At 48.5% G+C, this 70,986-nt stretch overlaps 1 protein-coding gene and 1 non-coding gene across 4 annotated transcripts; both read right to left on the bottom strand.

Moving 5' to 3' along the window:
* Positions 1-13,056: 13,056 nt before the first annotated feature.
* On the bottom strand, positions 13,057-65,425 carry HRH2 (histamine receptor H2). 3 transcript variants are annotated; one of them, XR_004263520.1, is made up of 4 exons: positions 65,042-65,425; positions 37,977-39,562; positions 30,945-31,082; positions 13,057-16,014 (listed from the first exon to the last, which is right to left on the bottom strand). XR_004263520.1 is itself a non-coding variant. In XM_032260393.1 (3 exons), exons 2-3 carry the CDS (start codon positions 39,050-39,052, stop codon positions 15,822-15,824), a joined length of 1,269 nt encoding a protein of 422 aa, XP_032116284.1. In that variant the 5' UTR covers positions 39,053-39,562; positions 65,042-65,424; the 3' UTR covers positions 13,057-15,821. The 3 variants fall into 3 exon arrangements, 1 of the variants encoding a protein (XP_032116284.1); XR_004263519.1 differs by lacking the exon at positions 30,945-31,082 and having other exon boundaries at positions 13,057-13,788; positions 14,215-16,014; positions 65,042-65,424; XM_032260393.1 differs by lacking the exon at positions 30,945-31,082 and having other exon boundaries at positions 65,042-65,424.
* LOC116538163 lies at positions 20,050-20,154 on the bottom strand. Its single transcript, XR_004263529.1, has one exon. It is a non-coding gene; the product is annotated as a U6 spliceosomal RNA (small nuclear RNA).
* Positions 65,426-70,986: the final 5,561 nt, after the last annotated feature.

Below are 70,986 nucleotides of genomic sequence, written 5' to 3'. Positions count from 1 at the left end.
TACATGTGATATTTTGATACACGTGTACAATGTGTGATTATCAAATCAGGGTAACTGAGATATCCATCACTTCAAATATTTATCTCTTCTTTGTGTTAGGAACATTTAAATTCTTCTCTTTTAGGTATTTTGAAATATGCCATATATTATTGTTAACTCTAGTCACCTCACTAAGTTATCAAACACTAGATCTTCCTTCTTCTATCAGACTGTATTTTTGTACCCATTAATCAACTTCTCTTCATCCCCCCATCCCCTCCCCTTCCCAGACCCCAGTAACCACCATTCTACTCTCTAGCTCCCTGATACCCACTTTTTACACTCCCATATATGAGTGAGAACATGTGATTTTTGTCTTTCTGTGCCTGGTTTGTTTTACATGACATGATGACCTCTAGTCACATTCATATTACAGCAATTTCATTCTTGTTTATGGCTGAATAATATTCCATCATGTATTGATATGGTTTGGCTGTGTCCCTTCCCAAATCTCTTCTTGAATTGTAGCTCCCATAATCCCCACGTGTCATGGGAGGGACCCGGTGTGAGGTAATTGAATCAGAGGGGTGGGTTTTTCCCATGCTGTTCTCATGATAGTGAATAAGTCTCACGAGATCTAATGGCTTTTTAAAGGGCAGCTCCCCTGCACACGCTCTCTTGCCTGCCACCATGTAAGACTTGCCTTTGTTCTTCCTTTGCCTTTGGCCATGATTGTGAAGCCTCCCCAACCATGTGGAACTGTGAGTCCATTAAACCTCTTTTTCTTTATAAATTACCCAGTCTTAGATATTTCTTCACAGCAGTATGAAATGGACTAACACGAGTATATATAGATATCACATTTTCTTTAACCATTTATCTGTTGATGGACTCAATAGCAAAAAGCCCAAATTATTTGACTAAAAATAAGCAAAATATTAGAATAAGCACTTCTCAAAAGAATACATACAAATAACCAACAGGTATAGGAAAAAATGCTCAACGTCTGTCATCACAGAAATCCACAGAGAAACTGAGGAGAGTGAAAATCACCTGGTGACCATTGGAGGAGTCCCAGAGATCAAAGCTCCTTATCTGAAGAATTTAGAAGTGAGCAAAGACCACCTGGTGACCCTCAGACAGGCCCTCCAGAGGCAAAACTCCCTATCTGGAGAAAATTAGAAGTAATTAGACTTCCCTAGTATCTACAGTCAGCATCTGGTTCCAGGCCTCTTTCAACTTTTACAAGTAACTAAAATGTCTATGCATCTCTGGAATGTCATGCCAAAACTCATTTTACAACCAACCCTAAGCTCCTGCCTTAAGGTCCTTAAATACCCCTAAGGAAAAACCCACTGCCGCCTGTTGTCTTGCTGAGGTGCCCTGTTGCACCCTTTTACAGCATTCTTCCTTTCTAATAAACTTTCTTTTTCAAACCTATACTATTGTCAGTATATATATATTTTTAAGCAATCCATGAATCGACCCCTTCCTGGTGCTGGGGCTCTGACACCTTGCCCGGCAGAAACCACAATGAGCTACCATCTCATCCCAGTCTCAACGCAAAGACAAAAAATAATGGATGCTGGTGAGGATGCAGAGAAAGGAGGACGCTTGCACGTTGTTGGTGAGAGTGTAAATTAAACACCCACTGTGGAAAACAGTATGGAGGTTCCTCAAAGAACTAAAAATAGGACTGTCATATGATTCTGCCATCCCACTGCTCAGAGGAGCTTATTTCTAAATCAAAGTTGCTCGAGCCTTTGATCGGGATATTCTAAGTCATGTCTGCACGCTAGGGGCAAAGAAGGCTGAGCAACGCGGAGGTTTGCATTCTACATTGGGCAGGAGGGCTTTTCAGGATAGAGGAAAGGATTTAAATGTGAGAGGGTGCTTCCCTGCTGGGGCAGCCCTGATTGACAGCTGCTTGCCATGGCAATAAATACAGGAAATAACAAGGTAACAGGAATCACCCAGCAGCAATGTACAAAAATGAAACATTTACATTTTCTTCTAATAACATGTCACTTGTGTTTCCTGAGACCACTGGTTTGGAAGAATAATGATGGATTTGATTTTGCCAAATAAAGGATTTTTAATTCCTTCCATTTTTAAAAGTCACATTCTATTTAAATTTGGGGTAAATATTTAAGCAATCCCCAGTAAGACCTCCGCGCCCTTGCTGCTGCTGATAATCTCACCCCAGGACGCCTTCCTCCTTCTCACTGATTTGTCAGCTTCCTTCCAGTCCTCTTGCTTGCTTTTCACCAAAAAAAAAAAAAAAAAAAAAAAAAGTTGATTCCAGAATATGAAAAGAAGACTGCAGAATCAAAGCTAATCAATGTTTCTGTTTAACCAGATTCTGCAGGCAGTCATGTTATGTCAGCTTGTGAACTGCAATTGAATTGAACACTTGAGAGAGTCATTTCAGGTGGTGTCTGGGAACATCTTAGTGCGTTATTGAGATGTGGAGTAAGCCCCCCCCAAATTAAGGTGTCCGTATAAAAAGGATCTTCATCAAACATTAAACCACAGGATATATTTTTTCTTAACCTGGAAACCTTTACTGTTTGGTGACACGTAGGATGAATTAAATTTTTATTTAATTCAAAATTATGGGACCTGGAAAACATACATTTGCTAGGTACTAGATATGTGCTAGATGAGTTATTTGCATTTATCATTCAATCCTGACTTGATCATTCATCCCTTTTTACAGATGGGAAAACCAAGGTACAAATAAAGAAGTAACAGGCCCCCTAAGGTTACCTTAGAACTTGAACTGGAGCCAGAGCTCCTATCTCAGGGTTTTGAGGCCCAGTGAGGAGTGTGGCTTCCCCTTGGCAAAGGCCCTGAGGCCTGCAGTTTGCATGTCTGTGTTCTCCTCTTATCTGGGGTCAAAATTGAATTTGGTTTTGTAAACACTAATAGTGCTGGCCTGATTATGGTTTCAGAACTGAGAGGACAGGAGTCTTCATCCCCACCCCAAGGCTCTAAAAGCAATTTTGGCCTGGCTGAGAGTTTCTTATGGTTGAAATGTTTTCCATGGCTGTCCAAAATTTATACTTCTAAATTGTCAAAATCAGTATTCAAATCTTTCAAGAAATGGTTTGTGTCCTGTGGATGTGGAGATAAGCAAGACTCATTGAAACCTCTTCCTCGCCCCTCGGAGTGACCCATGATACCAGCTGGTCAAGGAACTGCTCAAGAGGCAGCTCAAAATCAGAGCAAAGGAGAGCTGTTCTTTAAACCCAGAGTATTTTTTTGTGCTAGGTTCTCACAGCCTGCAGCAAGGGTTCAACAAAGCCAAGCTCATTAGCTGGCCATTGTCACCAGGAAAGCCGAAGGGGATTTCTATGAGCACACACCCTCAAGAAGATTGGCGGGTTGTGTAGAGGGAAGGCGGGTCTCTTGCTGCCTGAATGGACAGCTGACTAGCATGAAGAGCCCAGTGGACTTGAGTGTGGGCAAGGCACCACACAGATGGCCTAGTATCTTGGTGACAGAGGGAGCCAGGAGAGGGCATGAATTATGCCTGCACTCTCCCACTAGATCCTGGAGAGCCAGAGTGGCCTTGACAGGTGGAGTGGGGTTTCTATAGTTTTAGGTCAATCTCATCTTGGAAATACGGCAGATGGGGCTGGCTGATGCCCCTGCATGCAAATGCCCCTATGTACATGCCTATTTTCATTTTCATTTCATGTTAAGTAAACATGATGCACAGAGCTTGCCTTCCCCCTTTGTGTTGAGGAACTCCGAACAGACATTGTAAACACTCAGAATATCCCATATGAAAGAGATTTTTTACGTAATTGCGAATTGAGCTGAGCTATGGTTGACAAGCTATACTTTATAGACATCTAAAATATTACATTTTAGGCTGGGAGTGGTGGCTTATGCCTGTAATCCTAGCACTCCGGGAGGCTGAGGCATGCGGATCACTTGAGGTCAGGCGTTCGAGACCAGCCTGGCCCACATGATGAAACCCCATCTCTACTAAAAATACAAAACAATTAGCTGGGTGTGGTGGTGGGTGCCTGTAATCCCAGCTACTCAGGAGGCTGAGGCAGGGTAATTACTTGAACTGGGGAGGAAGAGGTTGCAGTGAGCCGAGATCGCGCCATTGTACTCCAGCCTGGGCTACAGAGCGAGACTGCATCTCAAAAAATGATTATAATAATAAATAAAAATAAAATAAAAATATTGCATTTTGTAGATTTTAATCAAATGTAAACTCATTTTAAATTTGCATTTTTTTTCATGCTTTAAAGCCTCTGTTTTTTTTTTTTTTGTTTTTGTTCAGGTCCCAAATATCTTTGGAAGCTTCTGAAAAGCTTGTGCTTATGATGTGTAATGGATAAAATGGCCCTGCCAGCAGGGGGCGTCCCTGCCCACTGGCTGTGGTTAGAACCCAAGATTTCAATAAGCATACTGTTCAAAAGATTAAACACATGACTCACACAGATGTATAGTCAACACGAGACACAGAACAATTTAACTCATTAATGAGAGAACAAGTAGGATGGTAGATAGAGCTGGTTCAAAAAATAATCTGAGAAACAGTTAAAGACCATCAGTGGAAGAATGTCTTGGGATAGGATTGCTGAATTAGACACAAATAGGTCAGTGTCCTACAGGACAATAATTATAACCCTTGGCAGTACCTTTCCCACTGGACAGAAACCATTTGCATTTCTAATGGGCCAAAAGGTACTATTTGCAACTTAATCTTCTACAAGTTAACATGTAACTTTGCAGAGTCTGGGCCCTAATCAATAGTAAACAGTAAGTCAAACACAGGGGACATTCCCCTGGAAAATCAGATAGTCCTGGGTAGGTCTGCTAGATAGGACCCCCATGTGATACTCAAAGGAAATGCCATCACCTTTTAGGTTTCTTCCCGTTTTGGGTAAAAATTCTTAGCAATACAAAGGGGGAGAAAAGGGCTTTTCTGGGATAAGTCTTTGCTGGTATCAAGGCTCCCAGGGAGGTAAATGGTTTGGCATTTCTTCAGATCTATGTCTTTCAATCTTTGTTCAATATTAATCTAGCAGGGTCAGGGAAAAACTGATTTTTCTGTTAACAAAACCTATATACAGAAACAAAGTCACTTACCTGTTTACTTCCATGGTCACAGTGGAGTCAGTACTCAGAAAATACTCAGAAAATCATTTCCCTTTTTTTTTTTTTTTTGTGGTTTTTGTTCCTTCCTTAGTTTCATTTGGGGAGTATCCAAATCAAAGAAGTTAGTGGGAAGCACAGGAGAGGGTTTTAGCTCTAGACAATGCATTATTTTTTACTGGTAAGTAGCCTGATGGCATGAACTACTGGGTTCCTGTATTTCAGCGAGGATACTGTGGGCTCCAAGCTCGCTCTGATGACCTATGTGTGGCACAATGTCCAGAGTGGGTAAATCCACAGAGACAGAAAGTAGATTCATGGTTGTCAGGCGCTGGGGAGTCATTGCTAATGAGTGTGAGGTTTCTTTTGGGGATGATACAAAATTTTGCAAAGTTGCAAAATTTAGCAGTGATGATTGCAGAATTTTGTAAATATACTAAATACATTAAATTGTACACTTTAAAAGGCAAATTTTACGGTATGTGAATTATATCTCAATCAAAAAAACACTCCAGAAAAGGGTCAGCACAAGGGATTTTGGAAAAGTTCCCTACAGGGCCAAGTGTGGGGACCAAAGAACATTTCTCCGGCTATGAGAGAAGAACAATCCTGGAAACTGGAGTTAGCATAGTGTGGTTTATTTCTATGATGTTTCAGGGCTTCCCACCATCTGGCTGGCTCACACCCTAACTCAGCTTGGGCCGGTCCTGTCTTTAGTGACATGTTTCAGAGGAGACAGTTTTCAAGAACTGAGAGGGTCCTCACCCCTCTGCCTCTCATACACAATACAAGTCTAAGAGATTTCAAATTATTTGAACACCTGCTTAGATCCACCCAGTTCTTTAGCATTTTATGCTGCCGGAGACCTAAATCTTCAAATTGGACATTTCTATAGTATTGTTTCTGGTATTGGAGGGAGTCACAACTGCAAAGAAAATTCACCTCAAATAATGTTATCATTATGTATCAAATGCTTTCATTCATCATCTCTTAATCCTCAACATAACCTGTAAGATAGATTTTATTAAACTCGTGTAACTAAAATGGGGTCTGTGATCTCCTGATGCCTTGAGATCTGGACAAGGTTGGCTTGATCTCACTCATTCACTACCCTCTAGGAAGACCACAGCCTTCCTAAGATTCCAGTGACTTCTCCAAGGATCCGGAGCACCTGGTCTTTTTTGCCTATGGAAACTTGCCTCCTCTAGGGTCCCTTCAGTTGTGATCTATGTGGGCCCAGATGCCAAACTCCACCACCTTCCCAGATTCTACCCCCGCCCCCAACCAAAGCTAAAATACTCATAGTGCAATGGTCTCTCCTGGAGATCTTTGTGTAGGAGGAGAGGTGGAGAAGCGTTTACACCATATCAGTGTGTACAACTATAAAATGAATATGAGGCATTTACTTTTCTTCCAAGTGTCATTTTGGGAATATACATGGTTAACTTCATTCTGTCCCCATCCTAGCGACTTTTATCTCTTTTCTCTTTTCTCATCCCTCCTCCTCACCACCTGCTACCCCAGACTGTACCTCACAAACTCCAAATTCTTCTCCCACTATTATGCAGATAAATGCATTTTCAGATTCATCCAGGTGCACAGCAGAACAAAGGGGACCTAGTTAACAATAAGGGACCTTCTTTGGAAAAGGCAGTTTGGGCTATAAGCAGCATAAGGAAAATGTCCCTAGTACTACCATGTTACGGATGAGAGAATAAGACCCAGGGTTCTGTGTCGGTCACCTACATTTTTCTCTCGGGCTCAGGCTCTAGATCAGATGAATGCTGGGTCTCTGGGAGAAGATCTTGGAGTCAACTCAGAATGACCTCTGTCCCTAAGTCTAAGAGACGTTCAATTTCAATGCCCAGAGCAGCCCTGACTTGGCACCTACATCCTGGACTGAGCTCCAAGGTTGGTGGAGGACCTCCATTCCTTTGGGGAGGGGGCAGCCTGCAAAGGCTTGGTATCTGGAAGGCTCAGAATCGACAAGTCAAGGATGTGCCATTTAGAGTAGGGTGTGTACATCTCCCAGCTGGAAATTGCATCCATGTGGGAGCAGGGAAGCTACAAGGGCTAGATCAGGCAGGGCTGTCAATGCCAAGTCAAGTAGCCAGCTCTGCATTCAAAGGTAATGAAAGCCACAAAGGCATTTAAGCAGAAGAGCACTCAATGGCTTGTACTTTGCCAGTAGCAATAGCTCATGCTTACTGAGCACATGACATTGTCTAAGCTCTTTGGTTGCATCTTGCCAAGCACTTTGCAGGCATGACATCATTTGAAACCTTCCAACAACTCTGTGTGATACCACACTTATCCCCATTGGTGGGTGGAGGAACTTGTGTGTGACTTGTTCCCTCAACTGGAATTCAAAGCCACTCAGATACCATGACCTGCTGGCTCTGAGATGCCCTTTAGGGCACAGGGACGGGTCCATACACATTGGACGAGGAGGGAATGAGGACTGGAAGACTAGTGGGGAGTCCAAGAAAGGTATGGCAGAGGCCTGACCTAGGGCAACGGTGATGAAGATGGGAGGAGTGGGCTCACTGAAAGCCTTTTCTGAGGTCCCGGCAGCTCTTGGGACCTCTCTGGAGCTCTGCAGAGAAAGCCTGGTCAAGACAGAGGCGATTTCCAATCTCCCTGTGTTTCTTGTCCTCTGAGGTCTCCCTGCTCTCTCCAGTTTCCCCAGAGCTGAGGGAAGTGTGTGTGCGGTGTTGGTGGGGGCAGAGGGAAAGGGAGGGGCATCTTTGGTGGTGTCTGCTCTGGTCAGGGGCCATACCTCACCCCTACTCTCTCCTCTAGGGGCTCCCCCAGAGTAACAGAGTAGTCCTGTTTCTGAGTCCACAAACTGGCAGCTTTCTGGTCAAATGTGGCCAATAAAAAAGGCTTGGTTCTTTCAGTATAGTGCTTTAATTTTTTTTTTTTTTGAGATGTGATCTCTCTTTGTCGCCCAGGTTGGAGTGCAATGGTGCGATCTTGGCTCACTGCAACCTCCGCCTCCCAGGTTCAAGCGATTCTTGTGTCTCAGCCTCCTGAGTAATTGGGACTACAGGCACACGCCACCACACCTGGCTAATTTTTGTATTTTTAGTAGAGACCGGGTTTCACCATGCTGGACAGGCTGGTCTCGAACTCCTGACTTCATGATCTGCCCACCTCAGCCTCCCAAAGTGTTAGGATTACAGGCGCGAACCACCGGACCCAACTAATGTTTTATTTTTTCAATTAATCAACTTTTCAAAGAGAGGCTTATCTAATTTATCCTCCCCCTCCCTTCCTTCCTTTCTCCCTCCCCTCCTTCCATCTATCCACTTACTTTAATATGTATACAGCATTTACTATGTCCCCAGCATCCTTCTTAGAGCTTTACAAATATTAACCCCTCTAATATCCATAATAAATATCCAAATATATGTCTTCTCCTGAAAAATAGACTCTGGGCCCACAGTCCCAGGTGGCAGCATTACCGTCCAGCAGAGTTACTGTGGTCCCTTTTGGCCAAGGTCATATGGACATGTGTGCAATTAGCATGGCTGGGGTGCAGATCAACAGCAGGGACATTGGTTGTGAATTGCTAGGCACCCTCTTCTATTTTTCTTATGCCAGTGAGCTTTGGTGGCCCCTGAAAGCATCTGAGTTAGACCCTCTGGGATGTCTGTGATATGTCTCTTGGACAGAGGAGTGTGCCAGGGGAGGAAGTAATGAATTATTCTGGGAACAGGTACAGGGATCACTTTGAAATGAGGCCCAAGCTGGGATCTGAAGGATGCCTGGGAAAGGAATTCTGCAGGGGACATGACCATGGAGTGAGAGTGTGCACGAGAGGCTGGGTCCCTGAGCAAGGGAAGAGAGTACAGCACACGGAGGAGTGTGAGTGAGCCTGGACCATTAGGTAGGGCCAGGCCACGGGGGTGGGCAGTGGTGGTGGGGGTGGAACACTGAGAGGCTCACAGCCAAGCAGTGCCAAGGCCCAGGTTTGAGTCCTGGAGATCTCACTGTGGGGCAGGGTAGAGAATCATTGTGGCATGTGTAAGAGCCTGAAGGCAGGTTCAGTAATGGGGAGTTGAGGAGCTTAAAGACCTCATTTCCAGTTACTTGGGGACAGTGTCTCCATCCTGAGACTCCTGCTCTGCAGGACTCTGGTGTCAGGCAGATTTCAGCTCATATCTGGCCTGGCTTCTGTGGTGGATTAGATAGTCATTCACCTCTCATCTCATTCCACTGAAGAGTGGAGAGGAGGATTTACTTGCTCCATCCATGACTCGGCGGCGGAACTTGCTCTGGCTCATGGTGTGTTTGCAGATGAGATGCCCAGAAATTTGAAATGCACATGTGTTTCTGGGCTTGCTCTCTTATATCCCTGCCATTTCCCAGAGAATTACATGCCTGGGTGTCCCTGCTGGTCCCAGGAGAGCACGGGAGACACTGGAAGCAATGCTGAACCATCCCAGCAGAGCCCATCCTAAAGGAGCTGCCTACAGATGAATGAGCTAAATAAATGTTTACTGCCATATGCTGGGAGGTATTGTGGATGTTTGTTACACAGCACTACTGTGACCCTTCTTAGCTGATACCGCCGCTAATATCTGGGTGACTCAGGCAGGGCTGGCTTCCTCCACAGAGATCCGAGAAGGAAGGCAGAACTTGATAGAGCTCATGGAGAGCCTGGGGTGAGCCTCAGAGAGGTCTGAGTATTTCTTCTACCTACATTTTCTGTCCTGCCCTGGAAGTAGGGCATCTCTAGAAGGCCTAGAAGGACTACAAGGCACGGGTGGGATGCTGAAGCTGTGAAGAGACAGTTTCTTCCCAGTGTTGCTGGTGGGAGTGTGAACATGCTGTGCTTCTCTGGAGGGCTGTTTGGCAGCACGCACATGCCACATCCAGAAAGATACTTGCAGGTATGCTTATGCTAAACATACGCGCGCACACATGCACACACACACACAACCAAAAACTGCACTTGCACATGTGCACAAGGAAACATTGTCAGATGATCAGCATGTCACTGTTTAAACAGCCGAAAAATAGAAATGACTCAAATGTCTGTGGCTAGGAATACAGCTAAACTGTAGGGTACCTGCCACTACCAATACCACAGAACACCCCCCCACCGTGGCTAACAATAATGAGGGAGATCTTTATGTGGTAGCTTGGTTGAAACTTGAAGACATACTGTTGAGTTTGGTTCCTGAGGGGCAGTATAACTTTTATGTTAAAAAACAAAACAAATAAAACTGAACCAAACACCATGCAGCAAACCAGGGTGACAGTGGCTGCATGGAGACATTTAGCATAGTTCATGCTAAATTGCTAGGGAAAAAAGACGTCGGGGGGGTGTCAAATGAACTCTACCTTTCTCTGTAATGTTTCCATTTTAAAAAAAGATTGTATGCCTAGTATCACTTATGTCTTTAAAAATTAATTTCAAGATAAAGATATAAAGAAAAGATCTGGACCTTAGAGACAAGCAAATCTGGTTGGAGCCCCAGATACGCTGCTTGTTCGGGCTGTTAATTTGAGAGTTGTTAACCGCTTGTGGGGTTGCTAATCTCTACCTGGGATGGCTGGCCGCAGAAGAGACAAAATGGTGCCTGTAGAAGGGCTGACATCATGTCTGGATACAGGAAGGGGCTTGTAAAAGTCAGTGGAAAGTGACGGACAGGTTTATCTGGGAGCCACGTGGCCCAGGCTGTATGTCGTATTGGGCCCCTATTTCCTTGAGAGTCCTGCCAGGGCTGCCGGGTGCATGAGAACTCTGGCAATGCCCCAAATGGCCCATGGTGGGAGTCCTGCCAGGGCCGCCGGGTGCATGAGAACTCTGGCAATGCCCCAAATGGCCCATGGTGGGAGTCCTGCCAGGGCCGTCGGGTGCATGAGAACTCTGGCAATGCCCCAAATGGCCCATGGTGGGAGTCCTGCCAGGGCCGCCGGGTACATGAGAACTCTGGCAATGCCCCAAATGGCCCATGGAGTGAGGGTTGAGGCCAGGCCAGGTCAGTGCAGTGGCTTGCCGGGTGACACCTCAGGACGTGAGAAGCACTCTGTGCTCTGTGACCTTGAATGAGGTCAGAGACACGGCACTGGCTTCTGCAAAGACCTCCAAAATACCGAGTTGTGAGCCCCCAAGGTCTTTTGGCAGCTGGGAAGGGTGCTCCTTCTATTCACCCTGCAGGCTTGAGGCTCCTGAATTCTCACTGGATGCTGGAATTCCAGTGGGAAATGTGTGACCCCAGCTTGTGTGATGTGGGGAGAGCCACCTGAACTCCCCGAGCTCCATTCCCTCATCTGGACAGTAAGGATGGTGAACTCTCCCTCCACAGCAGTCCTGAGGGTCACACCAAGCCACGGTGAACTTCAGGGTGCTTTGCTGGGGCTCAGTCGCCGTGAGTAGAATGGGATTCCAAACCACCCCTCAGTCTGGCTACCGAGCAACTCCCCAGCACCCACCTTGCATCTAAACCGGGTTTAAACACCACCTGGCTTGGGGTACTCAGCAGCCTTTTCCTCTAGAACCTCGCAGCTGGCTGCTGGATCCACTTCCTCCCACACTCGCGCACTGAGCCTCCCTCGCGGCCGCAGCCACCCTGCTCTCCCCACAGCTCGTTCCTTCCCTCATTCCCTTTTACATTTAGGTGCATGGCCATCTTTCAGGTGGGCACGAGCTTTGATTCCTTTGGGTTCCCAGATGTAGCTTGAGGTCTGCAGTGAGCAAAGATGCTCATAGAATATTCCTGTCCACCCCCAAGATCTGCCCTCAATCCTCCCCCTGATCTATTTTCTCTGCTGGAGAATGAATGCCTTTAGCCCCTTCTGCTGAAAACCTTTCAAAGGCTTCCCGTGACTCGTGGGAAGAGACACAATTCCTAATGTGGCCGCCAAGCCTCCAGCCTGCCCATGGAGCCTGTTTGGGCCTCATATCCCGAGTCTTGGTAGCTTCCCAAAAACTCTCTGGTCTCCTTCCCCCTCTGCAACCTCATTTCCCTTTGCCTAGTTAGCGATCCTGGTTTTTGCTTCTCTGACTCCCACTGGTGGAATCTGCGCCTGCTGCCACAGCATTCTGGGCATTGCAGTTTCCAGGCCCCAGCCTATAAAGAGCCCTGATATTCATCACACCCGGGCTGTCACTCAGGGGTCAGCAGTTCAGTTCAGGACTGTTTAGCATCATCCACAACCCAGTTTACTACCTTCACCTTTCCCAAGTCTTCCAGCTTTGTCTTTTCTCCCCTAAATATGTATAAAATCTCATTTTGGAGAGATTTTATACATAAAATCTTTGTAATACATAAAATACGTAAGCTTTGATTTACACACAATGTCCTCCGCTTCTTGTGAAAATTTGTCAAGGTGTGTCTTAGTGGGTTCTTTTGGAGGGCTGGAAACTCAGAATTCTTCAACCTCCAGCCTCCTCCCTCCCATGCCAGGGAGCTCGGCTCACAGCTGACACTGTGGTGATCAAACATCATCCTCAACTCTGGCCTGCTCCCTTCCTTCCTCCCCAAAACTCTTCTGTTGGTAGCTCTGGGATTCATTCCTTGCACAAAATCCGTGCATTTTCTCCTGACCTGGTTTTCACTTGCGCCTCATCCACCCACTCTCTATTGTGGGCTTGCTTGATTGGCAGGTTTTCCATTTTAAAGATTCCTCTTTCTCCCACGTAAAAAAGGTGTCTCTGCATCTGACAATTTCAGAACTATTCCACTCCAGGAACACTTACCAAGCTCCTCCCAACTACCTGGCTCTCCGGGTCCTTCTGACCAGCCCTTCCTTCACTTCTGGTGTGGCCCTTTAAGATGAAGCTAGCTTCTGGAAAACGTCTTTACTTTTCAAGGCAATTTTTAATTTGGCCTTTACCCCAGCATTTTAACATGACTCTTTTTCTAAATCCAGACACCGTATGATGAAGTTTGGGAAGCATTTCCTCACCAGGAAGTTAAAAAATAAAAGCGTGAGGCAGCATCTGTTTCGATAGTTTTATTGGAACACGATGGTAACACAAACATGGATTTGGGGTCCCACCACAGATGTTCCTCCTCCAGGCAGCATGCACCCCACTTCTGCAGCCAGCAGAGGCCCCAGGAGGCCTGCAGAAGGTGGAGGCAGCCCAGAGACAGACGTAGAGGCATCCTCTGCTGTGGTGGGTGGTGCGTGAGCGCCTCGGGCCAGAGCTGTGACCAGCTGAGTCTGTGATCAGCCAGACTGGTTTGTTTTCACTCGAGGTCATGTGGCCATGACTGAGAGACCCGCCTGCCTCGACTCCTGGGAAACCTTCCAAGGAGGTGGTTCCGGGATTCCAGAAGGAATTCAGCCAAGAGACTAAGGACCTCTGGGGGTCACCAGGGCAAATCATGCCTTTAGGTTTGTTGGCAGATACACTGCTGAAAGCATCTGTTTTGTCCGCTCTCTGCACTGTCTCTTTCCTCTGCTCACTCATCCAACACGTATTTATTAAGTTCCTACCATGTAACAAACTCTCCTCTAGGGGCTAGACAGACAGTGGTCACTGGAAATAGACAGGACCCATGGCCTCGTGAGGAGGAGAGACAGACAACGTTCAAGGAGTCACACAAACAGCTGTGACATCACAGCCATGCCAGTGCCTTCCAAGGAGAGGTCTGAGGGCTGTGGCAGGGGCCTGGCCTGGTGTGGAGGGTCAACGAGGGCTTCCTGAAGAAGTGACAGTTCAGAGCACTGAAATGGACAGAAGGAGCATTTAGTCATGGAAACAGCTTTGAACATGGAATGGGTAGAGCAAGTTAATCAAGCCAAAAGGGAAAGGACAGCAGGTCCTGAGTGAAGTGATGGAGGAGGCTTGGTGCAGGGGGAGGCTGGAGAGGGCCCAGCAGGGTCCCAGCACACAGGGCCTCAGGGCCAGGTTGAAGATGGTTTTATCCACCTGTGATGCATGACCTGGGTTGCTCTGGCATGGCCCACTCTGGCTGTCAGGTGGAGGGTGGACTGCGTGGGGGTGGAAGTGCTGAGCTGTTCCAGCTGTCCTGATGGGGACGATGGTGCCTGGGTGGAGTGACACAGAGTAGATGGGAAGAAGCCAGCAGATGGTGGAGACAGGACTCCATGAGGACTGAGGCAAAAGGACGTGGCAAGGTGGACCCTCACCCTGTGAAGGCTTTGGTGTGAGAAGGGGAGCTGGGAAGCAGGGCGGGTGCAGGGGGAAGGTAGGCTCACAGCTGCAGACACGCTGAGGGAGAGCGCCCTTGAATCTCCCAGGTGGAGGTGTTGCGGAGGCGGCAGTGGGTCTCAAGCTCCCGGAAAGAGCCAAGCCTGCAGTCATAAATCTGTGAGCGATTTCGTAACCGAACCTCGTGCCTTGTAACTGGAGTTGTGGGTGCAGATGAGGTCACAGAGGGAGAGATGTTGAGTGAGAAGAGAGGACTCTGGACTGAGCCTGGAGAACAGCCACATCTGATGGCAGGAAGAGGACAATGAGTTGTAAAAGGGACAGAAAGGAGAGGTCAAGGATGTCAGGGAGGGGGAAGACCACGGGGCATCTTGGAAACCAAAGAACACTGAGTGTCAGGGTCAGCCAGGAGATGCCGCTGAGAAGCCCTGGTGGCAGAAGGCTCTTCACAGCCCCCTCTCTCTGGGGCTGGCACTACCCTATCTCTTTGAGTCTCTTTACGGATCCTGTAAATAGGAACAGGGAGCCCACCCTCTTGGACAGGGGACTCAAAAGCTGTTTAGAGGGGCTAGATGATGTGCCCAAGGTCATTCAGCCAGCAGACAGTGCTGGGGCCCAAATCCCCCACTCATAACCATTATAGCCCCTCAGCCTCCACCTCTCCCTCCATGGTGCCTGGCTGCAGACACTCTCCCCAGCAAGTCCACCACACACCGCTTCTTGACGGCAAGCACCAGAGAGGGTCATACTGTAGCAGGAACCCCAGAGCCTGGGGCTGTAAGCCTTGCTAGGAGGAAGGTGGCTGAGTCAAGGAAATCTTTGCCCTCTGTCCTGAGAGGCGGGGTAGTGCAGTGTCAGGAGTATGGGCTTGAGGGCCGGCTTTTCACCCATCCTTTCATTCATTCACCCATTCAACAAATATTTTTGCATGCCTCCTATGTGCCAGGCACACTTTCTAGGTGCTGAGTGGCCTTGGACAGGTCCCACACTTCTCTGAGTCTGTTTCCACCTCTGTAAAGTCAGGGTGGTGGTGATCCTTGCCGTAAACTCATGTTGCTGCTATAAGGGTTACGAGAGCTCATGCCAGGGAAGCACCTGGTACACAGTAGGTGCTCATTGAAAACTACGTCCTTCCTTTTTCTGTCTTTTCCTTTCCTTTCCTTCATCCTGCAGAACCCATGAAGGAGTGAGAGGCCAGTGCTTTCTTGCAATACCCTCTGCCTTGCTCAGAGGTCATGCATGTTCCTACACGTATGCACCCATGCGTACACATGTGCACGCATCCCTGTCTGTCCCACCGTCTCTGCTCATGACTCCCAGGGCCAGCACCAATGTGAGCTTGGAACCTATGGGATTCGGCCCACTTGGGCCCAGAGGAGTCTTGCATGCCCGTCTGGGAATGCTGAACACAGAATAGGCTGTTCTGCCCTAGGCCTGAGGACCCCACACCCAGCTGTGTGTTCTGGGAGCCCTCACACTCAGTCCAGGGTGAGTCCTTGGTGGCTTTGGAGACTGGGTCCTTAGGAGCTCCAGGAGTCACATCTTGGGGACCAGGAGCAGTATCTTCAGTGTCCTGGGGCCAGGTCTAGACAGCCCGGGAGGGCGGCGTCCTCATCGCTTTCCAGGGAGGTCTCTTCTGTGACTCCTCAGAGAGTGGCTCCCCCGACGGCTCCTCCGAGGGGCCTCCCATATGTCTCCAAAGGAACCTGAGCCCCCACAGGCTCTTGTAGCAGCTCAGGAGGTTGCTGGAGCATGAAGTACGGGACAGTGCTGGCTTCCTGAGGAGACACAAGCACACACCAGGCTGAGGTGGCCACAGAGCAAGGCAGGGGCGGCCCATGTTCAGCCTCATGATTTTGCATCTACTAAGCCAGGCCCTGGGAAGGGTGGGGTGGGGGGGGGAGGGGAGGGGGACTTCCGTTTGACACTCAGAGCAGTCCACAGGCAACGAGGACTTCTTCCCTCAACCCACAAGAAGGAGCATTCAGGAGACTTGCTTTCAAATCCCAACTCTACTTCTAAGATGCTGCATGCCTGTGGTCAAGTTACTTAGTTTTTCTGGACTTCAAATGAAGATAAAAATATCCAATTCAGGATTTTTGTTTTGTTTTTGTTTTTTGTTTTTTTTTTTTGAGACAGGGTCTTGCTCTGTTGCCAGGCTGGAGTGCAGCGGCATGATCATAGTTCACTGCAACCTCTAACTCCTAGGCTCAAGGGATCCTCCCACCTTAGCCTCCCGATTAGCTGGGACTGCAGGTGCGCACCACTGTGCCTGGCTAATTTTTTTTTTAATTTCCTTTTTTTTTTTTTTTTTTTAATGTAGAAGGTTATCACTCTGTGGCCTGGGCTGGTCTTGAATTCCTGGGCTCAAGCGATCCTCCTGCCTCAGCCTCCCAAAGTGCTGGGATAACAGACATGAGCCACCACTGCCCCCAGTCCTCACTTTTTCTACTCCTGAAAGAATTCAGTCTTACAGAATACATATAAAAGTAAGCACACACAGGCTGTGTGGTAGCAGGCGCCCCGTCAAAGTGTGCCATTTCCGAGTCTTAGTGAGATGATTCCTGAGCATCTACAGCATGCCATGAGTGGGGGAAGAAGTTTGGGAGAATCTGAGTGACTCCTGGCATTCAAATCAGCTGTGAACACCTCGGCCACCAAGGGAATCAAGTGTACTGCTCCCTCCCCCTTCCACATAGAGGAAGAGAAGGGAACCCTCATGACTTTAGCGTCCCCCTGACGATAGCTGTGGGTTTGGAGGCCCGACTTTGTAAGGCTTTGTGAACAAGGACAGAGCTGACATCTGCACTTACTTCCGTGAGAGGGCATGAGCCGGCTGAGCCATTGCAGGAGGCCTGGGTACGGCCAAGCCTGTAGACTGGTCACTCCCATCCTCCCTGAACACCCCACCTGCACCTGGGCCTCAAGGTCATCCCTCTGGCATTTCAGAGCCTGTGACCGTCCTTTACCGTGATAGCAGTGTACATATTTGACCATGCAGGCAGGTATTTGCCCTTGCATTAACATTCCAGACGCAGCCTGTGGCTCTGAGAAGGCAACTCTCATTGCATTCAGTGAGATTATCGAAGAAAAGGTAGCTCTAGGTTAGGAAATAACTACCTCCCTTCTTCTAAGGGGCCTAAAAATCACTTAAAATAATGCTATTTTGGAAATGCCACATGTTCATAGTAACAAATTGAGACCATAGGGATTAACTAAAAAGAAAACAAACATCTCAAGTCTTCCCCTATTCAGTCCTATTTCTTTGTTACATGTCAATTTACTCATTAAATATTTTTAAATGAAATGCATTAAGCATCCAAAGACTGTATATAAAACACACATGCATGGTTTAAGGAATATTGAAAAGAATACCAGTGGAACCACCTGCCGGATTAGGAAACTGAACTTTGCTAGCCCCTGATTTATTTCAGCAAATATTTCTGTATCCCTAAACAATCTATTGTGTTACTCTGCCTGTATTTCACTTGTATATATCTGAAATCATATTTTATGATCTTTTCTCTGTAGCTAATTTTTGCTATTGTTTAACATTATATTTTTGAGAGGTATAGCTGCAGCTCGTTTTCATGGTTGTAAAGTATTTTAGGGTCACAGCTCATGCCGGTAATCCTGGCACTTTGGGAGGCCAAGGCAGGCAGATCGCTTGAGCTCAAGGAGTTCAAGACTAGCCTGAGCAACATGACGAAACCCTGTCTCTATAAAAAAAAAAATACAAAAATTAGCTGGGCGTGGTGGCATGCACCTGTAGTCCCAGCTACTTGGGAGGCTGAAGCAGGAGGATCGCTTGAACCTGGGAGGCTGAGGCTGCAGTGAGCTGAGATTATGCCACTGCATTCCACCCTGGGGGACAAAGTGAGACCCTGTCTCAAAAAAAAAAGTCTATTCCAGCACACTACCTGTGGGGTAGGTAGTCTGCTCCACAAGGAGCAGTAAAAAAAAAAAAAAAAAAAAAAGACTGGGTGTAAGTTGATAACTGTTTGCATCTGTATGATGGGTTCAGGGAGCCTTACTATGTATGTGTTTACAATGTGACATAATTTTTAAAAAGTATTTCATTGTATGAATAGACTTCAATTTATTTCTGCATTTACCTGTTGAAGAACATTGGGATTGTTTCCACTTTTTAATCCTTAACAAGAAATGCTGTTCAGGACTTCACTGAACCTGTCTCCTGGTGCATACGTGTTTCAGTGAGTGCTAGCTGAATTCTCTATCCTTTTCCACTGGTCTGTTTTTCTATTCTTGCAGCATTACCACCAAGGATTTAATTGCTATATCTTATTTTTTTCCTCTTTAGAAAAGACTTGACTATTCCTGAGCCTATTCTCAACTATACAGATTTTAGAATCAGCTTGTCAATTTCTATGAGAACACTGTTTGGATTAATGGGAATTGTTCTGAACGTACAGATTAATTTGGCAAGAACAAACATCATTATAATATGGAATCTTTTCCTCCAGAATCTACAAGTCATTTGAATTAATGTTAGGGTATAACAGGGATATTGGACGTAAGATCACTATACAAAAATCAGTTGCATATACGGAGTCCAATTCTCTATGTATCAGAAATAGTAAGAAAATACAATCTATAAAAGGATACCACTTACAACAACAACTAAAATCACAAGATACCTAGGTACTCATCTAACAAATGACACACCAGATTTTTATGAAGAAAAGTATATAATCATTGAAAGATATTTATTTAGCTCTTCTTCAATGTCTAATTTTCTGATTGTTCTTATAAATGGTAGTTTTCAAAAGTTGACAATGTACGTTGATTTTATGTCTGGCAATGCGGCTCAACTTTCTTATTCATGACAACAATTTGTAGATACTTTTTGGTTTCTGTATAGAGGGTAGTTATTAGCTGTGAATAATAATAGTTTTGTTTTTCCCTCCCTTATTTTTTTAAAATTTATTTTTCTTGTCTTACTGGACCAATCGCTGGTAATACGTTGAATAGGAGTGTGATGGCCAGCCCTGCTCCCTATTTTAAAAGTGGTTTAGGATTTTGTTTGTTTTGTGTTTCAAATCATGAATAAATGCTTAAACTTACTCTTTTTTTTTTTTTTTTTTTGAGACTGAATCTCGCTTAGTTGCCAGGCTGGAGTGCAGTGGCACAATCTCAGCTCACTGCAACCTCTGCCTCCCGGGTTTAAGCAATTTTCCTCCCTCAGCCTCCTGAGTAGCTGGGACTAAAGGCACCCACCACCACGCTCAGCTAATTTTTGTATTTTCAGTAGAGATGGGGTTTCACCTTGTTGGCCAGGATAGTCTCAATCTCTTGACCTGATGATCTGCCTGCCTCAGCCTCCCAAAATGCTGGGATTACAGGCATGAGCCACCATGCCCTGCCCTAATGTTTTTTCAGCTTCTATTGATATAATACTTACAAAGATTTTTTCTTCTTTAATTTGTTGATTAGCTGAATTACATTAGCAACATTTCTAATATGAAAGCAACCTATTTCTGTATAAATCTAACTTGGTCATGAGGAATTATATTTTTCTTTTAAAAATATTGCAGGATTATGTTTCCTAATACTTTGAAATTTTTGTAACTATGTTCATGTTTCTGATTACCTTGTAATTTCCTTTTTATACTTATTTTTGAATCTACATTATTCTTCTATTCATAAAATGAACAGGATAATTTCTCTCTTTTTCTTTCCTCTGAGAGAGTTTGTATAGGACTGCACAGTGATCACTGTTCTTTGAGTGTCTGGTAGAACTCATTTGCAAAACCAAACACTACTGGCGTTTTATTCATATTACTTATTTATTTTTAAAATATGGAATTCTCATGAATTTGCATGTCATACTAGCACAGGAGCCATGCTAATCTTCTCGGTATGGCTCCAATTTTAGTATATGTGCTGCCAAAGTGAGCCTGTCATTTTATTTATTTTTAATGGTTATAGGGCCCTTCAGGTTTTCTATTTCTTCCCAAGTCAGTTTTGGCAAGTTCTGTTTGTTTATTCATTTCACCTTAGTTTTTTCTTGTTTGGGGCATACAATTGATCAGAATGTTCTTTCTTGAACTCTGCAACATCTATATTAATATCCCACCTTTATTATTCATAGTTTTATGTTGTTTATTCTGTTACCTTAGCAAGTTTTGCCAGAACTTCCCAAAGTACTAACGTTTGGTTTTGTTGCTCTTCTCCTTATTAAAACTGTCTTCTGTTTCATTAATTTCTTCCTTTGTCTCTACAGTTTCCTTTCTTTAATTACCTTTGAGTTTATTTTGTTGTTCTTTTTAGCTTCCTAAATTGGCTGTTTAAATCATTAAATTTCAAATTTGCTTTAAAAAATACCAGCCATTAAGGCTATATATTTCCTTTTGAGTAGAGTTTTAGTGGTATCCTACAAGCTTTGATGTGCAGTATTTTCAGTGTTGCGTACTTTAAATTGTTTTATAATATCCATAATTATTTTTTCTTTATCTCATGAGCTATTAAAAACATGTTTACAACTATGTAAGAGTTTTGTTATTATTTAATTTTGTTGTAGTCAGAGAATTGTTCTGTGTGAAACATATTCAGTGCCTTGAAATATGCTGACACATGCTTCTTAGCCTAATATATGATCAGCTTTTTAAATGTTCCATTGAAAGGAATATGTACTCTCTATAGAGATGGTGTTCTAAGCATTTTGTGTTTTCCAAATATTAATTACTGATTTTTTATATTCTTAGTCTTTAAATTTTGACAGAGATAAATTATACTTTTTCTGCTGTAATGATTTTTTGTCAATTTCTCTTTGTAGTTCTGTCAACTTTACATATTTTTAAAGTGGGGTTATTTGGTACATACAAATTTAGAATTTATCTTTCTGGTAAACTGAATTGTTTATCAAAATATGGTGACCATATTTATCTTTAAAGATGGTATACTTTTTGCTTAATATTCACTTTGTCTGATATTAACATAGCTACTCAGATTTCTTTCAGTTAGTATTTGCTGAGTATATCTTTTTTTCCTTCCTATGCTTCCAAAAATTTTGTTCTTTACATTTAAAGCCCTTGTAAAAACATTTGTTTGGATTTTAAAAACCAAGCCTGACAATCTTTGTATTTTTTTAATTGGTCAATTTATTCCATTTATATTCACTCTAATTACTGATTTTTTTTCATTCATTTCTTCCATCTGTTTTTATGCTTTACATTTGTTCCATTTTTTTTTCTAAATTTCCCCCCTCTCTTTTCTTGTTCTAAGTTGATTTCTTTTTCTCATTCTCTTTCCTCTATACCATATGGAATCTCTACCTTCTGTGTTTTTTTAAGTGATTATCCGAGGCATTTTGACATGCGTTAACTTTCAAAATCCCAATGGCAGAAGCCCCTCTCTCTCTTACTTGGCTTGCCCCCCATGCCATGCATAAGCTGGGATGAGAAACCAAGCTGGGATTCCCATGCTATGTAGTTTCTAGTATATTACTTTTAATGGCAAAAACCACAACTAGTTTTGCACCAACCTACCACTTGCAGAGATTCTAGCAGGTTTAATCTTCTTCAACCCCCTTCATGGTCCCATGGCCCATCTTTGCCCTGAGCCAGAACACTGGAAGCTAGCAGATGTTAATGGGATTCTAGGTGTGTATAACACGTATCTGCCATACAGTAAGTGCTTGTGATAAATACCTCATTTCACATTTCCATCCTCAATTTCCCTTCTCATGCTAACAGCACCTTGACTCTTCTTAGGGATCTGAACTTTCCCACTTTTTGTCCTTGTAGATTAGGTGGAGTTGACCTATTTCCCTTTGCCCTGGCTTCAGGGTTGGGTACATGACAGTTGGTTCAGGGGTTGACATATGACCTGATCCAGCCAATGAAACTGAAGCTTGGAGCTTTTGTTGGAACAGTAGGAAAGGGACATACTTTTCCACTGAGTCTGCAAAGATGTTAAGATAGAAGCTTGGATCTGCTGGTGGCTCAATGGGACGACTCTGGCTGAGGATGAAGTCAACACAGGGGGACGCCGAGTAGAGAGCTGGAGAAAGACAAATTCCTGAGGACATTTGAGCCTTTGGATCCAGCCATGCTTGAAGTTACTCTTAGTCTCTCCAGTTCTGTGCGTCAGTTACCTATCTCCCAAACCCCATCCTCTTTTAACTGGGTTTCTGCTACTTGCAGTTAAGAGGGTTCAGACTAATCATATTCTTAAATAAGTGCCATTTGAATCTGAATCTCGTGTTTTTATACGGAGGGTGTTATAATAAGTTCAGCCACCAGGGGATAGGACCCGGTTTCAGAGCTACTCCGCATGAGTAGCTTTGCTCAGCCCCGCTCTGAGCTTCGGTTTCCTCATCTGTGAAATGAGTTAATAATAGCGACCTCACAGGACTAATGTGAGGACAACAGATGATGAATGCCAGTGCCCCTTTCCATTTCCTTCCACTGCTTATCATACAAATGATCAGACAGAACTCTGCTATTTCTTGCATCTGTGACTTTGGACAGATTTTGTATTTCCCACTGCTGTATTTTCTTCTTTGCTGATCAATTTCTCCTGCTTCAACACTCTGTTCCATATCATCTCCTCTGGGCAGCTGTCTCTGAGGTCTCTCAGGATTAGTGGTTCCCTCCTGTCTCCTGCAGCCCCTTTGCCAAAGCGCTTACATCCCTGGGTTAGGTGTCAGCTTACTTGTCCATTTTCCAGACTAAACAGGAGTGCATAAAAGCAGGCATTGGGTCTTACATAATTTACTTTGTCCAAGTTTATAATCGGTGTTCATGTGTGTTAACAAATGAATGAAAACCCCAATGGATCTCAGTTTAAATAGTGATTCTCCTGTCTTGTGACTTCCCTAATTCACAGATGGTCAGAAGCAGTTGGGCTTCCCCTGGCTGTGTCCGGTAGCCGGTTCCCACTTTCTGGCTTTATTTCAGCATCTACCTTCTCACTGCCAGGCTGCAAGAGCCTTGTGGGCAGGAACCCTGCGGGGAGGCAGTGAGGGACATTCACCGCTTGAGCAGCAACTTTGTGCTAGCAGTGAATGGGAGGAGGTGTGAGATTCGGAACCAGGAGTCCCTTGTGCTGTCTGAGCCTTCCTCATGCCCTGCTGCTGGGTCTTAGACAACTCCATCTCTCTCCGTTTCTCAGTTCCTCTCCACATCTGTACAACAGGGGTGATCCTGAAGAAGAGGCCGTCAGAGGCATGAGATGAGATGGGAAAAGTAGAATGTTTTGAAATTTCAAGGAATCCTCCTTCTCTTCTTCCTCCTTTGTAAATCTTTGTCCCTGAGGTTGCCTAAAAACTGACAGCAGAGGGATTGTGTGTTGAGGCTCTGGGCTGATCCTGTACTGAACAACACACAAGAAACCCCAGACTGAGAGGGTCAGCTTCACCTACATCCTGGGAACTGGGTCACCAGGACATCTCTCCTTTAAGAGGAAATGGAAGTGGAGGAGGTTGAGGAGGAGAAAGGGATGGCTCCTGCCCTTGGGGCCAGCCACAACCCGCCTCACTAGGGGTCTTTCTCATTGCCTTAGACTTTTGCTAAAATCGGGAGTCATCCTTTTCTCTAGGCCACACCTAATTTTTGGTTGTTTTAAAATACCCTGTGATGGGAATTTCAGGACACAAAGTAGAGACCAGTTACAGTGTTCTCTTCACACCCCCTTGTTTTCTGCCACAAACCAACATTACCCACTATGCCCAAATGACCACACTTCGGTCCTCTGCTCATGAAAGGAATTCTTTCTTTTTTTTTTTTTTTTTTTTTTTCCGAGAAAGACTCTTGCTCTGTTGCCCAGGCTGGAGTGCAGTGGTGCGATCTCAGCTCACTGCAGCCTCCGCCTCCTGGGTTCAAGCCATTCTCCTGCCTCAGCCTCCCAAGTAGCTGGTACTACAGGTGCGCACCACCATGCCCAGCTAATTTTTTGTATTTTTAGTAGAGATGGGGTTTTACCATGTTAGCCAGGATGGTCTCGATCTCCTGACCTTGTGATCCACCCGCCTCGGCCTCCCAAAGTGCTGGGATTACAGCCGTGAGCCACTGCGCTGTATTCCATGAGGAATTCTTTTCTCATGGCCTTCTCCTGGGTTTCTGGAAGTAAGCACAGAGGATTTGCCTGCCCGCAGGGTCTGCTTTGAAGGAGTGGAGACTGAGGGGCAGTGCAAATGGCAGGGATGCCCCTGTAAGGCAGGGCTCACTTCCTCTTGCATTATCAGGTGGCATGAGTAGGTTGCTGAGCAGGCCGGGCAGACTCTCAGCAACAGCTTTGCAAACATCCTGGGTTCACTTTTGCACCAAATAAGGGGACTTACTTGAGATCAACAGTTGAAGTCACAAGGCATTAACCCCTTCTTAATTTTTTCCATGACAAAGGAAAAGTGAGGGTCTGGGAGCTTTAGGCCTATAAAGGGAATTTTGATGACGGAGCTCCCAGGACATATTTTCCTGAACACTCATGAGCTACAGTCTGGGATCTGACCCAGAGGCTGGGAGAGGGAGGGATTGGCTGTGACTCTAGCAGGAGCCCTGAATTTGCTGGTGAATGAATAAATGACTGTCAAGAAGTAGCATTTACCGACAGCTCAATTTCTGGGGCCTGAACTAGGTGTTTTGCATCTTTTTTCTATTTAACCGTCTCAATGGCATGATAAAGTGAGAACAGGTGTGTGCATTTAACAGCCCATGAACCCAAGGCTCCAGGTGGGTAAGAGCCGCCCCAGGTCACACAGTAACAACTCTCAGATTTGAACCCACGGCTCCCTGACGTCGAATCACACTTCTCTCCTGCTGCGGCATGCAGCTTCCCATGGGGAGGGCTAAATAGATTTGGCAAAACGGTCCAGAGGTATAATACGAGGGATACGGAGATGAACTGGGCAGGGCTGCTGATCTCAAGGGTGGTAAAACGTTTGGGTTCATTGCTGCAGTGTAAAAACAAGACTGCATATGTGCACAGACATGAGCCTGTAAGCAAGTGTGTGAGGGGTGTGCCAGTGTATGCACGGGTGTGAACTACACACAGGGGCAGGTCTGCTTGCACACAAGAGCGTGTGTGTGCTCCAGTGCCTGAGCGTGCATGGGTGTGTTGCCTCTGAGTGTGAGTGGGTGTGCACCAGCAAGATTGTGTGGCACAGAAGCCATTTCTGGCCATGGAGTTCACGGGACGCTCCATGGAGCAGGTAGGGTATTTATTGCGTCTGTTGCCATGAGGGGTGTTTAGGGAGGTGGGCAAGGCTCTCCAGGTAGAGGGCAGCCGGAGGTGTGGGGTATGCTCTGAGAACAGGGAATGGCCTATCTCAGCTGAAGAGGAAGAAGCATGGGGCTGAAGAAGACGAGAAGGGCAGAAAGGGATGCTGCAGTCAGAGCATGAAGGTCTTGACTGAGAAATTTGTGTGTGATCTGGCAGGCAGTGGGGAGCCACTGAAGGCTGTAGAGCAGGGGAGTGTCAGGAATTGAACAAGGACTGGACTCAGCCTGTGACCTGGATGGCCCTTCTGCAAATTCTATGACTGTATGGGGCAGTGAATATCCCCAGCAGGGGAATCGGGCTTGCCTTTCTGGCAAGGCATATTCACTCACCACTGGGAGAGACGAGGTTGCAGGGGAGTGGGTCTGGGTCATTTTCATGGGCATCCTCCTTAAAAGTAAAACTTTAGGCAAAATGTGTGACTCAGCGCTGTCTTTGAGCATGTACTGTGTGCTCAGCCTGGGACTCTCCCTGCCCGCCCCGGCCAGCAGTCATGCCAGTGCGGGACTTTACAGAAGAGGAGACTGGCCTTCCCTGAGTGCCCTGACCGAGGTCACACAGCTGGTGAGTAGCGGGCCCAGGCTTCTGCCACCTCTGCTAGGTGCAAAGCCTGTTCTGAGCCATCAGAGCAACCACGCGAGGCCACCGTCCACTGAGCTTTTGCTGCACTGCCGCCTGGCTCTAGCATTTTCTATGTCTTAACTCAGTTCCTTCTTACCCCAACCCCATGGGGCAGGTGCTGAGATTCTCTGCATCTTATAGAAGAGGAAGTGAAGGCAGACAGGTTAGAAGACTTGCCGGGGGTCACACCGCCAGTAGGCGGCGCTGGGTGCGTTCCAGCATGTCCCGGGGAAGAAGTGATGGCGTGGGAGGCCTACTTTCTGCTGAGCCCCTCCCCTACCTCCCAGCCATCCATTTCCTGCTGCTGACCTAGGATTGCTGGTAATAAAACCACAAGAGTGCACATGGACGGGGCCCTTAACACCCACGCTCTCACTTAACTTTCACAACATCCACGTGATCAATATGACAGATGTTTATCCTGTTCTTATCTCTAAGAGACGAGGGAGTCTCAGCCCAAAGAACTTCGGTCACTTGTCCGGGGACTCACAGTGAATGAGTGGAGGAGCTTTGGGGAGTCCAGATCAGCCCCACGGCAAAGTGGGGGGCTCCCCGCCCTATAATGCACAAGGCAGAGCTCAGAGGGGGCCCAGTGTTGGCCCACACTGCTCCAGAACGGCGGTCACTCTCTACTCTCCCTGTCCACTCGCCCATCCTTAAATGCTGTCGGCCCCTTCTCGTGGTCCATACCCTCTGCCTTCGTCTGCCACCCTGCAGCACTTCCAGGGCCCTCTTGCTGATGTGACTTCAAGGAAATGATACCTTCAGATGTGGCTGGCAGCAGGGAAGCCCCCACCGAAAACAGTGAGGCCAAGTGTAGCAAAAGCCTTCAAATACCCTTCCCCTTTAGCCAGTCATTGTTTCCAGAAATTCCGTTTCTAGAGAAATAATCTGAAAGCAACCAAGTGTCCCCTGCATGAAGGTGTTTACCATAGGGTGAGGAAGAGACAAGAGCCAGAAGCAACAATACGGAAGGGTCTTCTCACACCCACTCTCGAGAAAGCTGGTAACCCCTGGGCTCACTATGTGCTGGACGCTGTTCTCCAGCCTCTGTATTATTCGCTCTTTTTATCCCTGTAATAACTTTATGAAACAGGTACTGGTGACGTCCCCTTTGAGAGGTGAAGAAACCGAGGCTTGGAAGGGTTACTTGGCGTGCCCATGGTCAGCCAGCTCCCTGAAGTCTGGCTCTACCAGCCTCAGCCGTTACCAGGGCAGCGATGGCTAGTAGTCACCACTGCCAGGTGGCTTTTGGAGAGGGTCAGCGTGCTGGGCAGAGTGAGATGCTTGTCAGGTGGGGCAGGCTGGGCTAGGTTTTGCAATGCGGAGAGGCTGTGTGGCTCCTGGCCCTGGCTTGTCTCTGTCACCAGCACTGGCCCCGCCACTCAGGCAGCAATGGCAGGCGAGGGCAGAGACCATTTTTTAAGTCCAAAACAGAAATGGAGGTGGAGAGTCAATGTGCGTTAGGTTTCCTTTTTTTTTCTTTTTTGAGATGGAGTCTTGCTTTGTCACTGCTTCCCACGTTCTTCCCAGGTTCAAGTGATTCTCCTGCCTCAGCCTCTCAAGTAGCTGGGACTATAGACGCATGCCACCTCTCCTCCACAGGGGCTGCAGGAGATGGTTAAAATCTCCCAGAGCCTACAGTGAGCCTCAGCACATGGCTGGGCCTTGGGGGCTGCCTGCTAGGGTGTCCTAGGGGTGGGGGCTCACAGCAGAGGCCAAGACCTGCCAGGGGATATAGCTGGCTTTGGACAGTGCCAGGCAGAGCCCAGGAGCCAGCCGACTGTGTCCACGCAGCTTCTGTGGATAGAGCAGCTGACAAGACAGGTCTGGAGTGGCCCAGAGAATGCTACTAGGGCCAGACAGGCTCCAGAGACTTACACTGGGGGGACGCAGGTGGGGACGGGAGAGAAGCCTGTGCAGACTGCGTGTTCACTGCTTCTAAAGCCGCCATGTTTGCTACTGGAAGTGGCTGTGCTCCCTGACATGGAAAATTTAAGTTTCTCCAGCATCTGTGAAGTGGTGGCCTATGAGGTCCCGGAGCAGAATACAACAAAGTATCTTACACCTGGGCACACCAAGCTCCAATCCTGGGGCAAGTGCACTCACTCAGTTGGTCCTTTCTCCAGTCCTGGGAGGAAGATGCTGGAATGATCAGCTCCATTTGTCAGATGAAGAAGACACAGAATTCTAGAGAGAGGAAGTAACTCTCCCTGGTCAGCCAGCCGGCAAACTGGGAAGGTCAGCCTTCAGAGCTCTGGCAACAGACTGCTGCCATGTCATTGATGGCTTCCCAGCTTGCAGGAGTGGCTGGTAAGGGATGAGTGAATCCATGAGACAGCAGGAAACTCAGCGGCCACAGAAGGGAAAGACGTGCAGCCTGCTCAGCAACGAACACCAGGTGGAGCAGAAGTGGGGCAGAACAAGAGCGCGTGCATCCTCTTACCAGCGGGATCGTAAGGCCATGTCTGCACCTGGACCAAGATGGGAAGGGAGTGCAGGGCTGTGACTCCAGGGATTAGGAAGGATGGCAGCAGACACGGGGTTCTCTGTGACTTTCCATTTTCTTTCCATTTTCAAAGTAAGTTTTAAAACTCTGTGTCTCCAGATTCAGCATGAGAAGGAGAAGTTCCCTGAATCCTCTGGGCACTGGGGACAGCCCTGCCACTTACCCTAACAGTCTGTCCCTGGGTGACAAAGGCATGTGGTCAGTCCTCACATGAAGAGGAAATGAGTGTCCTCCACGGACCTGTGACGTCCCGTCTGCCAGGCCCTCGCTACCTTCTGCCATTTTCTACATGGATCAGAGACAGGAGAAGCAGACACACTGATGGCTACGAAGGCACCAACTGCCAGTTTTTGGCAGTTGGGACTGCCTTCACTTCTATCTCCAGACACGATAGGGAGAGAGTGGTCCTCATACCCCAGGAGAGCCTCCAGGGCTGTGCACACCTGCAATGCAGGCACACCCCTTCCGCGCCCCCCAGTGCTCTGCCACATTGTGAGTGCAATGAACACCCCAAAACAGGGAGCTCTGTGACTCACTGCTGCTTCTTCAGGGACGGGGACAGCTGCCAGAATTCTTAGCTCTCTTTTACAGATGGGGAAATTGGGACTCAGAGAGGGATATGATCTCTCCAAGCTCACACAGCCAATCTGTGGCAGAGGAATGAGAAAGCCTGGTCTGGTCTCCTGTGCCTTCTGCCTGGGGCTCTGTCTACAGTCCCACCCTGTGCCCAGCCTGCACCCTCACCTGCCCCTGGCTCCCGAACCGGCAACTCAAGTCGTGACAAGGACACGCTTTACTGAATTCGCTTCCACACTTCGAGCGACTCATTAGTATGAAAAACACGTTCCTCACCACCCTTGCCAGAAGATTCTTGACACAACACAGTTGGGGGGTTGGCATGCTCTCTCCCTTGTTAAGTATTTATATATAGTTAGTGTTGGAATGGTACCCGGATACTGATCCAAGTCTCCCGTTTTCAGATGGGGGGAGCAGCAGGCTTAGGGTCAGGACCCCCTGGAACAATTCAGTAGCACAGCTGAGACAGAAATCCACAAAGCCTGCCCTGAACTATTCAGCTGCTCCTTGGCAAATGGACCATGGGGAAAAGATAATAATAAAGTCTGCCACTTACTAAGCATCTGCTCTGTGCCAGGCGCTTTGCATAAATCGGTGTTAAATTTCATCCTAATTCTCTCAGGGAGGCATTTTTATCCCCATTTTGCAGCTGAGCAAGCTGAGGCTGAGAAAGGGCACGCCACCTGCCCAAAGTCACATAGCCAGGAGCTGGAAATGGCACCCATTTCTTCCCCCACACCAGGGTTGGCAAATGATAACCCACAGGCAAATGGAGCCCACCATGTGTTTTTGTTGAGATGGTTGAAAAATAATAGAATCACATTTCGTGACCTTGTGAAAATGATATGCAGCTCAAATTTCTGTGTTCATAAATACAGCTTTACGAGAACACAGCCCTCTCCACCCATTTATATATGGTCTGTGGCTGCTTTCGCTCTACAAGGGCAGAGTTGCGGCGCTGCAACAGGGATTGTAGGGGCTGCGCAGCCTCAAATATTTACTCTCTGGCCCTTTGCAGGAAAAGCCTTCTGACCCCTGCCTTCTGCTGGGCTATCCCCTGAGGGGCCTGGAAGGTGTGCATCCCCTATACAGTTGTGCAGGCCGTTCTCTGCACAAAGGCATCTGGTGAAGGGGGCAAGTGCCTGCAATCAGCCCTCCTTCTGCTTGCCAGGCTGTGTGCCCTGGGGCCGGGTCCTCTGGAGGAAGGGCCTTTTCCTCACTTGTTCACCTTGTGGTGCTCCTTTTTTTCTATTTTTGAGATGGAGTCTTGCTCTGTCACCCAGGCTGGAGTGCAGTGGCATGATCTTGGCCCACTGCAACCTCCGCCTCCCAGGTTCGAGCAATTCTTCTGCCTCAGCCTTCTGAGTAGCTGGAATACAGGCATGCGCCATCACGCCCAGCTAATTTTTGTATTCTTAGTAGAGATGGGGTTTCACCATGTTGGCCAGGCTGGTCTCGAGCTCCTGACCTCGTGATCCGCCCACCTCAGCCTCCCAAAGTGCTGGGATTACAGCACCCTGCCTAGCCGCCGTGCTCCTTCTTAAGGGTACAAATGTACTAGCAGTGGCCCTGAAGGCATAGTGTCCCTCTCCATCCCATCACAGTCTCTGGGAAGACAGCGCCTTCACAAGGAGCCAGGAGGTGTAGACCAGGGCAAGGGAAGGGCAGGGCAGGGTAGGGGAAGGAAGGGCTCACAGATAGAAGTCAGAGCCTCCATCTGGCTTCCAGTCACCATCCCCAGACCCATGCAGGAAGGTTCTCTACCTTTCAATGACTCCTGGGGGGCCACGATTTATTCTCCTTGACTTTTGAGGCTGTAAAGGGCTTCCCACCTCCTCTTTCTGCTCTCCTTCCCCTGACTTCCTCTCCAGGAGTGGGAGGGGCTCTCACTCCCCAAACTCTCTGAAGAGACAGAAGAGGAAGAGGATTAACTCTGTGCTGGCATGTTGCTCTGCATGGCCACTGTGCAGAGGTGCAGGCCCTGAGAAGCTGGGCGGGCAGGGATTTGGGCCCTGATGGCCCCTGACACAGCCTCATGCCTGGAGCTCTCCACCCAGGGCGTTCGGAGACCACGAGCCACCCTAATGGCCAAACACCTGGGGAAGGAAAAATAGGCCCTTGGATGGAAGAAAGGGAAGGAAAGAAGAAACAGAGGGGAGGGAAAAACACCAAAAAGAATGGAAGAAAGAGACAAAGGAAGAACAGGCAAAAAATAAAGAGCAGAGCCAGGCACAGAAGAGCACCTCTTCCATGAAATGTCACACAGGCAGATCCAGAGAGGCCGAAAGCCACCTCAATGCGAAGGTGCACGGAATGGAACGCAGGGAGCTGGGGTAGGGGGTGGTCAGCTCACAGGCGCAGAGTTTCTTTTGGGGGTGATGAAATATTCTAAAATGGATTGTGGTTGTAAATGCACAACTCTATGAATATTCTGGAAACCACTGAACTGTCCGTTTTAAACAGGTGAATTCTATAATATGTCCAATGTAGCTTGATAAAACTGTTACAATAAAATGGAAAGCAAGACAAAGGCAGGCAGACAGACAGGAATAAGAAAACGAGGTGGATGGTGAAGAATGAAAACTCTCATTTGCTGAGGTACCTATCACGTGCCAGGAATTACGCTAAGGTCTGCACTCTTTACACTTCTTCTGACTTTTCCTGGTAAGTCTGATGATTATCAGCATTTTACAGATAAGGAAGCTGCAGCTCAGACTGGAGAGTGACTTGCCCAAGGCCATCCAACCAGTAAGTGGTGGGGCCATGACTCATACAGGGCAAACCCACCCTCCAGCACCCCAGGAGAGCAACCCCAGCAGCTGTGAGATGGGGCAGCAGCTTCAGAAGGCAGAGGGGAGGAGGAGCAGACACAGGGCAGCCGGCAGGTTCCTGAGTGCCAGGGCCAGCCAGGGCCCCTGACTGTGGGGTGAGCTGCCATGGGCGTTATGGAATTTGAGATGGGGAGAGTAGCATGGGTTACCCAGGCCGGCCTCAGTGCAATTGCGAGTGTCTTTCTAAGAAGGAGGTAGAGGGGGAGAGCTGGCTACAGCAGAGGAGAAGGTGACATGACCTTGGAAGCAAGAGGCTGGCGTGAAGGGCACTCACAGAGGCAGGGCAGGAACACCGAAACTGTGTGCTAAAGAGAGAATTTTAGTAAGCTGAGTGTCTAAGTTAACAAGCTGGGGCAATTGAAGGGGTGAACACGTTCAAGCCCTTAAGGAAACTTATCTTCTGGGCAACAGCTCTTCTTGAGAAGTGTGCGTATCAGACACCTGGCTCTTTCATGCCTGCGAATGTTGCAGCCTCATCTTCTGAGATTGGACTTGCTCCTTCCCTGTGCCCCTGACCTCTGCCCAAACCAGGACATGCTGTGGTGATGCTGTGCACACAGTCCAGGTTGGTGGGAACCCCAGATTCCAGTCCTGACTCTGAAGCTCGCTGTCTGTGTTATGACCAGAAGTTGCACTGCCTTCCCGGGTTCATCTGTGGCAGAGCTGGGGAAGGGTTGGGCTGTTCCCACATCGAGGTTCTATGATTCAGAGCTGGTACTGGATTCTGCCAGGAGGCAGATCCTTATGCCAGTATTTGGAGGGAGGCTTACCGTGACATCCAAGCTAGAAAGGGGAACCAGGAATCTCTGAGTTCTTATGAGGTTTCCGGAACTTCCCTCTTAGAGACTTGGTTTCCTAATCTCTACCGTGGGGGTGGGTTCAGTTCTCAGGGCTCTCAGGGGCCTAGAACAAGACATTCACTCATTCATTTATTCAATCAACAACATTCCGGGGCCTGCTCTGTGCCAGGTGCAGTGCCACGTGCTAGGGTCCAGCAGTGAACAACATAAACAGGGTCCGGTCCTATGGAGCTTATGGTCTAGGGGGAGCAGATGATAACCAATATAGTAATTCAAGAGAGAGAAGAAGAGGGCCTGGGCTGAGGGGAAGCTGCATGGGGTTGGATGCCATGTGGGCTGAGGGGAGCCAGCGGGGCAGGAGGAGAGGAGGCCACGGCAGTGCAGTGCCTTGGCAACAGGGATAAGAATTTGGTGTTTTCCTCTAAGCAACAGGAGAAGTGGAATCTAATCCAATTTCTGCCTGAAAACCTCTCCAAGGGAAGGAGAGCAAATTCAGGGAGCCAGTCAGGGGCCGGTTGAGGTGCTGGGCTGATCGGGGGACAGAAGAGCTGGAAGGAGTGGGGAGGCACCAGCTCTGACTCCAGCCCTCCAGGCCTCCGGGAGTATTGAAGCCACAGGCACAGGCACAGGCACAGAGACTCTGTGCAGGCACGAGGAAGGGCCACACCCAGAGACTGTGATACCCTGGGTGCTAATGAATATTATCTACTGCCTTGGGAGATTACCATGAACAAGTGAATGGGTGGGGAAATGGCTTAAAGAGACCTTGGCAGAGGTCCAGAAACACAGGGTTCTCTTCCCAGCCTCTCCTTAGCTTAACACCTCAGACAGGTCACTTGTCTCCTTGTGCCTTAGTTTCCCCATCTGGTATCTGTAGGGCTACCACTGAGGTGATGGTCAAAAACAGAGCCAAGTTCAAATCCAGACAGCATTTTATCCTAGAGTCTAGGCTTTGGGATCAGAGAGACTCGGGCTCAAATCCTAGCTCTGCCACTCATTAAGGCTGGCCGGCCCAGGCCAGCTCCTCTGTTTCTGGGAGTCCCCTGCTAGTGGGGGCCAAACTGTGAGAACCCCTGCTCTAGAGTGGCATTCCTATGAGAGAAGGGCCTCAGCCTTGCTCACTGCTCTACCGCAAACAGTGCGGGCTAGGCCAGTACAGGTGGCAAGTCCTTGGTAAATGCTTCTCACTGAATGAGCTCTGGGTGGCTTATTCTGGCCAGGGCAGAAGGTGGTGGATGGGCCTGGGGAGGTGGCAGGAAAGGCAGCAGGATGGTGGGCAGGGACCAAATCAGGATGGGCCAGGGAGTTGGGACTTGTGGGAGGCTGAATAATGGCCCCCAAATGTGCCCACATCCTAATCCCCCAAGAACGTTACCTTATGCGGCAAAAGGGACTTTGCAGATTTGATGATGTTAAGGAATTTGAGATGGGGAGGGTAGCATGGGTTACCCAGGCCGGCCTCAGTGCAATTGTGAGTGTCTTTCTAAGAAGGAGGTAGAGGGAGAGAGCTGCCTAAAGCAGAGGAGAAGGTGATGTGACCTTGGAAGCAAGAGGCTGGAGTGATGTGAGAGGGGCCCTGAGCCAAGGCATGCAGGCTCCCTACAAGTGGGGAAAGGTAAGGAAAGGGAGGCTCTCTGGAAGCCTTCAGAAGGAACCAGCCCTGCCAATGCCTTGATCTCAGACACCTGGCCTCCTGAACTGCAACAGAATAACGTGTTTTGTGTTCAGCCACTAGGCTGGTGGGGGTTATGGCAGCCACAGGAAGTGGACACAGGGATCTCTATATGTAGGCGGCCACAGGAGGCAGAGATTTCCAAGAAGGGGCACTGCGCTGAGATTCACGATCGAGGGAGCTCACTGTTGAGTGACGGAGGAGACACAGTGGCTAGGAGCAGGGGCCTGTGAGAGTGATGAGGGGTGATGAGGCGCAGACAGTAGGGATCAGGAAGGGCAGATGGTGTCATGCTGTGGGCTGGCTGCTGGTTCGCCACAGGGGAGGACCGGCCAGTTTGGACACTATCTTCTGGAGTCACCCCATGGCTGATGGTGCCCTCACCCCACCCAGGGCAGGCTGGCTCAGTTCCCTTCAGAATTCTTGGCTCAGGCAGACACCCCAACCTTGGCAGTGATAAGGGCTCTGGGTCAGTGAGGGTTTGTCCCCAGATGGAGAGCTGGAAGGACATGCTATCAGCCAGCAGGGAAACCAGGAGCCAAACTTATCAACGGACACACGAGGCCCTGATTGCCCTGGCAGTCTCAGTGGGAATATCAACCTCTGGCTATTCTTGGCTACCTCCACCCTCCATGCCCTGAGCCATGGTGTGGGGTCTTCTGACTGGCTCCCCCACACTTCTCTGCCAAAGTCCTCTGCCCCTGCTCCTGGGGGCTGGAGGACAGACCACAGCCATGGTCTCCAGGAGTGTGAGCTCTGGCCCTGGCTCCTGGCTGCATGCATGACCCTGGCAGGCACCACCTCTCTGCTGGCCTTGGTTTCTTCACAGCCCCCCACCCACGATGCCCGTGAGGATCAGAACGGGAGACGGACACTCAGACCCCACAGCATGCCAGGCACCCGGAGGACAGACTATGCCAGGCGCTGCTATTGCTGTTGTTGCTCAGCTCACAGCTTTGGGTTGTGTCCCTTGAAGCAGTTTACTTGACTTTTGTGAGCCTCAGTTTTCCCATCTATGAAGTGGAGATTAAGCAAGTCCCTGCTTCACAGGGTTGTGCTGAGGATGAAGTGAGTGTGAGTCTCAACGGTGCAGCCCTGCCCTGGATGAAAGGGTCTTTCTCGTTTGCATTTAAAAGCTCAGAGGTCTGCTCTCTGGGATGAGCTCCCATGCGTCAGCCCCACCTGGGCTTCGATCCTTGGCATGTGTGGCTCTGAATCTGACCAGTCAGCTTCTTAACTAGACCATGAGCAACTGCAGGTGGCCGAGGGTGGTGCAGGGTGGGAGATGCTCTATTTCACTTTGTGCCCTTAGCACTTGGTGCAGGGGTGGGAATAGGATGCCCCCGAAGAACAATTAATGCCTAGAAACAATGTCAGACATCTAAAACAGGCCAGTAATGGGTGCTCAATGAATGTCAGCTATTGCCGTTAAGTGCTTATTGAATGAATAAGTTTCCTTAAGGATTCAGCTGAAAAGGCGGCTTATTACACCAGGGCTCAAACAGATAACAGCAATACAAAGTGATACACAAGACTAAACCAGAGTGGCAACCACGTTCTAGCCGAACCACATCTCTGTATGTTTTTCTTTGTTATGCGTTGTGAACTAAGTCAGCTTTGCACTCCAGTTGCCTCCGGAATAAGAGATTGTGCAAGGATATGGGAGATGGGCGTTTTGCCCATCAGGACTGGAAGCAGAAGTTTCCAGGTGTGCACTTGGAAGGTGGATGTGAGGGGCAGGGTCCAGGGCCCGAGCCAACGGTTGAGTGCAGGCGCAACCAGGCTTGCTCCAGGTGGACAGTGGTGGAGGAGCAGAGGGCCCAGGACCCAAGTCTACGGGGGGACACTCCACCTCTGGGAATGGGGGTGGCAGCTGCAAGGACCAGAGGGCATATGCAGGGGTCTCACTAGGCAGTTTTGCCCCCACAACACCAGAACCTTGTTGGTGGGTCTGCAGTTTCTGTGCAAGCTTTTCTTAAGTCTGATGCTCAGTGCTCCAGAGTGGACTTATGTCCTATTAGGAGATGGCAGAGCATGTTCACATCCCTTTGCTCATGTGATCATCAGGCAACTCTGGAGGGCAAGTGGGAAGCCCAGGATAGATCAAGTCTCTGTGAGATGAGGAAACTGAGGCCTGAGAGGGGGAGGAACTTGCCCAAGACACAAGGTGAGTGATGGCAGAGCTGAGATCAGGGCTGTGCCATTGATTTTCTGTAACTTCATCACTATAAACCCCCAAAATCTTATTTCTACATCCTCAGTATTCATTGTAATTCCTGGCATGTGGTGGGAATTGGGTGAATGTTTGCAAATGAATGAATGGCCAAATGAACAAACAAATGAATGAATGGGTCAGTTCCACAGACCAGCATTCTGGAAGGCAAAACCATGGTCTGTGGGAAGAGAAAGGAAAGCAACACTTATTGAGCAACTTCTATGTGCCAGGTATCCTCTGAGCATTCTTTAGTTTATTCCTCTCAGCAGCTAAAGCCCAGACCAGGAAGCTGTCTGTCCCCACAGCAAGCTTCCTCGGTGCCACTCAGGTCTTCGGTGCAATTTCTCTGAATGTCCTGCATTGGCTTTATCACCAGTGCTTTTATCCCAATCCCATTCTGGTTCTGTGCATCTTTGCTGCCTGGTCCCCTCTGAGAGGGGAATCCTGTTGTTCTCTCCTGCATCTCCTGCACTCTGAACATCCAAGAGTCTGCAAGCTTTTAAGATCTACAGCCTCCTTGATTTTGCTTTCTTCTCTTTCCTGTCTCATGAATCAGCGCCACAACTCCCTCATCTATAATCTCACCCTCTGGTCCACATCTTAGGGGTACCCAGAGCCCTCTTTCCAAAGCATAGATCTACTTAAGTTCCCCTTACCCTTGCTTCTAACTCTTTCACCTTTCCTAAAATCTGCAGAATCATGCCCAAATCCAGCCACCTCCAAGGCACCACCTTTCTGACTCCAGTGGCCTCTTTCCCCACCAACTTACACACCCCCCCAATAAGAGCTGATGCATAGTAGGTGCTCAATAAATGCTGAACCAAGCTGGGTTTCTCATTTAACCCCACAACAGCCCCATCAAGTGGCAGCATTGGTGACATGGCTACTTGAGTGCTATCCTGGAGGGGTTGGTTGAACACTATGACTCCTAAGTGGCAGTCAGGCTTCAAACATAAGACTTATGATTTTAAGGACAAGGTAGCTGGAAAAAAGGGCTCCCGAGTTCTGAAGTCAGTAGACCACTGTTCAGTCCCCAGCTGTGCGGCCCTTGCCAAGTCCTGTGAGAATTTTAATATGCTCCTTTTAAAATGGAGCTAATAAGTTCCACCTTTGGGGGGCTGTTGAGAGGATTAAACAAGACAGTGTTTACAAAGTGCTCATGAAGAGTCCCTAGAACATAAACCAGCACCATCTACACAGCAGCTCCTTTCATCATTCCCGTCGGTAGCATCCTCTCCCAGTGTCCCCATCCCATGAACCAGTGGCTAGGGCTATTACCTGTCTGTGGCTCCCTGGGGGGCCGTGACTTCTGTCCCACTCCACACCTGGAGCTTTAGGGGTTTCTCTTCCTGTGGCCTGGGTTCTCGACTTTGGGTCCTGGACAGCTGAGAGGCATTGGACCTCAGAGAAGTTTTGTGAGAGTTACGGCTGGCGAGCCTGCAGCAGAAGAGCTGCTGGTACCCGGTGCGGAAGTCTCTGTTCAGCGCAGCATACAGGATGGGGTTCAGGGCTGAGTTGGCATAGCCCAGCCATAGAACAATGGCTTCTAACACCTCATTGATGGCATCATCCCCTTTCAGCCCACGGTACACAAATGCGGTGAAGTAGGGAAACCAGCAGATGATGAAGGCCCCCATGACGGCGGCCAATGTCACTGTGGCTTTGTGCTCCCTGATGGTGGCTGCCTTCCAGGAGCTAATGTGATTGATCCTCTTGGCCTGATCCCGGGCTACCTTGAAGATGCGGTAGTAGGTGACGCACATGATCAGTAGCGGTAGGTAGAAAGTGACCAGCCCATCCACCAGCCCATACACTTCATTGACTTGGACTTTGCACTTAGGGGTGGTATGATTGCCCTTGCTGGTCTCGTTCCTGCTGTTCCACCCCAAGTGGATAGACAGGAAGGACAGGGTAATGGAGATGACCCAAATTAAGACCAGAGAGATGGTGACCCGAACCGGGGTGACCAGCACAGGGTACCGCAGCGGGTCCATGACGGCACAGTACCTGTCGAGGCTGATCATGAAGAGGTTGAGAATGGAGGCTGTGCAGAGCATCACATCCAGGCTGGTGTAGATATTGCAGAAGACCTTGCCAAAGCTCCACTGGCAGGACAGCTGGTAGATGGCAGAGAAGGGCAGCACCAGGAGGCCGAGGAGCAGGTCCGTGACAGCCAAGGACACAATGAAGCAATTGGTCAGATTGCGGAGCCGGCGGTTCAAGCCCACAGCCAGACAGACGACCACATTGCCAGCAACGGTGATGAAAATGAGGATCCCAAGGATCACGCTGATGGTGATCTTGAATGCAATAGAGTCCAGGCAGAAGGAAGAGGCTGTGCCATTGGGCGCCATCCTGGGACCCTATGGCTCTGTCCCCTGACCAGGGCTCCTGGCTGCTTCTTCTCTGCTCCCAATGTGACAATTATGCAACCACTGGACTCCAGGCTCCCAACAGAGCCACAATGTGTCCAATTTTTTTTTTTTTTTTTGGACGGGGACCTTTGATGACTGACTCAGGGCTGTTTTCTAGAAATAAATTAAGCAGTCTCTTCTAAGGTGTTGGGAATGAGTATGAATGAAGAAGAGAGAAAAGCAAGGCCTTGAAGCCAGGTTCATGGATCAAGCTCCAGTCCTCAGATGATCCCCTGAAGAGCTAGCTTCCTCCCGGGGCTGGGGCAGGTCTCCACTCTCCAGGTTTTGCATAGAATCCGAGGTACTGTCTGGCAGTGGCTTTGGTGTCATGCAGGATGGGTCATGCTGAGACATGTCTGTATCCCTCTCCATAGCTGGTGCCTGGTCCCATCTGCGTGATGGGGTCAAGGACTGGGGATCTCCTTCCCTGGAGTCAGTGGAGGACAGGAGCTGAAAAGGCAAAGGTTGGATGTTAAACACCTTGAAACCAGACAGAAATCATGACCCGATTCAAGATGTGTCCTTCTAGATCTCGACCTCTTGGCAAGACCCCAGGAAGTATGGGGTTGGTCTGGATACCTCTCCTTGGAGGGACTCAGGCAATCAGGACACATACTGGGGAGGGGGAAGGGAGGCAGGATGCAAGAAGCTGGACACGGAGACTTGTGAGAAAGAGTTGGAAACTCTGGAAGTGCCTGTACTGAGAAAGAAGGATCTCGACACAGACTCTCAGCTCCGTGAGAATAGGGGCTGCATCTGTTTGTTCACTGCTGGTTCCTGGTGCCTGGTCCTACAGATAGACATTAAGATCTGATGAATAAAGGTTGAAATGAATGAATGAATAAACAAATGTAATGAATCTACTCCTCTGAAGTGCTGAGCACAGTATCTGGTGCTGTTTGGCAAAACGTCATCCTACTGTAAGGCAGTGGCCAACAAATTTCTTCAGAAAAGGGTCAGATAATAAACATGTTCTGTCTTGCAGCCTATGATGGCTCGGCTCTGCCTTTGCAGTGCGAATGCAGCTATGCAGATGACGTGCAAGCAGAAGAGCGTGGCTGCGCTCCAACAAAACTTTAGTAATGAACACGGAAATTTAAATTTCATAGCGTTTTCACGTGTCACAAAAAAATCTCTTTGATTTTTTTCCCAAAATTTAAAAATGTAAAAACCATTCTTAGCCATGGGCTGTACAAAGCCAGGCAGAGGGCCAGATTTAGTCTGCAGTTCGTCACCTGTCATCCACGCCACCCCTGCTCTGAACACATCTCCAAATCTTACTGGTCTTACTTGGCAGAACATGTGATCCCACATCCAGGTCAGCAGGGACAGAACTTACTCAATCCTAATGGTTGCATAACAGTCTGTGGGGAGGCTCACCATAAATAGGTTTATCCTATCATCCCCAATCACCCTCTCACGGGCATTTGGGTGGTTTCTCCTTCCTCCCTTTGTGCTATTGAAGTAGTGCAAACACTAATTCAATAAAGTAACAGCATGTGCAATGCCTGTTGGTTAAATAAGAGCCCAGATCACCAGATAATCTCCAAAGCTCCCTCCCAGTGGTGGCTGTATATGATTCCAACGGGCGAGAAACAAGCTGAGGCCCTGCTCCATGCCTGGGTCCTTCCCCACCAGCTCCTCCTGTTTTTTTAGAGAACTGGCAATCTCCTGAACTCTGAGAGTGTGCCGAGATCGAGTTGACGGCGAAACCCCCTCTCAGAGGAAAGCTAATCTCCATAAAACATAAATTAAGCCTCTCCCAGGCTCTTGCCTGGAGCGGTTTGCAACCTGAATCCGAGAAGCATCATTTAATCATAGCAATTGTGTTCATACAGGGATCAGGGCTCCCGATCACCTTCTGCCACTCTCCCTGGCTCAGTCGCCAGGCCTGGCAGCCGAACCGCCGGGTATTATTTTTAGCAGATCTTTTCATTACATAAATAGCCCAAACAGCATGGGTCTCACCATCACACTTAATTACTTTGGAGGGGGTAGCAATAAGAGTATTTTTTTTTTTTGAGACTTCCTATTTCCCAAGAAAATGTTTTCTGAGTTACTGCAACAGCTGCATATACGTATTTTGGCATTAGGCTGACATTTGAAGTAATGTTTGCATGAAGGGTCTTCCAATTTGAGTGAACCAGCCTCTCTTATAATTAGAAAATCCTTTCCTTGTCTCCCCTCCCACCCTTCCTTCCCTTCCTCAGTCCTTTTCAACACAATTTCTTTGAAAACCCACAATGTGTCCGATGCTACTCTAGGTGCTGGGAGGACAATGATGACCAAAACAGCTGTGAGTCCTTTCATCATGGACTTTTCAAAGAAGAGCCACGTCTGCTGTATTCCTATTTAAAGCCCAGCTCCGGTAAGTTCTGGTTACCCTTTTCAAGGGCAGGGGCTTTTGTACAGCGCTCCTCTCTCCCATCCTTTCCTGTCCCCTGCGGGCAGAAGGATTGCCCTAGAGGGCCACGTCATCCCCTTATGAGCAACCTTCAACGGCTCCTCTTTGCCTGTGAGGAAGAATCATGTCATCCTTGTCACTATCATTGTCACCATCATAGCTAACAAAAAATAATCTCTCAAACTGTCCTTTCAAACTTCCAAAGTGATGACAGGCTCATTCCAGTAAGCCAAGTATCCCTGAGGTGTACAGAAAGGGCCAACAATCGGGGCCAGCACACACCCAATCCCTTGCCCCAGGAGGTGACTGCTGCTGGCTGTTTGGTGCATGGGGGCCTCCTGGGTTTCTCGTGCGTCTGCGTGCACACGGACACATGCCGGGTACTGTCCGTACACACCATACACGCTCCTCAGCAACTGCCTCTCCTCCACTTTTTAAAAAATTCCCAATGTATAATGGATGGCCCTCTAGGTCACTGAGATCTAAACCATTCTTTAGGGAGTTCAGCCCATGGCAATGCAACTGCTGCCATGAGGATATGTACACAAGGATGTCCGTCAGCAGATGTGCAATGGCAAGAGCTGAAAACAACCTGAGCGCCCATCTGCGGGGGGAAGATGGTTCAATGAACTACGGCTAAACCCATCCTGCAGGATTGTCCTGGGCAAAGCGATACCACACATAGTAAATAAAATATCACTGAATCCTCACAACCCCACGAGTGAGAAAAATTATGGTCTCCAATGGTCTTTAACAGTTGAGGAGATTGAGGCTCAAAGAGGCCAGGTGATGTCACGCCCCTGGAAAGTGGCAGAGCCTGGATTCAAATTCAGCTCAAACTCCTGTATTTAATGCCCATTCTTGGATCAGACTTCAACCTATCTTTCCAACGGGGTCTCATCAAACACTCCAGCATCTGTTAATTTCACAGACACTCGAGCAACTGAGCATGTCCCCAAATGCAGCACGCCCTCTCTCTCCTGCCTCTGCCTTTGAATCCCCTGTGCCTGATGTTCCACTTTTCCCTGTATTCACTTCAACCACTCTCCTCTCAAGGCGCAGCTCAGGTACCTGTCTCCCTGAGCCCCCCTGTGCCTAAAGGCAGGAGTAACCTCTCTGCATTTTGTACCAAATTAGATTGTACAGCACCTGCTGCCTTGTAGCATTGATCTGGCTCTGCGGCATTTAATTCTGAAAAGTGCCAGGCCCATTCTGATTCTGTGCCTTTGTACATGCTGTTTTTACTGCCTGGCAGACCTTTCCTTACCTAGAGAGCTCTCACCCTTTTTTCAAACCCTGGCCTCCTCTGTCACCTCCTCTAGGAAGTCTTCCAGAAGAAGCTTCTCCATCCTCTCTCACTGCTACCTCCCCTGTACTCACCTCAGGCAGAGGCTTGTGCTTTCTGAGGTGGACAGAAAGGGGGTGTTTTTTTGATACCTGGGGTAGAGTTTTGAGTTTTGAAGGCCCCGGGAGTGCTCTCTTCTTAGTGGGGTCCTTTGTGATTCACCATGAGAATCCATCTCCCCAGGAACTGAGTTGTGGTGAGACACAAAATACCACTCTTCTCTTCTGTCTTTCCGCCTGGTGGTGAAGAAGACGAGGGCTTGCAGGGCGAAGCTTTCCACAGAAAGAGGTAGAACTTGGCAGGTCTTCCTGATGCCACGGCCTCCCTCTCACTGCCCCCAACCCATAAAATCCCAGAAGAAAGGCCTCTGGTGTGCATTCTATTTGCAAACCAGAGGGGAAAGGCCACCGAGCAAAGCAACCAACCTGGGGACTGGGATGTGCTCGCCCTCCAAATTTATCAAGTCCAATACTTTCTTTTCCCTTTTCATCAGGAAGTGAAACCCCTTTTGCAGTTTAAGTAGTTAAATCCCAGACACAGCCCTGCGGGAGCCTGGCAATTGCACACCAGCGACCAGCAATTTGGGGGAATCAGTTAAGGCTTGACTGGGTTTCTCACTCAGTCTGAAAGATAAATCTGATTTTCCAGGGAATAATGTACAACAGGAAAAGAAAATGGCATCCATGCAGTGACCATTGTGCACGACGCCCCTTCTGGGCGAGCCTCAGGGCAACCCTGACAAGTAGGTGGTTTGATCCTTATTCTACAGAAAGGACACCCTGAGGCGTGAAGGGGAGCCCCTGTGCTGAAAGCAAGGACTTGGACATTGGACAGATCTGGGTTCTAATTCCAGCGCCATCACTGAAATAGCTTTGTGACCTTGGGCATGTGACTTCCAACTCTCTGAGTCTTGGTTTTCTCATTTGTAAAGTGGGGATGTTAATACCTCCTCCTTCACTTGCTGGATGTGAAATGAAGACAGCAAAGGGATGGAAACCCCTTAGTGCCTGGCATGTGGTAGGTTGTTACCAATAACGTTTCTGTCATTGGCTAAAGCTGCATGGCCAGCAAATAGCATTCATGTGCATGCCACGCACCAAGCAGCTTCCAGGTGAAGACACTGTACTGGGGACCGGGCTAGAGTAGTGAGCACAGCAGACGCATCTGGAGCGCCCGTCACACGGGTGGGAGGAGACAAAGTCCGTGACCTACTGTGGAGCTGCTTATTTATGGCAGCCGTGCTAAGAGTTACATAAAGGGAAATAGCACCACCCGAATATATCATGGTGTGGATACGGAAGGCTTCCCCAAGGAAGTGATATTTGAGTTGAGCTCTGTGCAGATGGGAACAAGGTAACTGAGTGAACATGGGACAAGCAGATTCCAGAGAGAACAGCTGCTGTGAAAGCTTGGAGGAGAAAGATAGTGGGTGATAACCCAGCAGCCCTGAGACACCTCCGGCAGGTGGAAGGGAAGTTTGAGCAGACGGTGATGTGATTGGAAGGCGGGCAAAGGGGCACATGGTCCCTGATCTCCTGCTGTACATCAGGATTCAGGGGTGTGGCAGCTGGGGGTAGGTCTGAGCAAGTGGCTGCCTGGTACTGCCCTGTTCCTCATTCTTATGAGCCATCCGTTCTCAGAACTTTTGCCCTCTAATTGACCAATTCAAATGTTCCAGGTGCCTATCGAGGGCACCAGAAAGTGGGCCCAGCATCAGCCCCAACCTCTCCAGCTAGTTCTCAGGAGGAAAATCCAGCTGGGGATGGAGTGTTTGGGAGTTTGGACTTAGTTCTGAAGATAATAAGGAGCCATGAAAGGTTTAATCATCAGCCCTGAGATCACCTAGGGAGCTGGCAGCAGATACGGGACCCCATATCTCTTGATCCCAGTCAGTTAACAACCCATGAGAATGACACTCCTACCAATTAGCATACATAGAATGCTTATTTCATGACAGGCCTGGCGACGTCTGATCTGATCTTTACCACAACATTGTGAGGCAAGAGGTGCTTCTTTTCCGCATTTTACAAACGCAGATGCTGAGGCTCAGCAAAATTTTAAAAATTGTCCGAAGTTTCACAATCAGCCCAAAATGGGCCCAAGAAGCAGGGAGTTATTTTGGTGTTACAGGGAAGACAACCCTTTCCAAGCTCAGAGTGGCTGCCCCCATACAAGCTGCTGACCCACGTGGCTTCAGCCCAGACAGTCAGAGCTGAAATGACCCCTGGCCTTCCCAGTGAGCCCTTTCTTCCCCCTTACATGGCAGGGCAGCTTCATTTAATAAATGCTGATCAAGATATCGAAAAGATACCTGAGCTCATGTTTTCACAGCACTATTCACAGTAGCTAAGATATGGAATCAACCTACAATCCATCAGTGAAGGACTGGATAAAGAAAAAGTAACAGGGTGCAGTGATTCACACCTGTAGTCCCAGCATTTTGGGAGGCTGAGGTGGGAGGATTGGCCAGGGGTTTCAGGCTAGCCTGGCAACATAGTGAGGTTTAAAATTAGCTGGGCATGGTGGTGCACGCCTGTAGTGCAGGCTACTCAGGAGGCTGAGGCAGGAAGTTAGCTTGAGCACAGGGGTTCAAGCCTGCAGTGAACTGAGATCATGCTACCTCACTCCAGCCTGGGCAAGGGAGAACCTGTCTCAATAAAAAGGAAGGAAGGAAGGAAAGAAGGAAGGAAGGAAGGGAAAAGAAGGGGGGAGGGAAGGAAGGAAGTAAACGGAAACAGTAGTACACACACACGCAGCACACACACACACATATGCACACACAATGGAATACCATTCAGCCACAAAAAGGAATGCAATCTTATCTTTTGCAATATTTGACTTGTTGTGTTTGCCTTGTTTTACTTAAAATAACACCTTCCAGTGCAATTGGAATCAAATATTGCATGTTCTCACTTAGAAGTGGATGCTAAAAAATGTGTACACCTGGACTTAGAGGCCAAATGCTAGACAATGGAGAATCTGAAGGGTGAGGAGGTGGATAAGAAATCACTTAATAAGTACAATATACATTATTTGGGTGATCGATACGATAAGCCTTGACCACTATGCAATCTCTGTATGTTACATAATTGCACTTGCACTCCATAAATTTATACAAATAAAACAAAAACCTGGGGGAAAACAAGTGCCGGTGGCCCATTATGTGCTGGGAGTTTGAGCTCCTTCTAGCCTTTCCCCAGGAGGCCGAGGTGAGCCCTGAGGCAGGGGCTGAGGATACAAATGAATAGGGTGCAGTGGTCCCAATCCTCTAGAAGTTCAGACAGAGCAAGAGATGGCTAATAAGAGCCATGGGTGGAGGCCACACAGGTGTGGGAACTGGGACACTGGAGCTTCAGCTCTGAGGGTGGTGGTGGGCAACAACTCCGTGTGTGTGTGCGCACACGTGGGCACATGTGCATGGATGTATGCATGCCAGAGTGTGTACTCCGGCACACACACATGCATTTGTAGAGGGAAGCATTTTCTTGGGTCTGGAAAACCCAAGAAATGTTTAAAACACTTAGACTACTGACCCAGCAGTTGCAATGCTGGGAATCTGTCCTGTGATTCCCCAGAGTACTGACTGTGTTGGCTAAGTCTGGAAACCATAAACGTGCACATGACAGAATGTGGTGGAGCCATCCAAAAGACTTAGACTGTCTGGGCTGATGGGGGAGGGCCTCCAAAAGGGTGCCTATGCTGAGTGTGATATGCACAAGGGGAACACACGTGTGCATACCCACGCATCTACACATGTTAACATTGGTCAAGGTCCGGCTCAGGAGGGTGGCAACAAAAGGGTAGGGATGGCTGCCTCCAGGGAGGAAGCGGGTGCTGGGACAGGACGGGAGAAAGACGTGTTTTCACCATGTGTCTCTTGACACCTTTTCGATCTTTGCACCTTGTGTATATATCACCTACTCAAAACCTAATAGACATATATTTTGACAGGTGGAGAATGGAAGGAGAAGGGTGTGCTGAGCAGAGGGAACAACACACAAAGGAGTGGAAGCTGGGGGACCAGCTTATGCTTAGGAGTGGGACAGGGCTATATGGTTGAGATGGTCTCCAGGCTAGGGCTGGGCGAGGATTGGTGCTTGGTCCACTCAGTCCAGGAGCCCCTTTATAAAAAGTCCTCTACCTCCAAGCTCATAGCCCTCAGGGCCCATCCTCTCCTCTCAATCATTGTTCAGGTTTTACAATCTAACTGTCCTGGTCTTTGAGCATGCCCAGGCCTTCCAATTCCCGTCCTGTTGTTAGAAAAGAAATGGCAAGGCCTGCTATGCTCTGTGTGATCTGGCCTCTGCCAACCTCTCCAGCTAGTTCTCAGGAGGAAAATGTAGCTGGGGATGGAGTGCTTGAGAGTTTGGACTTAGTTCTGAAGGTAATAAGGAGCCATCAAAGGTTCAATCATCAGCCCTAAGATCACTCAGGAAACTGGTAGTAGATAACAGACCTGATCTCTCTCTTCTTTTTTTGAGACGGAGTCTTGCTCTGTCACCAGGCTGGAGTGCAGTGGCGCAATCTTGGCTCACAGCAACATCCGCCTCCCAGGCTCAAGTGATTCTCCTGCCTCAGCCTCCCGAGTAGGTGGGACTACAGGCACACACCACCATGCCCAGCTAAGTTATATACATTTTAGTAGAGACAGGGTTTCACCATGTTGGCCAGACTGATCTCGACCTACTGACCTTGTGATCTGCCTGCCTCGGTCTCCCAAAGTGCTGGGATTACAGGCATGAGCCATTGTGCCCAGCCAGGACCCCATATCTGTTGATCTCAGTCAGTTAACCACCCATGAGAATGATACTGCTACAAATGAACATATGTAGAATGCTTACTTCATGACAGGCCTGGCTTTATCTCATCTAATCTTTACCACAACATTGTGAGGCAAGAGATTTTTCTTTTCCACATTTTATAAACACAGACTCTGAGGCTCAGCAAAATTTAAAACGTTGTCCAAAGTTTCAAAATCAGTAAGTGGCAAAGTTAGAATTTGAACCCAGGTCCATCAGCCTCCAGAGTCCCTGTTCTCAGCCTCCACGTATTTGGTTTTGCAGGTAGAGAAAGGGCTTTGGGCTTTTTAAAGAGATGGCATGATTGCAGTTTGTATCAATAGCACAAGACACTTCCTCCCTTGTGATAACATCGAAATGTCTTTCATCTTTGTGGTGCAGGTGTCTAACTCCTTCCTGGCAAGACATTTGGTCAAAGTCCACAGGCAGGAAAAGACTTCTGGCTGGGGCTGTTCATTGGAGAGAAGCCCCAAGCCTCCCAGGAGCTTTGGTCCTGCCCCTTTATTTCTTCTGAGTCAGGAGGGGTGCAAAGGCAGGGCTTTTCTTGCTTCTGTCCTCAAGCACGTCTTGTTCCAAGCTCTGCAGTTCTCTAGCGGGACCCCTCTGCACGGGCTGAAAAGCGAATGTTGTCTGGAATTTGGAATTTGGGGTGGGCTCTCTAACGGGCATTGTTGGCACAGACTGGGAAGAGCCTCACTACCCCTGAGACGTGTGTCCTCCAGCTCAGTGCTAGATGGCGGGGTCAGGGTGGACACTCTATGATGATGAGTGTCATCCCCTAGGCATCACAGTGAGGAAGAGGGAGACCTGGACTTAACGCCAGGACCCGAGCCACTTCCACTTCCTGAGTGCCTACCACGTGCTGGGCGCCTGGCAGAGGTTAATAATGGTATCTGTATACCAGAAATTGTCATGTTCCCATTTCATAGATGGTGAAACTGAGGTTTAGAAAGCTCACTTGTCTGGGGCCACACAGCTGGTAAAGAGGCAGGCAGGGCTTTGAACATCCATACCTCTCAGCCTAACCTGCCACAGAAGGCATGAAACCAGCCAGCCCCGACACTGACTCGTGACCAGTTCTTGTTGTGATGTTTCCTTATTAGTGAGAGACTCACACCATTTGCTCGGCCTCTGCCAACAGCGGATGTGGGAACCTGAAGCTGCATCTGATGACAAATTCCTTCGTTTTTGTCTGGGAAAGTCTTTATTTCTCTTTCACATTAAAAAAAATTGAGGTGGCCAGGTGCGGTGGCTCACGTCTGTAATCCTAGCACTTTGGGAGGCTGAGGCGGGTAGGTCACCTGAGGTCAGGAGTTCGAGATCAGCCTGGCTAACAAAGCAAAACCCCATCTCTACTGAAAATACATAAATTAGCAGGGCATGGTGGTGGGCGTCTATAATCCCAGCTACCAGGGAGGCTGAAGCAGGAGAATCACTTGAACCCAGGGAGTAGAGGTTGTAGTGAGCAGAGATTGCGCCACTGTACTCCAGCCTTGGTGACAGAGCGAGACTCTGTCTCAAAAAATAAATAAATAAAAGTGAGGTGAAATTCACATGACATAATGGTGCACCATGCTGAAGTGTCCATTTGGGGAGCATTCAGTACCTTCACCATGTGGTGCAACCACCACCTCTCTCTGGTTCCAAAACGTTTTCATCACCCCAGAAACAGGCTTGTTCCCATTATCAGTCACTCCCAGTTCCTCCCTTTCCCTAGCCCCTGACAGCCACCGCCCTGTTTTTTGTCTCTGTAGACTTTTCTATTCTGCATAGTGTGGGCACAAAGTGCAGATAAATCATGACGTGAGGGGCTGGAAAAGGACCCCTGATTCTTTTTTCTAACCTGCTCCTCCCCAGCCTCCAAACACCTGGTTGCTCAGGCTAAACACTTATGCATTTTTCTGGATTCGTTCCTTCACCACTGACATCCAACCCCTCAACAACCCCTGTAGATTCTGCCTGTGAAATGCACACATGCATACACACATACGGACACACGCATCCACTCTCCTTTACTGCTGCCCTCGTCCTAGTCCTAGTTCGAGCCATCATCCTCTCTTGCCTGAACTTTTGAGAGGTCCTGACCAGCTTCCCTGTTGCTGGCGCTTGGATCACTAGCACCTGCCTGCTTCTACCTCACCAGTGCTGCCCTGTTTCACATCCTTTCCAGCAGCTCAGAAGGCCCCCTGTGATTGGCACCCCTGTAACCTGCTCCATCTCCTCTTTTACCACCCAAGGCCTCAGAGGTGCACTTTGGCACCCTAACCTTGCTCTCATTCCTTGGATACTACATACTTGCTCCTCCCCAGGGCTTGATCTGTGACCTGCTGATGACCTGGAGATTCCCGTCTTGGCACACACATCAGCTCTGTAGAGGAGCCTTCTGGACCCCGCCAAGGCAGCTCAATGCACCCTCTATAACATCTCCTCATGTGGCTCTCCTAGCATTTCATGTGTTTCTCGATTAGTTCACTATTTGTCTCTCCCTACTGGAATGTGAACTTGGTGAGGGTCAGGAGCCAGGATCCAGGACCCACTCCACCTTGCTCCCTGACAGGCACTTAATGGGGGACCCATTAATACTCAGTTGGCAAAATGCATTTGAAAAGAACCATCATAACAATATAATATCCCATTTATTGGGAACTTTGAAAGCGTCAGTTAATGTTTAAAATATTTTATGTACATTAACCCATTTAATCTTTTCAGCAACCCTGTTATGTGGGTACCACTATTCATCTCTATTTTCTAGATAAGGAAATGAAGATTTATGGTGTTTTGTGACTTGGCTGAAGTCCTCCATCCTCAGTGGGCTGGCGAGTGTGGAAAAGGCTTAGGGAGGGAGTTTCAAGGGCAGAGGTGGGATGGGATAGCTGAAGAGTCTGTCTTGGTTCCTGGAGAGGTGAGTTATGGATTGCCAATGTTTTCAGAGAAGCCTACGTCCCTGCCACCCAGGGGCAAAACTGCCCGGAGGCAGGAGCTGGGATGGGAAGGACATTGGGCTGGGAATCCAGATCCTGAGTTTGTGTCTCTGGTGTGACTCTGACGTGCTGTGTTACCGCCAGCAAGTTTCATACCCTCAGTTTTCTCAGCAGAAAGGTGTGGAGATGGGCTCAGAATTTTCCAAGATCTCTCCCAGCAACTGTATGTGTGTGTGTGGCGGGGAGGAGGAAAGGAATCATGGGCGCTCCACAGTGAAATAGGAAAGCTCTGGGTAGAAACAAAACACAGTGCACCTCATGTTCAGGAACCCCTTCTGTAGCACCCCAGAGAGGCAGTCATCCCGGCTTTCCTTGCATGCCTCCATCGATGGGGGGCTTACTATCTTACAAAGTGTTTGCCAATGAGTCACAGCCATTTAAGGACACTTACAAAGCTTTACACCCTTTTAGAGGTCATGCCTCACTGCATCATAAATACATTTCAATTTAGGCACAGTCCAAAGAAAGTATAATTTGTGTATGACTATTTGACATAGGCATCTGACTCTGACCAGCTGCCATAATGTTACATTTGCAGATGTCCAGCTGAACATTTAAAGCTGGCAATTTTGTGGTTTTCTTTTTGTATTGTATATCTGGCACTGTGTGTGTGTGTGTGTGTGTGTGTGTGTGTGTGTGTGTGTCTGAAAGGCTCTGAGGTTCAGAGAAGTCCAGGTTCCTTTTTCCAGGCTTGTCATCACCTCCATCATCACTATCACCTCCAGCCCCAGCAGCAGCCATGGCCACACGAACCGGGCACCAGCAACACCGTCAACACTGTCTCTGCTGCCAACACTATCTCTCCCTTCCTCTTTCTTCTTTCCCCCAACCTCATTCCTTGGAGGTTTTGCCCTTCCACCAAGGTACAACTTGCTCTTACAGGCAGATGTCCTGCAACCAGCTGGGTCACCTTTCTGATAATAGCAGCAAACAGATAACACTTGCCAGAACATTGATACCTGTTGATTATCTTATGCAACCTCTGTTCTGCTGAGAAAAACCAAGTCCATGCAGTGCCCCACAAAGCCCTGGGCGATCCATCTGGCTCCTGGGAACTTTCTCATATGAATCCCCAACTTCTCTTTTCCTCACTCAGAGGCTTCTGGCCACATCAGGGCTCCAGTTCCCCAAAGCATTGCCCCATCCCCACGCAGCCCTTTCAACAGACATTAGATGTCTGGTTATACATTCTTGGCATCCTGTACTTCCGGCATGGCACTTACCATACCTGTCATTAATCCCCTGTGCGCCATTCTTTCTTTCTCTGCTGGACCCGGCCAGGTGAGTGTAAGCACCCCAGGGCAGGGCCCGTGTCTGTTCACCCATCTCTGCATTCAGATGAGGCTTTGTAAGCATTGCTACAGGCCCAAGTCCGGGTATGGCCTGGCAAACAAGTCAAGAACCAGCCCAGGCAGCTGTCTGCCTGGAAGAGATTTTTGTCATTCTGATGTGGCTGGTCTTTGGCCAACAATGAGGGTGAGGATTAGGCTTTATCGTGTAGACTCTCAAAGGGTCTCTGGTGGGCTGAAGGGTCTTGAGGGTCCTGCTCCAGGCAGGTGGTGGCATTTGCAGTCTGGCTATTGCAGTGCTCTGACGCACACTGCTGGTCTGAGGGGAAGGTGCCTCTGTGTGTGTGTGTGTGCGTGTGTGTGTGTGTGTGTGTGTGTGTGTGTGTATGTGTGTGGTGGGGAGGATCTATGAGATTTCTGAATCAACCATTAGTAGGACTGAGGACAGGAAACAGCCTAGTGGTCACTGTGAGTGGAGGAGTCCCTGTCCAGTATTTCAGATGGATAGCCAGGCTGCCTCTCCTTGATTGTCTCCAAAGATGGGGAGGTCATTTCCTTCCAACAACATGTGTCTCCCCTAGTTTTCAAATTTTTGGACAGAAAAGATGAAATCAATGGCCACAGGCTGAATTCAGTCTACTGAGGAGTGGTGTTTCGGTTCAAATAATGTTTATAATTTTTTTTTAAAAAAAGCAATATTTAACAATCAGGAGATTTCATATAAAAAGTATAGATTTCCAGTTACTTAAAAAAAATAATTTTGTTTGATTCAGGATCTCACTATGTTGCCCAGTCTGGTCTTGGACTCCTGGGCTCAAGTTATCCTCCTGCCTCAGCCTCCCGAGTAGCTGGGACTACAGGCGTGGCTCCAATTAGTCTTGAAAAACAGCCCTGGTCCTCATTTCCACCTGCTCCCTTTGGTTTGGAGCCTGGTGCTAGGAGCCTGTTTGGCCAGACACAGGCCCACCAGGAAGTGACACTGAGCAGTGACATCAGCTGCCTGGCCTTGGAAGCATCAGAGTTTGTCACCCCGAGGGAGCTGCTCCTGTGGTTAGTAAAATTCGGACTCCTTGGAAGAGTGGCATCAAATTATAGAAGTGTCCTGTCTTCCTGGTTCTGCTCAGTCCATGAATGGTAAAGGCAGGATTTCTGTAGGGGAGCTGTAATGCTTTTTGAAAACACTAAAAGGGACCTTGCTTGGATCCTGATGTGAACATAGTAATAGTACAAAGGCATCTCAAGGCAATCAGGGGCACTGGAAAGCCAATCGGGTGTTAGGTTATGTTAAGGAATTGTGTTCGTTCTGTCATTCTGTTAGCTACAAAAATGGGAAGGTGCTATGTGCTCACCAGTTAGAAATAAACACAAACACTGAAGCCAGGCACAGTGGCTCTATGCCTATAATCCCAGCACTTTGGGAAGCTGAGGTGGGCAGATCACTTGAGGTCAGGGGTTTGAGACCTAGCCAACATGGTAAAACCCCATCTCTACTAAAATTAAAAAAATTAGCTGGGTGTGGTGGTGTGTGCCTGTAATCCCAGCCACTCAGAAGGCTGAGACAGTAGAATCACTTGAATTTATGGCAGTGACCTAGGAGGCAGAGGTTGCAATGAGCTGAGATTGCACCACTGCACTCAAGCCTGGGTGACAGAATGATACTCTGTTTCAAAAAAAAGAAAGAAAGAAAGAAATTCTTACAAGCACAGTGCCATGATGCCTTGGATTTTCTTTACGATATTCACATGAACAAACAAAAATATTATGTGGTGGCAGGGATGAGGATGAAAGGCAATTGGCAAAATGCTGAAAATAGTGAGGCTGGGAAAGGGGGACGTGGGGTTCATCATTCTCTGTTCTTGACTGCTGTGTCTCTTTGGAACCTCAAAAACAAATGCATTTAACAAAGCAGGGGCCAGGTGCTGTGGCTTATACCTGTAATCCCAGCACTTTGGGAGGCCGAGGCGGGAGGATCATTTGAGCCTGGGAGGTGGAGGCTGCATTGAGTTATGTTGTGCCACCACACTCCAGCCTGAGCTGGAGGAAACCCTGTCTTACAAAACAAAACAAAGCAAAACAAAACAAAACAAAACAAAAACCATCTCAGGGACCTCCTGGAGAACTGCACGATCGGCTCTTTGTGGACAGTGCTGCACTTTGCTCTGTGATTCTGCGCTGGGTGGGTCCTGCCCTCCACATCCCTCCCATGCTGGGGAGCTCCCCTCTTCCCTGCTTCTCCCACCCTCTTTCTGGATTTGGACAACTCTGCCCTGACCTTGCTGCCCTTCCTTAAGAGTCTTTGAGAGCCTGTCACCCTCACTCTGCTTCTGGGAGCACGTGATTCCGCCTGGACAGCCCACAGAATGGCTGGACCCCTCCTCACTGACCGGCCTCGGCCAGTCCTCCTAGCAGGCCCCTTACCATGGCTCTCATCTCAGTCTCCAGGACCCGATGGAAACACACATCCTTCACAGCAGGTGCAGTGGGTTCCAGTCAAGCTGCTGACTAACTGCTGCTACCAGTTAGTCAATTTTGGCCAGATGGCTTTGTGTTGAGCCCCAATTTTCCTTCCTGTAAAATGTGGCTAATAAGTCAGCTTCGCAAGGCAGTTGACCGGTGTATGGGGTCAAGTTCAAGTCCCTTCTAGAGCCGACTTCCTGAGTAACATTCCCCTGCACCCCCACACTGCGAGCAACAGCTGGGGGTTCTCCACCTCAGATTTCTTAAATGGAGGAGTGAAACCCCTGCAGTCCCCTGCTGTCTGACTGCTGTGCAGAGTCAGTGGGCAAATGTACCCAAGCCCCAGCACTCACTACTTTGCTCACACACAGCGAACGTGAATACTGCACGTGCGTGATGCACAAGCCCATAGCACAGTGCTTGGCCCATAGTGCTTGGCGCACACCAGCACCTGCCTCCCTCCAGCTCCCTAGGTGCCTGTGCCCTGCCCTGCCTTTCCCCTTCCAGAATCTCATCCCCACACAGCCCCAGCCCTGGGGCACCAAACCATGACTTTTTAGCTCCTGGCCTAGGTGCCCCACTTTCTAGGGACGCTCACTCTGCCCAGTTACAAATATATAGAATAACTATAGGTACAACTGTATTCTCCACAATAAGCAATATTGTGAATGACCTATATGTTCAAAACTAGGAGAATGGTTCAATTATGTCATAACAAAATTACTATAGCTGTTACTATCACATCTTGGAAACTATGAAATAATGAGGGGAAATGCTTATATTTAAGTCAAAAAATAGCAGGATTCAAATTGTAAGGAGACAATGATTGTAACTATGAACTCCTAATCCGTCAACCTCCAGGGAATGTGGGAGGACAACAAAAAAATATTTACGCCTAGCAGGACGGACTGGATGGTATTAGCGCTTTTCTTTGGATGGTCATACTGGTTATTCCGTCTTTGTTACACATTTCTTTTTCTTTTTCTTTTTTTTGAGACAGAGTTTTGCTCTTGTTACCCAGGCTGGAGTGCAATGGCACAATCTCAACTCACTGCAACCTCTGCCTCCCAGATTCAAGCGATTCTCCTGCTTCAGCCTCCTGAGTAGCTGGGATTACAGGCATGCCACCACACCTGCTAATTTTTGGATTTTTAGTAGAGATGGGGTTTCACCACGTTGGCCGGGTTAGTCTCGAACTCCTGACCTCAGGTGATCTGCCTGCCTTGGCCTCCCAAAGTATTAGAATTACAGGCTTGGGACACCATGCCTGGCCTGCACGTTTCTTTATTCGCAGTTTTCTACATTGAGAGTTAAGTCTATAGTGACTAAAAAACAACATGTAAGGTGCAAAATACTAACTATAATATATTTCCCTTTGGGCCAAAAATAAGACTATTTATACATTACATGTATATATATGTCTTTATGTGCAAAAAGAAAATCTGGGAGGATAAGCCACAAGTTAACGAAAGAGGCATCTTCTGTTTCTGAGCAGGGAATGGGCAGATGGTGGCCAGGGGGCAGGGAGGCCTTTTGTGGCACACCTCGTGTATTGTACTTTTGAACCTCACGAAGGTCTTATCTACTCAAAAGGTGAAAAGGAAAAACATACCGTCTAATCAGTCTTTAGAAGAAGGCAGTATGGTGCCAAATGTATGGCTGCTGTGAGCTCTGTGGTTATCTGTTAAAGGCGCTACTTCAAAAAAGGGAATCTGGAGGCCGGGCACGGTGGCTCACGTCTGTAATCCCAGCGCTCTGGGAGGCCAAGGCGGGTGGATTGCTTGAGCCCAGGAAGGGCTCAATATGGTGAAACCTCTGGGCAATGTGGTGAAACCTCTACAAAAAAATGCAATATTTTTTGTCTCTACAAAAGAAAAATACAAAAAAATAGCAGGGTGTGGTGGTGCATGCCTATAGTCCCAGCTACTTAGGAGGGTGGGGTGAGGAGGATCCCCTGAGCTAGGGAGGTGGAGGCTGCTGTGAGCTGAGATTGCACCACTGCACTCTAGCCTTGGTAACAGAGTAATACTCTATCTCAAAAAGCAAAAAAAACAGGGAATCTGTGCCGTAGTTCAAGAGTGAGGCACGTCAACTGGGGTCTCTGCTGCGGACTTGACTGAATTTGCCAACATGTACTGCGACTGAAAGGAGCTGGGGATGGTAGGACTTCGAGAGCCAAGTGCGGCCCCAGATCCCACCTCCACAGAGCCTTTTCTGAGACTGATGCTTCCAGGAACACAGGGACTGCAGGGCAAGGAACTCCCACTGGCCCAGCCTCTAGGTAGCAGGGCAGAGACAGGGATGAGGCTGGTCCTGGGGACCCAGATCCCAGGCCTCAGGTCCCCAGGCAGGGAGGTGAAATGCAGCAGGCTACACCCACAGTGTGGGTGTGGTGCTCAGCTGGAGGGGCAACCACTACGCAGCTGTGGCCACTATGGGCTCAGTGCCATTAGAGCTTCACATTCTCCAGAAGCTGGAAATCTGGATGTTAAGTAAAATTTTCTGAGTTTGAAATAAAATGTCCTAACATTGCAATGGAATCTCCTCATTTAAAAACGCTGGCTCATTTTTTTTCCCAAACAAAAATGTCTTGTGGTCACGCAAAAGCCCTCTGCTAGCTGCCATCTATGATCTTGGCATGTTCCTGGCGTTCTTGGAGAGCCAGGTCAGTTTTCGGGATTTCCTTCTTTTCTAACCACTCTTCCCCATTTTATAATTGCTTTGAGAGCTTGGTCTCAGTTGGCATCACATTCACTGGTCAATCGTTTGGGGGAATCTGCCTTCTGTGTGTTTTACAATCAGGCTGACAGGCACCCATCTCTGGCCCTTGGAGTGTGGTAAGGCATCGAGAACTTTCTAGCTCTAGCAGTGGGCTTTCTCAGGGCAGTGAGTGCTGTGTGCCTGGAAGCAACCATCAGTGGTCTTGTAGCCAGGACCCCTGTTCTGGGTTCTAACAGCCCTCTGATGCCAAGCATGGATGCCCCACCTGCCTGCTCCAGCCTCAGTTTGACCTCCATCTTGCCATCACACCCTGTGTGCTCCAGGCATCCAAAGCATCTCACTGTTTCTTTAACCCTCGTGAATTCTTACACTTCTGTGCTTGTGCATATAAAGATCCCTGGGTCTGGACCTCCCTATCCTGCTGCCTCTACACCCCCTCTCCAGCCACCTGGAAAATGCCATGCTCAAATGCCAGCTCCCGCAGCTCCTGTGCCTCCTCGGTCATAGCAGGAACCCCGGGAAGCTGGCATCAGCTGTTCCTGTGTCATTCATTACTTAGATTCCTTCCTTTCCTTCAACCCATACCCTCTTCAGATGATTTTCCCTCTCAGCTTTGAAGCTGTCCCTTCCTCTCCAGCTGCAGAGTACTGGCCTTCCTCCCTGCACAAGACAAAGAACAAGAGCCAGAGCATCCTGATTAGGTTCCTGGCCTCCTGCTCTCTCCTCAGCCCCACCCTCCTCTGTGCTGTCTGGAGAAAAGGCATTTTAGAAAATGCAAACCTGATCGCCTCTATCCTCAGCTGAAAAATCCTTTTGTGCAGGCCATGTGCGATGGCTCATGCCTGTAATCCCGGCACTTTAAGAGGCCATGGTAAGAGGATTGCATGAGCCCAGGAGTTTGAGACCAGCCTGGGCAACATAGAGAACCCCTGTCTCTGCAAAGAAAAAAGTAAAGTAGCCATGCATGGTGGTGGTCTCCTGCAGCCTCAGCTACTTGAGAGGCTGAGGTGGGGGGATCGCTTGAGCCCAGGAGGTCGAGGCTACAGTGAGCTTTGATTTCGCCACTGTACTCCAGTTTGGGTGACAGAGAAACAAAAATCCTTCTGTGGCTCCCACTGCCTACAGGACAAAATCCAAATGCCTCAGCTTGGCACTGAGGACTTTTCGAGGTCTGCACCCTTGATTCCTCTATTACCTGCCCCCACTGCCCTGGGGTCTCAGGTAAAGCCTAATTATTCTGACTGCCCTGAGCACCCCTGGGTATTTTGCAGCTCTGTTTCCTTGTGCACGTCCTTACTACGCCTGGAATGCCCAGACGCTGTGTCTACCTGCCGCACTCCATGCACCTGTTTGTCTTCCCCATTAGGCTGGAATCTTTTGTCAGATGTATCCCTTGCTGTATCTTCAGGGCACTGCCCAGGACTGAGCACAAGCAGGGCTGCAGGAAAGATTTGGTGAGTGACCCAATGTGTGAATGAATGGCCCTCATGCTCAGAGAGGCTTTGGGGGTAGATCATTCTCCCAGGAAAAAATGGGCAATTCTAGAGCCAAAAGTGGCCAAGGTGTCCAATCCTTGCTGGAGCTGGAGGTGTGTACAATCCTCGCTCCTGTTCTTGGAGGCTGGGTGCCAGGTCAAAGCTGCCATAAGCTCCTGGACTGTCCCCATGGGGCTGGCAATAATCAGTCATGCTGCCTGCTCCAGTCCGTGACAAACTTGGCTCCAGACACCCTCCTCTCACAGCAATGGCGCCAGGCCCTCACTCTCCTGGCAGTGCTGCCACACAGCATCAGATAGGGGCAGAGTTGGAAAGGCCCTTTGAGATAAGCCAGTCCTACTTCCTCTGGTTTTCAGATGGGGCAGCTGAGGCTCAGAGGAGCAAGGTGGCTTACCTGGGGTTACAGAGTGAGTCAAAAGTGTAGAGACACCTGGACTTCTTCAAGATCTTATCAGACAGGAAAATATGACCAAAGGAAACTTGAAGTGTGCTAGAGGGGGGCTGGAGAAGTGTCCTTGAGACTGGGAGGACAAGGAGGGCCTCTCTGAGGCTGATCCTCCAGCTGCTGTGCAAAGGGCAAGCAGGGCAGAGGAACTGGCAAGTACAGAGGGCTGGTGGGGAATGAGCTGGCCAGACCCCAGTGAAGACAAATGCAGACAAGGATGTGGGCAGGGCCTGATGGGGGTGCCTGATAGACTTCTGCGGAGTTTGCATTTCAGTACAAGTAAGGGAATGAGCATTGGTATTTAAAAGGTGACTGATCTGAATACACAGTTCTCCGAGGAAGATACACAAATGGCCAACAAGCACGCTGAAGGATGTTCAAATTCATTAGCCCTCAGAGAAATGTAAACCGAAACCACAATGATACCACTTCACACCCACAAAGATGGCTAGCATCCAAAAGACCTAAGAAGCTCTGGGAAGGACGTGCTGCTGAGGAAATGTAAGATGGTGTAACCACTTTGGAAACAGTTTGGCAATTCCTCAAACGGGTGCCAGGTCAAAGCTGCATCACTGTGTGACCTAGTCATTTTAATTCTATGTACACATTCAAGAGAAATGAAAATATACGTCTCCCCAAAAGCCTATATGCAAATATTCACAGCAATATTATTTCATTATAGCCCCAAAATGGAAACAACCCAAATGTCCATCAACTGATGAATGGATAAAGAAAATGTGACTTATCCATATAAAGGAATACTATTTAGCCATAAAAAGGCACAAAGTACTGATACATGGAACAACATGGATGAACCTTAAAAACATGCTAGATGTAAGAAATCAGACATGAAACCCATTATATGATTCAATTTTTGTAAAATGTCCAGAATAGGCAAATCTATAGAGATGAAAGTAGACCTGTGGTTGCTGAGCCTTAAGTGGAAGTGGGGAGTAGATAAGAGGGTGACTGCTAACATGGACAGGTTTCTTTTGAGGATGATGAAAAGGGTCTGAAATCAGGTAGTGGTGATGGCTGCACAACTCTGTGTGAATATTCTAAAAATTATAGACTTGTAGTTTAAAAGAATTGGCGACTTTTATCGTAAATGAATTATATTTCTGTAAAGCTCTTATGTTAAAAAAGAAGACCACTCTTGTTGCTTGAGGGGCGGGGGCAGAGGGGAAGCAGGGAGGCCAGGTGGTTAACTGGGCCACCACAGGCTCGAATGACCAGTGCTTCAAAGGCACTTGGTAAGCACCTGTGGGTACCTGAATGAGCTGATCGCTGGTCAGGGATGCTCTTCTCTTCTAACCCAGGGTTTCTTAACTTCAGCACTACTGACATTTGGGACAGAATAATTTTTTGTTGTGAGAGCTATCCCGTGTATTGTGGGAAGTTTAGCAGCATTCCTGGTATCTACCCACTAGATGCCAGCACTCCCCCTCCCCAAGTTGTGACAATCAAAAATATCTTCAGATGTTGACAAATGTCTTCCAAGGGGCAAAAATGTCCTCAGTTGAGAACCATTAGCCCAATCTCCCTGGTTCACCTGATGAATTCCTACTTATCTTTCCTGATCTCTTTCTTTCTTTTCTTTTTTTTTTTTTTGGAGACAGAGGCTTGCTCTGTCGCTACTTATCTTTCCTGATCTGTTTCTTTCTTTTCTTTCTTTCTTTATTTTTTTTTGGAGACAGAGGCTTGCTCTGTCGCCAGGCACCAGGCTGGAGTGCAGTGGCACAATCTTGGCTCACTGCAACCTCCGCCTCCCAGGTTCAAGCAATTCTCTTGCCTTAGCTTCCTGAGTAGCTGGGACTACAGATGCTTACCACCACGCCCAGCTACTTTTTTTGTATATACATATTTTTAGTAGAGACAGGGTTTCATGATGTTGGCCAGGATGGTCTCGATCTCTTGACCTCGTGATCCACCTGCTTCGGCCTCCCAAAGTGCTGGGATTACAGGTGTGAGCCACCGCGCCTGGCCTCCTGATCTATTTCAAGCATCATCCCCTCTGGGCAGCCTTCACCCCACATCCCCTGAGGTCCCACAGTTTTCTAAACACCCCATCAAAGCCCTGAAGATCCTGCTTACACACTACTCTCCCCGCCCCCCACTGTCTGTAAGCTTCCTTTAGGGATGGCATCTTATATATGCCTTGGTCCCAAGTGTCTAGCATAAACCCTTGCACTTTGGAGGTCATTCTCGTGCCATTTCTTTACCCCTACAGTGGAGGGATGCATTGCTTTTCACAGCATCTCTGTGATCCCTGCTTAAATGTTGGCTGATGGAATCTGTCAACTCTTCTTGAGCCTGATTAGGAGTGTAGGTTCTGGATTTAGATGACCAGGGTTCAGATTCTGTGAAACACTGGGCAAGTGGCTGAACACATGTGATTCTTGGTTTCCAATCTGAAAGTGAGCCCCATAGGGTTATCATAAGAACATAGTAAGAATACGACAAATAACAGATATTATTGATATTAACAATTTTGTATTTCTTTCCTCTAAGGGGCCTGCTAGGCCTCAAATAGAGGTGCCCCTGTCACTGAAAGGCCTTCATGTGTCAGCCCCATCCTGAGAGGAGGCTGATTACATCATCCCTATCTTCAAGGAGCCCTGGGGGCGGAGCATACCTGTAAACTGTGGGGTCCTAGAAGATCTGGTTTGAATGGAATCTTGAAGGATGAGTAGGATGAGGTTGCTAAGCAAAGGAGGGCATTGCAGGCAAGAGAAGTTCCAAGTGGGAAGATTGGAGGTGGGCAAGAACATAGTTAATTCAGCCAGCTGGATGTAGATTGTCGTAGGTGGACCAGCAGGGGGGGGGGGGGGGGGGTAGCTGGAGGCGAAAAGGCTGGCCAGAGACTAGACCATGATGAGCCATGTATGCCAGTCTAAGGACTTTGATCTTGATCCATTTGGGAATGAGGAGTCTTGGAACATTTTTGAGCAGGGGAGCAGTAGTTTCAGATCTGTATTATCACATTGACGATAGGATAAAGGATGTATCAGAATTGGAACGGACAAGATAGAAGACACGAAGATGGTAACAACTTCAATCTGGAAAACATTACTTGAACACTTTTAGAGACAATTCAGTCTTTATTGTAGGTCTAACACAGGCCACCCTCAGAGACAGGGCACCCATTTTACTGAACCATATGGTACCTTTTTTTTTTCTTTTCTTTTCTTGAGACAAAGTCTCACTGTGTCACTAGGCTGGAATGCAGTGGCATAATTTTGGCTCACTGCAACCTCTGCCTCCCTGGTTCAAGTGATTCTCCTGCCTTGGCCTCCCGAGTAGCTGGGACTACAGGCACGCACCACCACGCTCAGCTAATTCTTGTATTTTTAGTAGAGATGGGGTTTCACCATGTTGGCCAGGATGGTCTCACCTACCTCGGGTGGCTCCCAAAGTGCTGGGATTATAAGCATGAGCCACCGCACCCAGCCAGTACCTCTTTTTCAATCAGGCACCCTCTTTCCTCCTCTCAGAACCGAAGCCAGGTAGTCCATTAATTATTAAAGAACATGTTCATTGCATAAAATCTGGAAAGTCCAGAAAAAGTAGTCAGGGAACAAATCTCCCATGACCCCACCCTCCGTGGGCAAACATTGTTAACCCTCTCTAGCCTAGGCCCCCCTGGTCTTTTTTCTAAGCTCTTGACACATATATGGGACCCTGCCATCTGTATGCCTATGCAAAACATGTTTCCATTCATTAAAAACTCTCCACTTTGGGTAGTCATATGGCTGTTCCATAACTTTATTGATTCCCTGTTGGACATTTAGGCACTTTCTGACTGTTGACGAACATCTCTGCACATGAAGGAGGCTTTGTTCATATCTCCACCCTTTCATTTGGATGTACTCCTCTTCTTTAAAACATTTTTGGCAAAGGAACTCTCTAGCCTGCTGGGACGCCCTTCTCCCCATCATCAGGGTTTTCTTCCTCAAGTCTGAACTAAATCCTTGGGATTGGAACTTAATCCCGTTTCCCCTGCTTTGGGGTGTTGGCGGAGATGGACCACAGCTGGTCTTGTTTTTCCCATGGACTTGTTGCCTGGGAGGGTCAGTAGTTAATCATCAGCCTAGGATGCAGAGTGGGATGTGCCTATGAGCTCAGGAGAATCAGCCTAGGCTGAGATAAATAAAGACAAGAGTAACTGGGACAAGGTGATGGAGGAAGCAGAGAAATTGGTGGGCTCGGGTGAGTCAGTCTGATATCTGCTTCCTATGTAGTACTGAGTAGTGACCTTCCTTCCTTCTAGACCCTTCGAGAAATCACTGGCAAGAGTGCGGTTACCCTGCTGCCAGCCTTCAAGCTCACTTTCTCCAGTGCTTTGTAGCAGCCCTTCCCATGACACATGGAACAAGAAGCCAGCGCTGATCGTTCACGTGCCAGGTGCCAGGCCCTGTGCTCCGCCTTAACTTATACAGTCATATTTTGGGGCCAGCACGATACAACCAGAAGCATCCTGGAGGCGGGCAGACTTGGGTCCAGTCTCTGCACAGGCGCTTCTTACCAGTACGACCACATGGCAAGCATTTACCTCTGGGACCCTCAGTTTCCTCATCTGTAAATTGTGATTTGATGGCACCAGTTTCCCAGGATTGCTGTGGTGGCTCTAGCCAGTGCCATACTTGCAATGCACTGAGTACCAGGCCTGCAAGGAGCAGGTTCTGGAGATAGGTTATTTTCTCACGATATGGAATTCTCCTTGTATCCTAGGTCAGATATAAGGAGAAAATGCCACCATCCAGACCCAGAGATGTCAAAAAATGTAATCTATCTGATTGCCTTGGGTAACCTCCAGGGACATGAAACTCATTAGTAAGTAGGAATTTATGACTTCTTTTTATAAATAAGGAAACTGAGGTGCTGAGAGATTACGCCAGGTGTCTTCACAGGACAGAAACTGCCCTCTGAGAGACATCATGTCTTAGAGGAGCATCAGCCTCAGGATAGGTGTGGAGTGGAGGCTGGAGCTTCTGGGCCCCCCACATTCCCTAGGCCCTGCTTCGTGCCCACCACCACCCAGCCACCACCCAGCTCCACTGATTGACCATCTCTGGCAAAGGACACAGAGGGGATCTAGAGCGTACAGATGACTTCCCAGGAGGTAACTGGTGCCGGGACTGAGCCCACCTGAGCTAGGGCATGACAGCTGCCGCTGAGGACACCACAGCACACAGGCACTTTCCTGCCCCACCTCCTTTGCCTCAGAACACCTCATGGAGGGGTGGGGGATTAATACGGCCCTTTTCATGGTGAAGGAAACTGAGGCTCTCAAGCTCAAGGTCACTGCCCAAAGTGGGATTCCTATCAGAGGCCACTTGCGCGGCTCATCCCACAGGCAAATTCCCCTCCAGATGTCCCCAGCAAGGACTCCCAACCCCTGAGCGCTGCCTGTCGTTGCTCCGGGCATCAGGCAGCAGGCAGCAGCCCAGCGGGATGAAGGCAGGTCGTTCTGGTTCCCTGAGGCATAGAAGCCCCCTCCCCACCAGCCTCCGGCCCTCCGCTGGCTTCCCTTTAGCAGAAAGTTGCTCCATGCTCAGACAGACACATCGCCGCGAGAAAATGCCACCACCCAGACCCGGGGACAAAACGGGGAGTGTTTCGGCGCAAGTGGACTTTCCAAATCCACCCCTCTGCGGGCAGAGGAGATACAAAGCCCACCCGCGCCCCAAGCACTGCCGCGGACCGGGGCTGCATCCCGAGCTCTCAACTCCCCCTTGAGGCAGGCACGACCCCCGCGGGTCACAGAGAAGGAAACTGAGGCTGGCAGGCCAGGCGGAGGCACCTGCCCAAGGTCAGGCACAGCCAGCGAGCTGTGGGGCCGGGGCTCGAACCCGGGTTCGGGGCCACGACGGCCGCTGGGCATTCCGGAGCAGCCCCCACGGGCGGCGCCGCAAGCTCCAGCCAGGTCTCTAAGCCCGCCCGGGACCCCACCCCGAGCCGAGGCCCCGCGGGGAGGCGGCGGCCGCGTTACCTGGTGCTGCTGCGGCGGGCGTTGGCTCCGCACCGGGTTTGCCTTGGTCCCGCGCCCGCGCCGGCTGCGCTCCGGGCAGGGATGGAGCGGGCGGCGCGCGCACGGCCTGCGCCCCGAGCCTCGCACCCACTTCCTCGTCTCCGCCCCCAACTCGCTCCTCCTTGCTCTCAACGCTCCTTCCCTTCCTTCCCTCTCCAAGTCTCTCTCTCTCTCTCTCTCTCTCTCTCTCTCTGTGTGTGTGTGTGTGTGTATCTATCTCTCTCTCTCAGCGCGCACACACCCACATTTTCTCCCCCAGCCTCCCCCTCCTACAGTCTCACCCACTTTCTATTTTCCTTTCTCCTACACCCTCCCTTTTCATGTCACTGACTCTGATACTTGCCCCTTCCTCTTCGTTTCTGCCACGCTGCCCCCTTTTTCTCTCCCTTTTCTTCCCGGCTCCTTCCCTCTCCCCGCCCCGCTGATTGCTCAAGGGCCCACCCTTGACCGGGCAACCGCCTGGTCTGAGCCCCAGCGTCCACCTGTGCCGATATTGGCTGAGTGGCCACAGCTGGAGGACCTGCACTGGGTGGGCGCTAGATCCAGGAGGTCAGCTGGCATCCCTCACATTGGGCACCTAGGATCCAGGTGGAGTCAGGCTAGAAGGGGGAAGTAACTAGTTTTGAGGGAAAAGCTTAAATAATTCTGGAATCTGAAATCTAGAAACACAGATGCAGAAATTAATTAGTCCAGGGGTTATTAATTACCCCCCCCAAAAAAAAATCAGCAAAACTTCAAAAACCCTAGGACTTTGTTTTTATTGAAGGAAGAGATGAAAAGAGAGAGAGAGGAAGTAAGGAAGTAGGCTTTCGGAAAAGGGATTTTGGGGATAGGGAGAATAACGCCCACCTTCCAGATGAGAAAATGAAGGCTCAGATGGGAAAACCCATCTCTTAAATATCAAGATATCAAGGCCACTGTGCTAACCACGCAGATCTCCGTGCGGGGAGCCTGGGTGGGCAGGATGGTGAGATTTTCACCGGGTCTGGACAGCAGCCCAGTGCAGGGGAGGCAGGCGGTCAGCTGGACTGCCCTGGCTTGCTTGGGGAAACTGGTGTGTGGAGGGAGATTTCCATAGAAGCTTGGCAAAGGATAGCAAAAGCGAGGAGGGTTCAGCTAACATGCGTTTCAGACACATGCCACCGCTGATTGATGTACCACCTCAAGCCATTCTGTCACCATGGACCAGCCCTGTGCCAGGGGCTGCAATGCAGAGGATGAGGGGCCATGGTCCCCTAGCTCTCAGTTCACAGCTTCTGGAGAGGCTACTATTGCACTGTGTGTCCAAGTCATTGTCATCTTGGAATGACAAGAGTCTCCAAACTGGTCTTCTGGATGCGTCTCTTGTTCACCTGCAATTCACAAAGCAGCTCAGATAATCTCTGAAAAGTGTAAATCGGATCATGTCTTTCTACTTACCTGCTTCTAGACCTCCCATGACTTCCTGCTGTAGTTCGAGTAAAATCCAAGTTCCTTGTCACTGCCGAGAGACCCCACCCCATGTGGTTTGCAAGAGCCACCTCTCTGATCTCATCTCTCACCACTCTTTACCTCTCTCTTTGCACCTCAGCCACAGTGGCTTCCTCCCGGTTCCTGGAAAAAGCCAAGTAAACCATACCACAGGCCATTTGCACATGTTTCTTCCACCAGGAAAGCTCTCCTCTGTTCCCGTAGTTGCTCGAGTGTCACCTCCTCAGCGAGTTCACGCCTAACCAATTTATCTAAAGGATTCGCCTTCCTGCCTATAGTGTTTTTCACAGCAGCCATTTTATTATAATTAACACATTTATCACTGTCTAAAATTATTTTGTTTTTCATTTTCTTATATGCCTATTGCCTGCTTTATCTCACCAGCATACAACTGGGGAAGGATTGAGACCTTGTCTGTATTGCTCCCTGTGTCTCTGCAGAGCCTAGAATGGTACCTGGTACATGGTAGATGCTCAATAAATGTTCACTGAATGGGTGAATTTAAAAAAATGCTGTAACAAAGAGGTTTAGAAAATGGAAAAGAGCTGGGCTTGGCGGCTCACACCTGTAATCCCAGAACTTTGGGAGGCTGAGGCGGGATCATGAGGTCAGGAGTTCGAGACCAGCCTGGCCAATATGGTGATACCCCATCTCTATTAAAAATACAAAAATTAGTCAGGCATGGTGGTGCACACCTATAGTCCCAGCTACTCCGACTCCAGCCTGGACAACAGAGAGAGACTCCATCTCAAAAAAAAAAAAAAAAAAAAAACGGAAAATGGAAAAGTTGATTGATCCTTACAAAGGAGAAAGAGGATTATCTTCAAAGAGATTACTTACAGGCCAACCCTCAAAGGAAAGCAACATTTCACAAGCTGGAGAAGCGGGGAAGGGCTGTGCAGGTTGAGGTGACAGCAGAGAAAGGAACTGAGGCGTGAGGTTCCGCAGGGCTTCAAGCCAAGGTGAGGGGAGCACAGACAGAGCCGGGAGACAAGGCTGGAGAGGCCAGTGGGAACCTGATCTGGGGAGGACTCGGATGGCAGTTTGGACTTGATCCTGTTATCAAGAGGGAGATTATGGCAGGTCTTTAAGCAGGGGAGGGTTGAAAAGGCTGGGATGTGTGTCCTGGTGTAGAGAAGGCTCCAGTGACCTTCGTCTCTGTGAAGGACCTCTGTGCAGAGAGAACAGATGAGAGAGTGGCACTGAGGCCAATGGTAGAAACAGAATGAGATGCATTTCCACTCAGTAAAGAATGTGTTTTTAAAGGAGCTGAAGAGGAAAATAGGCTCCGGGGTAGTGGAATCACCATCCACGCATCTTCAGCACCCCTCCCAGAAAGAGGATGGTGTGTCTGGGACTTATGTGGCTACTGATGTGCTGGTAGAAATGATGTGTATTTCTTCTCAGCAGAGGCTTTAGGGCCAGCGAGTGCCTGCCAGGTTCCTTTCCTGTCTGCCACAGGTCTGGCACCATTCAGGCGTGATTCCAGGAAGAGGCTGCTCGGTCACCTGGGTCCCAGAGTGAAACCGCAAAGGCCCAGCCGGCCCCCAGTGGACAGGTTAGATACTTACATTACGTGTTGTAGGCCATTGTGTTTTCTGGAGTCATCTGATATTGCTGTATCGTCATAGTCCCTTGGTCTGTCTTAGTGAGTCACAGGCTCAGCCAGGCTGGTTCCAACACTCATTAGCTGTGATGGATTTTCAAAGAAAATCCATGACTATGGCAATTCAGTGCAGGCTTCTTTGCAATGGAACAGCACCTCCTATCAAGAGGTGGAGTATATTTCATTGCTCCTTGAACTTTGGGCTGACCTTGAGACTTGCTTTGACCCATAGAACCCAGTAGAAGTGATGCAGTGTGGCTTCCGAGTTTAGACCTTAAGAGACCTGGCAGCCTTAGCTTTCCCCCTCTCAGAACGATACCCAAGACCGGCGTGCTATGAAGATATCTAGGACAAAAGGCCACATGGAGAGAGTTGCTCAGCAGTCGCAGCCCCCACAGCGGATCCACTAGCTGAACGCAGCCACATGAATAAGCTCAGGTGCGGCCAGCACAAGAACCACTGTTTAAAGCTAGTGGAGTGGTTTAAAGTGGTTTAAAGCTAACTGGAGTGGTTTGTTATGCTGCAGTGAATGACTAGTTAAGTGGCGTTGGGGGAATCAACTACCGTCTTGAAGTCCCTTTCCTTGACTATAAAATAAGCACAGCAGTCACGTTATGTTTGAAAAGAGTCTGTTGGAAAGAGACTGTCTCTTGTACAGAGACAATGTCCATTGTCAAGTGTGTGGATGAGGCTCAGATTTCTTTTTCCCATTTATTTTATTGCATTTTAGGTTTTGGGGTACATGTGAAGAACATGCAAGATTGTTGCATAGGTACACACGTGGCAGTGTGATTTGCTGCCTTCCTCCCCATCACCTATATCTGGCATCTCTCCCCTTGCTATCTCTCCCTCTCCCCACCTCCCCACCCCCTGTCCCTTCCCCATTTCCCACCAGCAGACCCCAGTGTGTAGTGCTCCCCTCCCTGTGTCCATGTGTTCTCATTGTTCAACACCCGCCTATGAGTGAGAACATGCGGTGTTTGATCTTCTGCTCTTCTGTCAGTTTGCTGAGGATGATGGTTTCCAGGTTCATCCATGTCCCTACAAAGGACACAAACTCATCGTTTTTGATGGCTGCATGATATTCCATGGTGTATATGTGCCACATTTTCCCTGTCCAGTCTATCATCGATGGGCATTTGGGTTGGTTCTAGGTCTTTGCTATTGTAAACAGTGCTGCAATGAACATTCATGTGCATGTGTCCTTATAGTAGAACAATTTCTAATCCTTTGGATATATACCCAGTAATGGGATTGCTGGGTCAAATGGAATTAGAAATAGATTTTTTAAAAGAAAGGATATAACATTCATTGGTTCATGCAGCAAACGTGTTGAGTACCTACTCTGTATGTGTCAGACACTAGGTGTAGTCTCTGCAGCCTCCAGTCTACTCCGGCTCTGCCCTGGGTGTACTCTAACACAGCAATGAGCGAGATAGGCAAGGAGCTGCCATGCTAGAGGGGGATGAAACAAGCCTGACAATTCCAGCTACAGATACTTGGTTTGGGGAAAGCCGACAGGATAATGTCACTGAGAGTGACTGGGCTAGCATTTTGTTTAAGATACCTGGGGAAGGATTTTCTGAGCCTGTGACATTTACACCAAGCCAGGAATTTGTAGAGAAAGGGAAGAAGCCTCCCTGTGAAGGACCAGTAAGTGCAAATGCCCTGGGGCAGGGCAAGTTTGGCCTTGAGGAGGAACAGGAACAAAGTCAGTGTGGCTGGGTGTATAAAGAAGAGGGACAACGGCCAGAGATGGGGTTGGTGTAGGGCCTTGTAGGCCATGGTAAGGTGGTGGATTTCATCCTAAATGCAATGGAGCTGTTGAGATTCTCATAGGGTAGTGATATCCTTCACACACTGTAAAGTAAGTTACTGTGGAAGCAGTTCACGGTTGGCCACCCATCTGATCAGGACAGCACTGTTGACCCTGTTTCCAATTCTGCACTAGATCTGAAAACCTTTGGAAGCTCCTAAACATCTTCATCATAAAAGGATTCCGTGTTGTTAGGAATAACCAGAATTGAGGCCCCCCCCAAACTTGCTGGAGGGCTTTGGGATCTGACGGCCCCAAATCCCTCCTGGCTCTCCGTATGTAACAAAGACGATGTTTCAAAGGAAGCCGGAAGAGGCCTTTCGTTCTGAGGAAATCCAAACCACTATTGGACCAAAATAGAAAAACGTACTTTCTTTGGAATGAGTAATCCCTGCTGAGTCTGACTGCTTGAAATCAGAAAACAAAACAAAATAACAACAACCCAAAATCCCCACAAACCCAACAATTAAGATCCTGGGTGACATGGTATGGTAATAACTTTTACCCAAGTGGTCTGTGGAAAATTCTGATAAGAACCTCCTGGTTTTTGTCATCGGTTATTTCTTGTTTGCATCCTGTGCCGTGCGGTATCTCTGGGTTTATGGTAGGGCACCTCAACTGCGGTCGGTCTGTGTGGGTGTAGATTTCCTGGCTGTCATGTGCTGAGAACCTTGAGAGAGGCATTAGAAAGGCCTTGGGGCTGGTAGTCCCCAGATGGATACAGCTAATTTCTGACCCACCAGTGCTACCCCAGAGACCCCAGACTTGGCTGCTTCCCCCAGCATCTCTGAAATTGCACAATGACCCAATTTTGGCTTGCAAGGGGAGGAGGAAGCATCATGCGTTGAATATCTACTGTTATCTGCATGCTATGCTAACTGCTTCGGCTACATCATCTCTAGTAATTCCCGCCACAGCTCTGTGAGGCAGATACTCTTATTTCCTCCAAGTTACAGATAAGGAAACTGAGGCTCAGAAAGTCAGATGTTTCTCCCAGGTCCCACAGCTAGCTGG

The sequence above is a fragment of the Sapajus apella genome, unplaced genomic scaffold, assembly GCF_009761245.1.
Source record: "Sapajus apella isolate SASKATOON/1434 unplaced genomic scaffold, GSC_monkey_1.0 scaffold117, whole genome shotgun sequence".
Lineage (NCBI taxonomy): Eukaryota > Metazoa > Chordata > Mammalia > Primates > Cebidae > Sapajus > Sapajus apella.
Note: the sequence above shows the minus strand (reverse complement) of the source record. Positions and strands in the feature narration are given on the sequence as shown.

Bases quoted from the DNA above. Each gene is read 5' to 3' on its own strand.
- HRH2 (XM_032260393.1), bottom strand. From the start codon at position 39,052: ATGGCGCCCAATGGCACAGCCTCTTCCTTCTGCCTGGACTCTATTGCA. The intron at 16,015-37,976 runs GTAATAGCCCTA...GTGTCTCCTCAG, and splicing joins CCCCAGGGAGCCACAGACAG to GAAGCCAGCACTGTCCCGTA.